Below are 72,089 nucleotides of genomic sequence, written 5' to 3' on the forward strand. Positions count from 1 at the left end.
CTCACAGCTGCTTACCTCTGCTAAACTCTCACACCTGCAAAAATGGAGGCACCTGTCACACGATGACAAAACAAAACGAAATAAAAGCAGCTGATGCAAGAAAGTAGTAACGGCCACTACGAATCAGGTCGATTGTGTTTAAATGATCCAATTAATGTTCACAAAAAACACCACCTTGCATGACACAAATAAACACAAACAAGTTACTCCGTCACACCGGCACAGTCAGGAGATATAAGTCTACACACCCCTGTTCAAATTCCACTTTTTCTGTCACATAAACCAAACCGGTATGCCTCAATTGTTCAACCCACCATCTTGCAGAAAAAAATATAAATAAATAAATAATCCTCTAATTATGATATACACTATGGTATTCACAAATAAATGCAACTCGAATGATTCGCAGAGTTAAAAAAAACAAAAACAAAGATCCTCCGCACAAATCTTAAATCCCAAAAATACAATTGGCTCCAATACGTGAATTTATTTCAACCCGCCAAGCAGCATTTCATGGCCAAGACCCGCCAGTGTATCATACATGACACCATTTGAGAGGGAAAAAAAGACTTACAGTATTCCAGAGGATAAAAAATAGATTTCACAGTGTATTTCTTAGGCAAAACTGGAGGGATTTTGCTTTCAAAAAAAATGTAGTTCAGCACCAAAGCTCAGCGTAGCGAGTATTTGAGGCTCAATTTGTCAAGTTCACTTTCTGCAGAGTGACAGCGAATATTACCCCGGTGAGCAGCCAGCCTCGACGCACCGACAAGCCGGAACGTCGGCAAGCTTGTGTGTGTGTGTGTGTGTGTGTGTGTGTGTGTGTGTGTGTGTGTGTGTGCGCACGCACGGCTGCATGCGTGTGTGTGTGTGTGTGTGTGTGTGTGTGTGTGTGTGTGTGTGTGTGTGTGTGTTCCAAAGCCGCCGAGTGTGTTTATGGGGAAGTGGAAACCTCCGCAAAAGGTTGCATGAAGCAGCCTGGTCCTGAACAAGATTTGGAAAACTTTGAGAGCGACAGAGCAGCCAAAAATCATTCATTATTATTAGTTACAAAAAAATGAGTATTTTTTTTAACTGTGTTTATATGTGCGTATTTCTGTTTATGAATATTTCTAGATGTAAAACTATACATGCAGATTTATGATATGGCTCCGAGTAAAGTCCATTCCAGAGGAAGCCAGTCAGACTTAATTGACTGCATTTCCACTCGTGTCACCTGCAGTGTGTGTGCGTGCGTGCGTTTGCACCTGTCCGGCCAAAAGCCCTGAAACAAGGCCTGCTTTTTATTGTCTGCGGGCGGGCGGGCGGGCGGGCGCGTGCGTTTAATAATGCATGGCCCCGAGCCAGGACGGGCCCTTTGATAAAGTACAGCTCTGCAGCACATGCATAAGCAGCGAGCAGCCATATGCACAAAGCGGAAATTGATGGTGGGGATAAAGTCTATACTACCGTGCGTGCGTGCGTGCGTGCGTGCGTGCGTGCGTGCGTGCGTGTGTGTAATAAAGAATGAGCTTGAGAGGGATTTATGGATCATATCAATGTCCCGTCTTTGATCAGGTGGCAAAGTCTTAGCATGTAGCATTGTTTAAGCCTCATGTTATGCCACAGGTTAAATTGATGTGCTTCATAATAAAAGGGGGAAATATTTGAATACGGTAAGGAGGAAAAAAGTGTGATAGTGTAAACATCGAGGAAAAAAATATATATATATAGGTTAATATTAAAATATTTCATAGTTACCATCATTATTGTTTGTAGTATCTTTCTTATTATTAAATATTTTATTGCATCCATTACAGAGAAAGTATAAAAAAAACATTAAATGAAAATATTTTACGTATGTTTAATGGCCAAACATGAAGCCATTTGTAGTATGACAATGTTGAAAATATTGTCAAATCGTTTTATTTTATTTGTGACCTAATATTGTTGTTGTGCCAAAGAAGCAAACAAGAGCAGTTGATAGAAAGTGTATGAGCAGGTAACTATGGAAACATATGCAGTGTGTGTTGGTCATGATTGTCTCAAGTCAAGTGCGCTGCGCGCGTGTGCGTGTTACCTGCATCTGCTCGCCATGTTTGAGCTGTCAGTCAAATTCAAAGGGGTCACGGGGTCATTGTGTGTAGGTTCAAAGTTCGCCACCCTCCTTTCACTGTGTGGTTCTGTCGGAGGGGGAAAAAAAAAAAAACTTTTTTAGCAACAAACTGCGAGTGAGCAAGTATACGAGCATAATGACCAAACATGACCCTTTGGCTCGCCCCACTTTTTGAATGAAAAGTTTTCATATTCAAACTTTCTCCTCCACACTTCCTTCTTGAAAAATTCAAGCCACAAAAACATTTTTACTTAGTTACACGAAATTTGGTCCACAAGGAGAGCAAAAAAATAAAAAAGTCAGCCATTTTGGTTTGAACCAAAACTTTTAGTCTTCACTCAACTTTTCTTTGCGATTGTTCCTTCAAAGGTCATTATTCTGACTTGGCAAAAAAATAGTCAATCAAGTCAACCACAAAAAAAATAGGCTGATAACATTTTTGCTCGAGACATTCCCAGGCCACATAAACGTCCAATCTACTGTATCTAAACAACAGTTTTTTTTTGTTTTTGTTTTGTTTTTTTGCGGTCTATTAGCAAAGCTACTCGGTTCCTCGATTATTCGATGGACTAGTCAATAAGATATCGAGAAGCTTTCCATAGTTCCAGCCCTCATTTTGACAATTGCCTCAACTTTTTAAGTGGGCTTGCGTTGGCATCTGCCGCCCACCACACCATCCTCAACCCGTCTAATCCCCCCCCCCCCCCTCTCTTGCATATCCCGCCTCTTTCACCCAGTCATAAAGAACAGACATTCAGATATACAGGGGTGGAGAATAAAAAGCCCCCCCCCCCCCCCCCATTTCTTTTTGTTGCAGCTTTAATTTACTTTGTGCATTAATATTTCAGAGCCCTCTGCAGGCTCGCTGAGGGATCCGGTGGGAGCTACATTGTGTGTGTGTCGGGTGTGTATCCGTGTGTGTGTGTGTGTGTGTGTCACATTCCAGCTGTAGGAAAGGAAGTAAGGGGATAAATATTTTAGCGAGCCTTATTGGAGAGCCCCGTTTCATCTCCACCCACCCAAGCAACCACCGTGGCACGGGCAGCCCACCTTGATACTCCCATTAAGTATCTCCCATATTTCGATTTGTTTATTCTTATTTTTTTTAAAACAACAAAAGCTTCCCGACACATCAAATTAGTAATCAAGGCAGCGACAAGACAGCCTGGCTCGCTGTGCTATGATTGATGACGCAACTTAAAGCAAATGTCAAATAGGCAAGGTTAACAGGAAGCTAAAGTCACTAGTTGGCCGAGTGATTGATGCTGTGTGCGCTTCTTATTCTTATACGCATCATCTGATAAGTTCTTGCAAATGGCCGCCGGCCGACGCCATCATCCAAACGGAACCCAATTTGCAAAAACCCCAAACTGGTCCAAATATATGTATCTTTGCACCTTCTTTATTCTCTTAAGTTACAGTAAAGCATGTCAGTTGCTCGCATTTGAAGAAGTCTTTATGCAGCCAAATGTGGCTCCGAGAGGGAATAGACCCCTCGAGCAATTTGGGATGGTGAGGACGGGGGGTCGCTTGGAATTGGATTTTCAAGTCGGAGGATGCAAAATGGGGTGTTTATCACAGACCAGTGGCTCTGCAAGTGAGGGGTCTCCTGGTCATTGCATCAGGGGCACGCGGCGGGAGGCCATATTGAAATGAGCCCCCCCCAGCCCCCTTAAGGCTCCTCGCCACTCCCGTGTTTGTGTTTTTTCGCCGATTGCCTCGGCTCCCCCGCTACTCGTTTCCCCGCCCTGGCCGGCCTCCCATTGGTCCTCGGCTTCTTGATTTGCCTCTTCATTTAAAAAGCACAAAATGCCTACTGAGATCCAATATGGGCTTGAGGCAGGGGGGCGCCAGCGGGCCCCCAGCAGGGGTGGAAAACACAAGATGAAGACGACAAGGAGGAGGAGGAGGAAAGAGATGCAAAACGTCTGCCCACCTTGACCCCGCGGGGGGCTTTCTTTGGATGACCACCAAAGAAACGGCAGAAGAAGCTCGAAAAAAGCCAAAGAGAGGCAACTTCTAAAAGTTGTCCTGCGGGTTTGAAGAGTCCAAACGGGGGAGAGGAAAAAAAAACAACACTTTGTATAAACACTAAAGGAAAAGTTGACTCGCCCCGAGTACTATGACATGTTTTATGCATGGTTGGCGTGTTTCACATCAACAAAGAGTGGAAAGGGGGGGGGGGGTCGGGGTAAAAGGTGAGCAGCGCACTGGCAGAGGGCATGAAGGTGGGGAGGGGGCGATGACAGTTGAGAGGAACAATACGGAAAGGATTTGGGAGCTGCTGTGGAGGAAACACATTTTAAACAAATATATGATATTTGAGATATTTGTTAAATGTGTGGGACAACAGAAGAGTAAAGTGGAAAAACTCCTCCCTTGTTGCCTCCATCTTGTCCCTCTCAAATGCTATTCAAGAAACCACCGCGCCCAAAGAAAAACAACCACTCCGAGACAATGAGACAAATGTGTCAATCATTTGCCGTTGGCACACAAAAAAACTGGAAACCATCTCATTGTAATTGAGGTTGGGATTTTTTATTTTATTTTTTTTTAAATCGCCTTAACCGTACAAGTCATGAAATAACAACTAGAGATTATTATGCAAAAATAAGTACAAAACAAGACACTGGTTCGCCATAGCAAGCAAGAACCCTTGAAGAAGGCCCTTTTGTGATTTTCCTCTTTTATCTACTTATGTGCACATATGAAAAGCCGTCTCGCACTCCACAACGCTAATTGCACAGGCCGTGCAATTTCCGCCACATAAACAGAATCAAAGGGAGCTGTAACCCCCAAACAATATCAACTAAAAGCTCAGATTCAAAATAAAATTCCATTTCCCCAGGAAACTTACTGTATTTTCTTTTATTCCTGGCCCGATTGCTTATTGCGCGCCTATACCTCGTCGACTGTTTATTTTCCTTGTGAATATTTAAAGCCAGGACGTATCGAGAATGCGGCGCGTTTAGAGACGTGTTGTCCCAAAACACGGCAATCAGAGGTGGCCGTGTATGCAAAGGAGGCGACGCCGGCGGGGGCCGCCAACCCCCCCCCCTTTCGCTCACTGCGTTTGACGGAGTACCTTTCACGCTTGAATACATTAGGGGAACCTGTGGAATGGGAGCAAATGAATGCCCGCTCACTCCCCCGCCAGCCAGCCAGCCAGCCCGCCAGCCCGCCGCTGCGGAAAACAACGATTCATCGCCATTACATTTTTCATTATACGTTGCCGTGTAAGCGCCTTGCCAAAACCCACCGCGCGCCGCAAATACCACCTACCAGGATTTGACATCTTAGCATGTAGCCGGATAATATTTCCACATGAGGTGTGCAAATGTAAACATAGCAACGGTGGTTATGCTAGCATACAGCGATTGAGCGACGCGAGTTCAATTGCACAACTGCACGTCAAAAATGATTGAACTTTTTTTTTCCTGTGGTTGATTAGATTTTAAATTGAGAAAAACTAAGATGCTAACATGCAAAATGTGTGTGCTGGTAGAAACCTGAAAGCGCCAACGGATAAAATGCTAGCGTTAGCAGTCATGAGAACTGATCAAATGTAAACATGCCAACAGTTGTTTAGGTGACACAATTAATTGAAAAAAAGTTTATTTAAACTTTTTTTAAAAAGTACAAAAGCACTACGGGCAGATGGAAAAGGTTTTAACTATATACCCGGTGGGGTCGGTTGTTATTTAAAATGAGACAAGCTAAAATGCTACCTTGCTAACGGTCTTTAAGATATCAATCCGAGCACAGAGAAACCAATTCAGATGAATAAAGTGATAAAGTTGGGAGGTGCGGTAAAGGGGCACCAGAAGGACGTTTATCCATTCTTAAGCCCGCCTGATTGGGGAGTGGCGACCCGGGACGCCGGGTCACTGCGTAGGCTCCTTATCATAATGTAGGCCATGTTGTCTTCTCCATTACACCTCGGCCATTCAATTAGCCTCCATTAGCATAGTAATGGAGTGCTGCGTCGCCAGGGTCGGGGCTGACAAGGGGAAGAGGAGAACGGGTCGGAGCGGCGGAAAGAGCGCCAAGTGTCATTATGACTGCGGGCGCCTTTGCGCCGTCGCCCTCCATTTGGGCGGGCCAAGGTCAGCGCCGGCAAGTTGCGGAATCGCGCAAGACGGGGAAAACTTGAAGGACGACGCTCAAACGCTGACACCCGTGCTGAGAAGTTGAAGGGCTGGCTGCCTTGAAGATGACAAATTTCAAAGTGCATCTTTAATGCCACCCCGCTACGGCGACAGTGTGATAGATGCGCTGACCTTGCAGGACAAACGCCAGCAATTCATTGTGGAAATTAAAGGAGAAAGCAAAAGACAAACAAGCAAATAAATGCATTCCCCCCCCAAGACATCAGCAGTATCTTGTAAAAGAGATGAATGGCACCCAATGCTGTGGTAAAAGGCCGTTTGATTGCTAGGAGGCGGGCGTTTTTTGCTCTAATTTTGCACAAAAATCCTTCTAAAATCTACGTCGATTAAGTGTCATTGTTTGAATGGTGCTGAAAAAGCTCAATTCAATGACAGGTTCCTGCTTTATTTGGAGCATTAAAACACAATAAAAATGCATTAGAAAGGAAACAAATTATATGCCAGGGTGGCTGGCGTTGCGCCCAAAGCGCAAGCGTGGCGACCATGAGACGGAAAGACGAGAGGGCCGGGAAGAAGAAGAAAGGCCAGCAAACAAGGGAACGCATGCAGATGCGGACGCCCGTCTCGTTTACAAATATGCAAATGTTGTTGCTTTTGTGATATGCAAATGAGAGATTACAAAGCACTAATTAGGGTCAAAAGAAGTGTTCACGTCAATTAGGGGAGAATGAAACAACGATCCCCCTCTTCTGGTCCGTCCGACCCTTGCCATGGATATCCTCCGCTTTTGTTTTTTGCAAAAACGGAGACATGAAAAAGACAAATAATGAGAGATGCGTACAAGCCCTTCTCGTTGTTGAGTGCGGGAGGGGCCGCGCTGGCTGCTTTTGCCCCTCAAAACAAGCGTGTGGAGCGATAAATGAAAAAAAGAAATGTAGCGCTTCAAACCACAGGTGTCAAACACAAGGCTCGGGGGCCAGATCTGGCCCACCGCCGGCCGCTTCTTCTATGGCCCTCAACGTCATATTATTTGACAAAAAGCAACGCAAATTGTCTTTTGGACTTTTAATAACATGAATAAAAATACGGCAATTCTTATCTTGTTTCATCTGACGTCAGCCAAAGTAAAAGAGGAAAAAGCCAGTTCTATTTTGGGATATTTCCCCGTCCCACGACGTTCTATCATTCCTCCGTCTGCAGTGTGTTCCATTTGCATTCTAATGAGCCCTCCAGTGGCCCCTGAGGCCGGCCGGGCCCTCGGCTCTACCCAGAGATCAATTAGGGCCTGGGCCCGGCATCTGCTCGCCTTTCCATTGTCACCCCTAGCAAGTTTCTCTCGCTGTCGCTCCCCTCCCGCGTGTCCTTGGCCGCCATCTCGTCCGACACAGAGCATCCCGTGTCACGCCGTCCGAGCGTTCCGCATGCAAATGCGTGCAAACGCACGGCCCGGCCCGACCCGGCCCGGCCGGCCGGGCCCGCATAGCTGCTGTCAGTCGAGTACCAAAGGACGGATGGCCGGGATCACGGTGCTCTTCCTCTATTGTCTCCGCCGCCTTGTTGCCAGGCAAAAGCACACAAAGACAAGGTTGCCAAATGCACATCCTTTTGACACGGGCGGGAGTTTCCATTCAGCTTTGCCTGGCTGCCAATCATACGGACACAAAAGCGCGGCGAATCAAAAGCGGGATAAAGAACTCGACCAAGGATCAACGGGGCCGCCGTTCATTGTGGCTTCGCATCGCACGGGAGCTTTAGCCTCGGAGGCTGTCTGATTGTTCCCACAACGGTTAGCTTTTTCTCGACAAACATTTTGCTCGAGATTTGGCTGTCCTAAAGATAACATTAAACCTCACGTATGGTCTGGCAAATGTTTTGATGAATGACGCCTGTGTTAGGGACGATTTTTACAAGCAAAATGCCGCCACACTTTACAAAAATCACTGCAGGCGTTGAAAAATTCCAGATTTGGAAAGAAATTGAGAGTCAGTATTTCTGGACGTAATCAAACGAGATTCCCCCGAGTCGGTAGTAAAACGAATCGATGGCAATCCGAGCAACATTGTTGATCAAAAATAATCAAATGAACAAAAATACATTTGAAATAAAAATTCATACAAAAAAGGAATATAAAATTTGAGAGTCAGTATTTCTGGATGTAATCAAACGAGATTCACCCGAGTCAGTCGTAAAACGAATCAATAGCGATCCGAGCAATATTCTCTGCACTTTTTAAGCAAAAGTTGATTTTAAAGTAGGACTGGGCAAAACGAATAAGTCTAAATATGTCTACTGAAGCACTTATTGTCTTTTAAAAACACCGTCAGCATCAACCGTCAAAGTCCAAATCATTTTTCCAATTGACAGAATGAAATAGAGATGTTAGCGGGCCCGATCATAACATGCCGTCGGAGGAAGGCCGGCTGTTCATCAGGTTTCTCCTTGAATCGCAGCCATATCGGAAGGCTTGTTGTCGGGAAGGTTACAGAGGCTGCAGGTGGCCGATAAATCTCCCGGCGAGGAAATCAATGCCAACTTGTTTGATGGCTATTGTTCCGTTTCGCTAACGACCAAAGCCGGAGGAATTCAAGTGTCGCCCTCTGATTGGGAACGGCCAAATTTGTGCCCAGTGGAGAACTTGTTGCGAGTAGGCCATACAACATTCAAAGAGTGTCCGAAGCAGTATTATTGGATTTCTGGCACTTAGAAGGTGGCCGTGATTCTCAAGGGCGAAACCTTCATCACCAGCAAAAGACGTTTGGTCAAGATGTGACCTTGCGGAGCGACTTATTAAAGCTCCATGTTTTATGCGAGCGTCAAATTTGCTAGCCAACAGACAAAATCTATTCCAAAAATAGACAAAACGACTCCTACGTGGCTGATTTAAACCAAGATCCTGTTATTTGGGGGGGTACCAAGGATCCACTTTTTGGGAACATTGAAATGGGAAGAAACCCCGCCGGAATAGCTCCTCGTGATGGTTACCATGAAAGTAACGGCTAAAGCTGCTTCCAGACGACACATCACCACAACACCACGCCGCAGCTTGCAGATGAGGGACAGATTTAGTGAGGCAATAATGGCCATGTTTTATAGCATGCGCCTTCTCCCGCTTGTACGTCTCATGCAAATGTGGTGTATACACGGCCAAAGACATTTGTATTTATGCGTCCGTCACTTATGTCACAACACTGCTTGACTTTAAGCGCTGACGTGCAAAGGGCTGACAAACAAAGCGGTGGGCCCCTGAGCCTGCCGGGATGGCCGGCCGGGATGGCGGTGGAGGCCAGCCGCCGTCCCTCCCCCAAACCAGGTCCCGGGGACCCGACCCCTGCAACCTCCCCTCATGGAGGCTCCCTCTGCTCTCTTCAGCATCTGTCAATCAGGAGCCACAGATGGACAGTGGAGCCGAGATGTTAATGTGGGAGCGAAGCAATGTGTTGGACCGCATCCACTCATATTTTACATTATATTTATATATATAATACATTATATTATATTACATTACATTATATTACATTGTATTATATATTTTGAACTTTACTCTGCACCAATCGTGCTGTCAGTGGTACTACTTAAGAATTTTGTCGAATCTACAGGACGTCATCATGACCAAGCAAATGAGAGCTTTGGAGATAAACATCTGCCCCCCCCATGCTCCCTTCCTCACTGAGGTAAAGTCATTGTGCCTATTACTGGACTTTGGAGCCCTGCTGATCACTACCATTGATCCCTGCCTCAGCAGTCAATTAGATCAATGGAGCATCTTTAGAGCCGCTTAGCCATGTGTCAAGCGTCACGCCGCCGTCCACTTCAATTGTGCCGCCAGAGCGCAGATGGCAACCACGGACGCGGTCGGCTGCGGCCTGCCGGTGATGCAATCGGTCCAAAGTGATCGGTCCGCAAAAAACCAACAAAAAAACGGGGATTGTAAAAAGGGGGAAAAGATGGCGTTCACGCCTCAGCAATCATGAATTTGTAATAAGGGATTTGTTGCACGGCATAAATGTTTCAAGGCGTTTTATACTTTAAGCTGCACTTGCACCACGACCTTATTTGAAGGTAGATTTGTCAAATTAAAAATCAAACATTAAAGGCAAATCGGCTTATTAACATCAACTATTTACCACTTTTGGCCTTGCGAAAACAATCAAATTTGCCTATAAAAGCTTGTACGGACACTTTCTAACACCGGAACCATTTTCCCGTCATACATGCCAACAGTGGCGTGTTGCCACCTTGTGACCTCCCATGCACACATTTTGGACCCCCTCCCTTTGCCAAGACCCTGGGAGACTGACCCCCCCTTCCTCTTTCCCCTCCGCGGCGGACCATTGTTTACTTTCACTCTCCTCCATGGTCCGAGGAGGGGGCCCAATCGTTACATTATTGTCTGGTACGGACCCCACCCCACCCCACCGACCCGGCCTGACCCCATTCACAGAGCTCAAAAGCACCATCTGTATCAGCCAACAGTCAGGGAGGGGAGGGCAAGATGGCGGGCGGGATGACAGAGGTGAGTCGGACAGTACCAGCCAGACACTTTTATCAGCTGATTCTCCTCCTACAAACTTATTGATCCCCCCCCTCAGCTCTCAATCTAATAATCCTCTATGGTGTATTTTGCCCGGTCTCCAAGTTCTGGTTCCCCCTGACCCCGCCCCCTCCCTTCACTTTCCTCCCTCCTTCTTGGCATACGCCCTTCATCATGCTTGTAGTGTTTTTTTTTTCTTTTTGCATTCCAGGGCCTCTTGTATGGCGCATGTGTGAGGAAGGCGGATTTTTCCCATGGGGCCGCAGGTGAAAACTGGGACTCGGGCTCACTCCAGCGAGGGACGCCATCTGTCTCCAGTCTCCGCTGGAGGGGGACCCCCGTCCGTCCGTCCCTCCATCCATCCGTCTCTCCCTCCTACTTTCCCCTCCATCCACGCGGCCCTCTGTCCAGCCACTCGTCACCTCCCCCCCGCCCTCCCAGGAATGCCTCTTTCCCCTCCTTCCCCAATCAATCATCCACATATGACACCAAGTGGCAAAAAAAAAAAGAAATTTGATTATCATACAATTTGCCAGGGAGAGAAAGAGGCATACCGTTTTAATTGGCCGGCCGCGACCTCTAATTATGCGTAGCGCAGTGTATTCGTTTGATATTTCGGAGGGGATGAAGTCAAGCGAGTGTGACATTTTCCACAAGATAAAGCAGCAATTACTTAGATTTGCTTAACAAATCTCAGCGCCATTAGTGCCACAATCGCATGTGACGTCACGGCGGTGGAAGTTTTTTTTTTTCTTTCATTTTTAGATATAGCTATGGTACGGTATGTTTGCGCTAAAGGCCAAAAACATTTGACTTTGCTGAATGGAAGTTTGACAACCAACGATGTTTTGTTTGAAAAAAAGCAGAACTCATGTATGCAGGCATTTTCTCGCTGGTAAACAAACATCACGAGGTCACCGTTTGGGCCCGTTGCATGGGAACCAGAGGGGATGCCCTCAAGCCGGCGGACCTCCGAGCCCAGCTGTCAGTCTCGGTCGCCGTCCGTCCGAACCGCTGTGACGCCTAACGGTCGGGAGGGGGGGCACTTTCACGTGGGAAACCCCGGTTGAGGCGCGCAGACAAACAAACGGGAAGGGGGTATGAAGAGGGCGAGCGCAAAACAACTCCCCCCCTCCTCCTCGCAATCTCCAAATCCTGCCGCGCGAATCTCGGCGAAAAACTCCCACCAAGCCATCGGCCCACTCGGAGCGTCCAGACATGCAGACACGCACCTCCTTCAACGCCCCCCCCCGTCCACCCCATTTTGTCCCACGCCCACTGTCAATCACAGAGTGTCACCCCAGACACTCTCTCAAAGACAAGGAAGGCGGTCAAATGGTTCAAAAGTGGCCCATCACTCAGTTGAGCAACAAAGCAGGACGCAACAATGCTAAGCTTCCAGCAATGGCGCAGCCAAAAGAAAATGGCCGACTCAAGTGTTGCCATTTTCTTACTGGCTGGCCGCAACAAAGAAAGCAGGCGGGGACCCCGCACGGCACTGCACTGCACGGCACGGCACCGCACCCAGGGTGGCGGTTTTCGCCGGGGCCCCACTTCTCTCGCCGCCCTCCTCGGAGGTCACCCCCCTTCGGTGACCCCGCCTCGATTGTTTCCCGTCGCTCTGTCAGCTCCGATTGTTGCTGACTGGTTAAATGGCCGAGACCTAAAATTCAGGGGGGAGGATGGCTCTGAAGAGGAGGATGAGGCTGAGGGTGGGAAAAAAAGTGGGAAGGAAAGAAAGCGATGGTGGAAGATACCCCCTTCTCTTTTTTGTCTTCCTTGTTGAAATAACTATTTGACCCAAATAAACAATCTATCGCCTCCAAAAGAAGTGGCAGCAGGAGGAGGGAGAAGAGGGGGCGGGGGGGGGGGGAGAGAATGGGGGCAGGTCCAAGTCGTTCAGCATGGGGGACAGCACCTCCTAGGTCATATTAACAGGAACCTTTATTGTAGATCAGTAGATAGCGAATCGCCCACTGCGCTTGATTAGCATTAGCATCAACGCTAACGTAATAGGCTGGACACTTGGGTCAGTGATGAGAGCAACATTAACTTTATTTATTGGACTTTAAAGTAAACCTTAAGGGGCCAACTCCATTAGGAAAAGATGAAGCTAAAAAAAAAGTGTGTTAAGAGCCAAGAGATGCGATTAATCCATGCGGGGCCGCCTATCTGAGATAAGTGTTTAAAGACCTGCCGCTGATCAATTATGCAAGAGCGAGCGTTCCCTCCGCGACCGCTTGGCAATCAAACAGCTAAACAAGCCCGTCCGGCCGCTCTAATTAGACAAATGGCTCGCTTAATTGATCATTGACTGATGATCAATAGGGGAACATGTGTTCCTGTTCTTTACTAGCAAGTTGACTGAGAGCGCGCTATAAAATCGACTCGATACTTTGACAAGTACGCCGATTGGCTCTGACACGCCGTCCGTCACCAGTCTGGCAAGAACGTCACGTCTTCCTTCAAACCTTGAAACCAGATCCTGGAAGTCAACCCGTCTCCCGATTGCGGTTGCCTGCCCCGCAGTTTTTTGAAGAGCTTTGAATTGGAGCCAAAGGAGCGCAATGATCCGGACTCAATTGCGGACACCACCTTCATGTTCCTTTCCCATCTCACCCGCACTTGAGTGTCCCTCATGGGTCAACACCTGTTTGAAAGCAAGCAAGTGTGCGTGGGTGAGGTGAGGTGATGGGAGTGAGACCTTCCAATAGAATGGAAGGAAGGTGGGGTGGGGTGGGTGGAGCTCTATCTCTTTGATGTGCTCATAAATTGTGTTGAAAGGATAGCAGGCAGGCGGGCGGGCGGGCAGGCAGGCGGGCGAGTGAGGCAGAAGAGACACTTGAGGGGCGGCTCGAGCCCTCCAGCTTCAGGTATCCATCCGCCCACTTCTGGGAAATACGAAAAAGGAGCCCCGCTGAAAGGGATGGACGGACGTGAGCATGGTGCCACAAAGGCTGCCACTTAACGCCTTTGAAGACATGCCGAGGCGGGCGGATGGGCGGGCGCACGTACGCACACAATGAGCGTCTTAATGGTGTCAATGAATAGGACGGTAAATATCCGTGCTGCAATTAAAATTAAAAAGAGGCTGAATGGACGGATGTTTTTACGGTACGCCGTACGGCTTCCTATTGAGTGAACGACTTATTTTCACAAAAATACTCATTATCAATTCAAACAGGTATGAAACGTCAACAATGAATCCTGCAAAAGTGGTGAAATAAAGTAGAGCGAAATTCGGCTTGGAATCAAAATGATCAATTATTCAATTATATGTACACCGGATACGCATTTTGGATTTCAAAGTACATTTAGAATTTAGAGGTAGGAGTTTCAAATGAATATATTTTCCATATAATTATATTGATACAATTATTTGATGTAATTAAATCAATATAATTTTTAGGATAAACAATGATTGGACGGATCTCCTTCAATTTGAGCCCTCGACGAAAGCCCAACTAATGGCGACCGTAGTTTAAGGGTAATGAAATCAATGCCGCGTCCCAAAAGCTTGATTAGGATCATTCGTCTGGTGTCCGAAAACGCCCGTCCAAAGATGTCCCGGCCCCGCGACCGAGGCGGCGTCGATGACACAGACGGATAACTTTGCCTCCGAGCGGATTTTCAAAGCAAACGACCTCCATCGGGCAAACTTCAATGGGCTGCCTTTGGAAAACAATCAAGCAACGCGCTCCCTCGCTGACCTTTAGCGACTGGCCGGGCTCATTCCAATCACAGAGTATTGACATTATCTAGCCCGCGCCATTTATAACCGCATGCCTCAAAGGTGCGGTCCAAATACCAGCGCAGTCAAGTCAGGTTTTGGTCGTGCCGAGGTGGAGCACAAGCAGATGAACAAAAGTCGGCTAGCTGAATGCTAACATATCATGTGAAACGTCATAGGTGGGCTAACACAAATTAGCAGATGAACAAAAGTCAGCTAGCTTAATGCTAACGTATCATGTGAAACGTCATAGGTGGGCTAACAGAAATTAGCTTGACATTACAGTCATTCAAAATGGCGTGAATGGTGCATCGTGACGTAGCGGAGGTTCACATGTCAAAAAAATACAAATGACTCATCCCGTGAAGCGGCTGTTGTGACGCTTTGCCCCTCGCAATCCGGCTCGTTTGTGTTCGTGCACCTGAGCGGGGCTATTGAGCCTCGCTCGCCATTGTCGGTCGCTAAAAGCCGACAGCCGACTCGGAGGCCCGTTCCCCCGCCCGCCCGCACGGCCGGCCGGCCTCTCACATGCCTGCACACACATAATGGCCATTTCACAGCTCGTCTGGGAGTAATGGAGCCTGGCTGCGGCCTGCCGAGATGGATGGCCCCCAGACGGGGATAGAATGGCTGATCTGGCAGGCTTGACGAGGCCTCCAGGTGCTTTTGGAAGACCTGGCCCGAGTTCGGAGGCGCCAGGGTGAACACTGATCTGGACAATGCGCCGGCGTAGTTAGGTTGACGGACCAAGGTGCTCCATCAGTCGACCTTTGCATAATGTTTGTAAACAATCGGCGCTAGGGTGCTTCCGGCTGACAGGAAGTGATTGACTAGCGAAAATCGTGTCAGAAATTTGGGCCTGTGCCGCAACCGACGGTGGCGGGCAAGTAAAGTTAGTTGATAACTTTTTGTTTATAGCCACTCCCAATCACCTTGTACTTTTAAACCAATCACAAAGCTCAATTAGTCAATAAAAAAATCAAAGGCGTATATTTTTTCATCCTTTGCAAAAAAGATTACTGCCGTTTACAAAATCAGCTGCAAAACTGTGTCACAATCTTAGCACTATACTGCCCCACGTGGGTCGGAGTCTATCATGCGCCTTAAAAGGGGCAAGTACTTTCAATAAATAAATATCTATTTGTATATACTTCTATGGCAGTTAAACAGGTCTGTCAGGGGACTTCACGAGTTGAGTCGTTTTACTTCATTTCATTGTAGCTAGATTCAACCATTTTCTACAGTGCGGAGTCATTACAGCTCATCGAAGTCATGAAAAGCAATAAAAAATGGCGGCGATGACGAAGGCAGAAATGCCAAAACAGGACGCTGCCCCAAATCCTCTTCCGCGGCAACACGATGACATCATTAGCGAGTCACAGCGTGGAGGATTACATGACAGCGGAGGAGATAAAAACAAAGACGGGAAGAAGACTGACGCTCTGCCCCCCCGAGAAAATCCTTGTTATCGAGGCAACAATGGGAGGCTTAATGCCGAGACCAAGGCCTTGCTTGTCACATCTAAAGTGCCTTGCATTAATTACATCTCATCACATATGCACTCTATTAATAACGCATTGCTTCCATAAGGCCTCGCAGGTCGTGCTCTGTGTAAACAATCCATGTTGGGCAACACAAAAAATGATTTGTGATGGAAGACCAAGGGACGATGCCGTCCATTCGTTAGTTAGTGATAGGAAACATCTTCACCAAAATTGTGAACTCAAAGGTATCCTGGCATATGTGTGTGTGTGTGTGTGTATCTTTTAGCCGGGCGTAGATAAACAGCGGAGACAAACATCAGTTTAATGAGCCATCCCCGTAGAGTCCCTCCACATTCAATTAAGCGCCGAGATAATTAATCGGGCCGAGCCGCTGGCTGGCGGATGGCTAGCGGGAAGCCAGGTGGTCTTACGGAGAGCCGAGTGTGTGCGCGTGCATCGACTATGCAGGGTATACAAGTGAGACAGAGAGACTCACAATAGACTTCACAAGCCAAAATTGGCCTTCTGCTAACAGTGCGCGCTGGCCATCAATCTCCACACGACTCAAGGCTGAGACTGAAGCAAACACCTGGGCTAGAAAGAAGAGATATTTTTGCTACACTTTTTATAAGTCCAGAGGATTTTTGAAATGACCGCAGTTTCGACAAAAGGTCATTATATGTGATTGTAAGCATTTTCTTGGTAACATTTATGGCAAGATAATTCTTTTTTTTTCCAATTTTGTTTCGTAAAATAGCTGACATTTTGCTTTGAAAGAGGAAAAAGTGGCGCCACCCGGTGGAAAATATATATTTTAAAAAATTGAACTCGAATTTCTGTTATACAATGAAAAATGAGATTTTATGGAAAGATCAATATTTAGTTAAAGAATTACAAAATGGCGTTTCAATAGACATTTTGCAGCATTCTTTGAAGCGACCAAAGTAGTGCCACCTGGTGAGCAAATACAAAATTCAAAGCCTTACACACATTTTTTAAATCCATTTTTTATATGAATGACTTTAATAGTCATTATATTGTTGATTAATGACTATTCTAGCTCCTCCCAAAAAATATCTGGCAAATGTAACTGGCTCCAAAAGATATTGACTGACTTGCAAAACCGTCCCAATACTTGCGACGACCCATCTTTCGCAGCTTGTTAAGCAGATTCCCAGATTTGCCTCCTCCAAGACGCACGCACGCACACACACACACACACACACGCGCACACACACACACACACGCGCACATGTTACGTCTGCGCCTCCCCAGGGGCAGCGGGCAAGGGCAGAACGCCGATGTTGCAAGTGGCAAATCTGCATCTGTAATTATCCTCAGAAACGCACGAGGTGCCCCCCCCCCTCTCCCTGTCTATCTCCCGCCGTCTTCCTCTCAAAGGCTTCTTAAGTGTTGCTCGGTGGGCCAATTAAGGTGAGTAGCAGTGTGGGTCTGCGTTTGTGTATTTGTATGCGCGTGTGAACACGTGTGTGCGTGTGTGCTCATGCATGCGTGAGCGGATTTATGCATGCATCAAACAACTCGCACAGTCTTGCTTATGTCCACACTGTCTGTGTTTGCGTCTGTCCTGCCACACAAATGTACATCCGTGTGTGTGTGTGTGTGTGCGCGTGTCATCTCTTTGTGTCTGGCTCGGGTCATATTCATGTGTTTGTAAGTGTCCCCTCAGGCCGATTACAGCTCAGCTGTCTGGAGAAATGGAACAATATTGTATGACTCTGGCTCTATGTGTATCTATATAGATATTCCCCAAGCATATATTCGCTTTATGTGATCTGGTGGCCACACTTGTTCTGCACGGCAGCCGTGATCCCCAGCGCGGTATATCATCGAGTATCGTCAAGTTTTCCAGCGCTATAAAGGAAGTTTTACTTTGATAAGACAGAGTTGCTTGGCTTCTGGGCACCGCTTCAAGAAATGGCAGGTCAGCATAATGGCCTCTAGAGTGCCATCCGGAGGAGTCAAAAAGAACAACAACTGGTTCACGAAGCTTCGTTTGTCATCACTAAATTATCACCTCACAATATACATCAAAAATACTTCCCAAAGATACACATTCTAAAATCAGCCTATCTATCCATCCATCCGTCCATCTATCCATCTATCTATCTATCTGCCCCTAGTGGTTGAGAGTGGAATTACACCGGCTACAAACGGGAGTTAACCAAAATCGAATTTTCAACTGTACGAAACGAAATCGGTGAAATATGGTAACTGCAAATCCAGGTTTGTTCATCGTTTATTAATCAAATATATGGTTCGATACATTCATCGAAAAAAATAGAATGCTCCTCCCCCTTTGTCATGAGGTGTTATTTCTGCGCATTCGTTGTAGGGAATGAAGTCCCACAGGTTGAATTTGTGCTGTGTGTGACTGTACGTGTGATGCTCTCTGCCTGCAAGATGTCTGAGGTGCCACGTTGACTCTTAACGCCTTTTAGCTCATCTCCCCATACATCCCAACATTTACATTGCCAATTGTTATTCATCACAATGTGCTCCCCGAGCTGCGGGAGGGTAGCTGATTGGAGGAGGGGAGGGTGGGGTTAGAGGTCACAAAAAGGGAGGGGGGAGCGAGAGGAATGAAGGGATAAAGCTGGCAAAGGAGAAACATTCCGTCGAGGTGGGTAATTGTATTTCATTTATTTGAGCAAAATGCGTAATAACACTTGAATCAATATCGTCGGGTGTTGAACAAGGGCTTTTGCCGCTCGCTGAGGGCCGTGAATATTTATGCGGGGGCTGGCTGATTAAATCATGATGTAACGGATATTAAAGAGACGCAAATGGAAATAAAGCGCCTTTAAATAATTACTGCCCTCCCTCTGTTAAGCGCTTGGAAGTGACGTCCTGCCTGCCTGCCTGTTCCTGTCCTATATGCGATGATTGCGCTAATAGCTTTGTCTATGAATATTTGATCCGTAATACGTCGGGAAGCTCAGGGCGGGACGACCATTCGATGAGCGCCGAAAAAATGCAAGCGCAAAAGTTGACCAGGCCTTCGCTTTTAAGCAGCTTTTGACAACGAGGCGCTCGAAAGATGATTGGCAAGGATGGATTTAAATGGGTCGCATTAGCAAAGCTAAATTATAGACCACGACGGGAAAGCGCAAGGTCTCCGCCCGCCTTCTCTCCAGCGTGCGGCCTGGTGACACGCTTCAATCATTCTTTATTGAGGTCTGGCACGTGTCCCGCCCCTCGCTCTTCCTGTCTCGTTGCCACCCTCAATCAGTTATGTTGTTGCTCACGATCAATAATCAATTTCCAGAAGGAAGGAGAGAGAGAGGGGGGGGGGGATCCCCCGCTACTGTTTTGGGTCCCGCCTGTTAAGCTGTGACCTTACGGAAGGATAATGGCGAATCCGAGGAGGTTGTTGGGATGAGAGACCTTTCTGCCGCTCTCCGTTGACAGGCAACTGCCATTTAAGAATGACCTCCAAAGTCGGAATGAAAATTAGAATCCAGACTTGAATGTTAGACACCTTCAGGTCTTAATTAAGGGAGGACAATATTGTTTATTACTCAAATAAAAACAACTGTTTTTATACTTAAATTGCTTTACTTACATCATGGATGATTCACTCTACTTGCATTTTTAAAAAGTTACTCATTCAAAGATATTAACTGGGTTGGCAGTGAATGAGTTAAGCATTAAACTGCAACCGTACAATACTAGAAAGGTTCTGCTCGTACGACTTTCGTAAAGTTCTCAGCTGATGATGTCCAATTAGCACACAAGCGATGTTTAGTTTAAGGACACTTTGAAAGAAGGAGTGCTGATTACGTCCTCAACCTAAATGCAGACCGCTGGGGGAAAGAAAAAAAAAACAAAACCTGAATTTGAAACTTGTCTTAAGTGAACATAGGTGGGCAATAAAACGCTAGCTCGACAATGGCGTCATGTTGTCATAACTTCCCGGACGACCCTCAGAGGACTACAAATTGCCTATTTTAGGAGGTGAAATATTCACGATATGATGCTCGAAAAGAATGCCGGGAGAGGATGAAAAAAGGAGGTGTGTGTGGCACTGATGATTTTCATATTCACACAAGGCATAATAAAGAAGGCACGCTCGGTTAGCAACACTTAAACCCCCGACGTGCTGTAGCGGTTAGCCGCTAATGCGACAGCAGTGATTTGGACACGTCCTATTAATAGTGCAAAGGGAGGGCGGAGCTTTACGTGCATGCTAATGCTGCCGCATATTAGCTATTAATAGCCTAGCGTACTTCGGATGGCTGTCCTGGGTGTGTGCGTGTGTGTGTGTGTGTGGCACCAAGGTGGCACTTTTCTCGCTCCATATTTTGACACATTATCAGATCACTCACACATTAAAATCAGACACACAATATTGTCAATTTCCTATTTGCTACCTGTTTGGATCCTGAAGTTACTCCAGGTTATTAACACCTCACGACTCTCATTCCTGATTTGGATCAGTTTGTATAGATGTTCTACAAAGTTACAGAATTTTTATTATCAAATTGTTTTATATTTTATATTATATTTATACATATATTATTTTTGGTATATATTTGTATTATTTATTATATATTTGTGAATTGATAAGTCCGCCCACAAAGCCAGTTTCACTTATCAGCTTGACCGAAAAACGTTTCATGACTTGACAAATCGCAAAACAATAACAACTCAGTGCTCCATCCATGGCAATAAAATTGAACTAATTATCCAATACAAATGGACGATGCGATAACCAACATTTTGCCACCAAATTTGAACCAACGCAAAATGGCGAAGAGCGTTTTCATCATTGGGCAAAATTTGATGACTAGCCACTAAAGCCAAAACTCTATAAATCAACTCTGCAAGGTCAGGGCCCTGACCAAACATCTTGAGTGTGATGAATGAAGCATCCAATAGAGTGGGCATGCATTCTATTGTTTTCCAATGTTTTCTGATTCACACAAAAGAAGCCAATGCAGATCTAATGAGCATGCCCGACCCGCCACCCCGCCCGCCCGCGTGCGTGCGTGCGTGCGTGCGGCCCGCGGCCGAGCGTACTGCTCGGCTAATGTGAGGAGATGGGCTTATTCCAGACCCCTGCAAGACCACCTCATGCCGCGACGCTTCTCGGTAATTCCCCCAGCGGACGCAGTGCGTGCGCTCTGGCCCACGGGCGGACAACGCCCGCCCTTCACGCAAGTACAGGTAATTGATTTTTTTTTTTTTTTCAAGTGTGGCGTTGCTGATGGCGACAACGGAGCACGCTGGGCTCAAAGCGAAGCTATGCGGCACGGGCCGACTGAGTGAATTGAGCTCGGCGATGCCATTACATCTGAAGTCAATGCAGTTTGCGTCGCTAGGTGTGAATCCGTGCCAGGCGACGCGTTTGAGGCGGCGGGAGGTGGAGCGAGCACGTTTGCCAATTTCAACCGGAATCGGCACTGAGATTGTTTGTACTACAATCGTGCATACTTTGCGAATTTCAAATTTACCGACTTGCCAGAAAATCTGAAACTAATAACTCATAAAAAAATACAATAAAATAAATTGTTTTTATTTTCAATTCATAAATAACTAAAAAATACAAAATAAAAACTAATGACTAACGCGTGACGACAATTCAATTATGTTTGTTTGCAAAATGATTCCTCTCACCATTTGGCCTACGGGGGTCGACTGATTGTCCCCCGCCAATTCTGCCTAGCGACAAGAGGCCTCGAGACGTGACCGGGAAAGCCAATCTGAGCAATTCCGCTATCGATTGACGTCGTGGTACACTCGGGGAGCTTAATAATGAATCACAACAGTTTGTAATTAAAAAGGGGGAAGAGAGAAATATTGGAGGGAAAAACACCCTCGCGTGGTCGTATTAACAATACATGCTAATTGCTACACACAACGCCAATGAGCCAACACGCACTGAACTGACCCTTGAACGTACGGAAGCCCGCATAGGGAGACATGCATTATCTATGTGCGTACATGCGGTGAGTCACACCATTGATGTGTGTCTGATCATGCGTCTCGTCTTTGAACTCACACACACACACACACACGTGTGCATGTGCATGTGTGTGGGGTTTGTCTAGCAGGGGTGATGATCATGTCTACGCATTGATATTCAAATATGCCCCCGAAAAGACAAACCCTTATGTCAGGGATCAAGGACTCGCCTGGTTTCAACACAATCACTTCACTGTGCGCGCTGCTCTCATAAATAAAGCAGCGCCCGCCCCGCTCCTTCATACCACTGTCTTTTAATTATTAAGACACGAGGCAGCGAGGTTATCTCGCCCGCATTTGCATGTTTGCAACCCCGCTGATGTGTATGCGTGCTGTGCCGTGTGCGTGCGTGCGTGCGTGCGTGCGTGCAGCAACAGTGAGGTGCGGAAGGACAGAAGTGACAAAAGTTGAATTGCATCGAGAAAAGATGATTTTGGATAGAAAGCTTCGAATAAGAACATTTTGGTGCAAAATAAAGTGTAAGAATAGATATGGTATGTTGTGCAGTTGAATAAATGTGAACGAAATTTGCCATGAAATTTGACTAAATTCCATGAGAGCGGATGTTAGGGTTTGCAGAATATCTTCATCGTATGATTATCGAACATTGCTGTATGCACAGCGACGAATGAACTCTCCACCTGCAGGTGTCTAAAACGACTAACTTGTCTCCAGTGTGGTTCTTGCAAAATAAGTTAGAGTGAACACCACCCTAACAGCGGACATTGCTACTAATTCAACTTTAAGAGCAGAAAGTCCTAATTGATGTCGAGCAAAGGGCGCCAAAGTATATCTATGTTGGCGGCGGCTACACAAGCTGCGGACGCTCACATGCACTGTACGCTTAAGGTGGTCAGTGGCATTAAAAAAAGAATAATTCAAACCTCATTGATTTACCAGCATGGGAGATTATTTGCCCCTACCAACCCCCTTTGCTGTTCATTAGTCAGCTGAGGCTGACGCAGGGAGGTGAGGACACACCAGCCTACCTGTTGCCTGATTTTTAATTCAAACGCGCTTTGTCCTTGAATGTTGGGACATCGGGGTAAATACAAATAGTTGGGTGGCTTGCAATCTATTGATTTTCCTTGAAATAAAAGGAGGGGGAAAATCTGGCGTAACAAAGCGCTGTTCTTCCATTTCTTTTCCCCTCACCCCCTTTTACACCCTCGCCTTAGCATATTAGGTGGAGGAATGATGTGGAAAAAAATGCTTAGCACACGGGAACAAGGCCGGTGTGTGCGGGTCCCCCGGGGGGTGAGCGCCCCCCCCCCCCAGCTCATAAATCCCAGCTCCGGTGCAAACAATCAATTTTCAGTTTTAATTATTTACCATAGCCTGGCGGACATAGGCATTTATTTTCCCGCCGCTGTCCGGATTAAAAATTAAATTTTTGGGAGATCGGAGGAAGAGGAAAAGAAAGAATTCTTTATGATCCGACGTGACGGGAGGTTAGTGACAGGCGAAACGACTCAATCAGCCACTACATAAATTTTCACACGACGTACGGTCTTCAAGCCGGGCGCCATCTGCTGGGTCAGTACCACTCAGCAACTTTGGCCTTGCCGCCGTGCTGACATTTCATCTGTAAAGGTAATCGCGCCAGCTAGCACTTGTCAAGCTATGAAATATATGCTTCAAATAAAATACACGTTAAGGTTCGGCTCTCCCCCTTTATAATTCGTGTCACGTATCTAAAAGAGTCGTAGTTAATGACACCGACAGCTAATCGGTAGTTTAACAACACAAACAACCTTCCTCATCTGTATTATTAGCTAGCATATTAGGCAAAATAACATGCTAGCATAAAGTGACATAAGGTGATTGCGTTAGCTTATTGGTCGCCGTTCCCTTTTGTTAGTTAGCCGCTAACCGTTAGCCGCTAACTGCCATTCACAGCCTGTCAGCAGGACTGTTGACATCGGAATGGCTGAAAATGAAACATAAAGATCAGATACAAAAGAATTGTGAGCTAAGTGGTGAACAGTGTAGGATGTGGTTAAAGGAATGTCAACAGCTCAAGAAAATTGCAAGCCAAATGACATTTATTTAGTTATTCATTTAGTTATTATTTTTAAAAAAATAACATCCAAAAAGGACACCGCTCAGTGCAAGCAGCTGCTAACAAACGACGGACGAAAAAACAACCTTTTAGGCAGACTTAATTACTCACATACAGGAGTGGGGAAAAACAACACGCTACACATTATTGTCTCACTTTTCACTGTCAGCCAGCTGCTTGTTTATAGAAGGAGTCCTAATGTCGCCATAAATTCCGGCGAGCAAACACACGGCGGAAGCGGACGCTTTAATGGCGATCAATGGGACACCGCCAATGATGTCATCTGGCTTTATTCAGTGTGTGCGGGTGTGTCTGAAAACACTTACCTATACAGTGTGACTTTGTTAGCGCTTTCGTTTACCGAGTGCACTTTGGTCTGTGACATCATGCCAACACTATGTCACTATTTGGACTTTTGAGGAAACCAGAAAATGCCTGACCCCATTATGAGGACGTAGCGAGCTAGCTAGCTAGCTAGCGGTCAGTAAGAGGTGAAACGTCGGTGAGAAGGAGGGCCGCGCCACCTGGAAGCAGAGGTGAAAGCAGAGGTGGCGAAGGCTCGACCTCCCTCTCCGGCCCCCGGGTCAAGTGTTTGACTCCGGGGGCCCGCTGGGTTATTGAAAGGCGTTGACCCCGGCGACGGGCCACTTGACCTCGCTTATCCGCGGGCTGGGAGAACTCGCCGCAGTCCGGCCGTTGCGGCCCACGAGTCGCGGGGTAAGCAACGGTCAGGGCCGAACAAACGAGGTCAGGGCAGCAGCGCCGGGAGATTTATATCTGCCGGTGAAGCGCTTTCCGGCCTTCGAGAGGCGAGCCGGGCTTTCTTTGTGCGATGAATGATGAATCGGTGCAACCTCGCCGTGGAGGTTTTTGCACTTTGACATGCCGAAGAAGAGCGAAATAAGGAAAGGATCAATAATCATGGCACTGACATTTCTTTTCTTTCCCGCAGCAAACTCTGTCAGGGCATCGTGATTGCCGATCATTGCCGATTATGACGTGACAATCAAGAAATAGAAACAAAGTGAGAACTCTTTGTATTATACTATCTAATATTGTTTTCAAATATTTTTGTTTGATTGTGATTTTCTTCTTATAGTTTTTCTTTTTCTTTTCGATTTCAGGTAAGGACAAATTGGGCGCCCGCAAACGTCATGACCTCACAGCGTAGGAGCAATAAATCAGCACGCGGCACTAAAACTTACTAATTTGTCCTCATTCTTCCTGGCGCCGCCTAACATGAAAATAAATAGGTAGAACGCACGTATCAATCCATCTGACGAGGCCCCCTTCTTCTTAAAGCCACGCTGCGGGCTTTTACCCAAATGGCGGCGGCGGCGGCGGGGCCACCGCCATCATTTATAACGGCGGCGCTAATGCAGCGCACGGCTTCAGCCGCCATGTTTTATTCATGCTGTTTTATTATTAGGGCCCCCACTTAAAAAAGGTGAGGCGCTCCCTCCCTCCCTCCCTCCCGGCTTCTCCGGCCGCATCTTTCAGGGGGGCTGAGCGAGGCGCCAGCTTTATCTATCACCCTGACAAGCGCGCCTTCCCTGGCCGGCCGGGAAGTCTTTCAGCAAACTTCAAACGCTTTGGCTATTGATTTCTCCCGCTCTCCACCTGGGCACCGCGGTGCATGCATCTTACCCCCACTGTGCAGGGAGGGAGTAAGGGGGAGAAGAAGAAGAAGAAGAAAGTAAGGAGACTGATGGAGATAAAAGTAGAAGCGGCCCGGCCTGTGCATAACAATATGCGTGACCTCACTTCACTTGGTTGCTCCACTTCTCGTTGACTTGGCTTTAAGCGCATCCGGCACACGCCATGACGATGGCGGCGGCATTAACGCTCAATGATTCTGCGTGGCGTGTTTCTAAAAATTGGACGTATGTGTAAAAAACGGAAGCTGAGGACACCCACCGCTTTAGTCTAAGACTGACTTTTGAATTCTGTTGCTAACACTCGTTGAACCGGGCTTGGCTGTTTGAAATGATATGTCAGTGATTTCCACCATATTGGATGTGCCCATAAAATTGGAAAATAATCATACAATTTACTTGGGATGACATGATAGTATATACACAATATGTCCCATGTTTTTCTGATTCTAAATTGGGTTTTACTATTTTCTATTCTTTTTAATTTGATCATTTCTATATTAGTCAAGCATTTTTTGTATTTTAATTGACATTATTTTTGTAATTTTCTTATTTGATATAATAAAAGAAGACATATTTAATATATATTTGATATATTTCTTATATCATTGACTAATATTTCTATATTATTTTATATTTACACATTTTGTATTTTTGTTTTTCTAAAGCATTCTCTCTTTGGCCTTCCTCAGGATAATTTGAATGAAATATTCCTAAATGATTCATTTTGTGCCAAGACAGCCATGCGTTTATGCTGCCAGTACAACCACAGCACTTCTGCTAAAGTTACAGCACAAGCACTGTTGCTTGGAAACATCATGACCTCGCACTCCGGGAGCGATGTGTGTGCGGGCGGGTGCAAACACCCCCCTGGCACTTCTTAACACGCTCAGAAATCGATCAGCACAAGGCCCCACAGGAGGAGCCTGGTGGAAGCCATTGATTGACACGTTACACTCGTGTCAAACAGCAAAACGTGGCGTGACGGCAACCACCTGCCATCCCTCGCTCCCCTTCTGGAAAGAAGTGTGCTTCAAACGCACTGGACTTAAAATCATTCTATCTATCTATCTATCTATCTATCTATCTATCTATCTATCTATCTATCTATCTATCTATCTATCTATCTATCTATCTATCTATCTATCTATCTATCTATCTATCAAACATCCAAAATCAACTTATTCCTATGAACCTCCAACAAAGCCCCCAAAAATACTTTCTCCTGCGGTAACATTAACATGTTTCCAACGGTCTGGACGCCGCACAGCCTCGGGCTAACCCACCAACACCTGCGTGACATTCTCATCTTTCTTTTTAACTCCCATTGACTCTCGTTTGCACTTGAGGTGCGGAGATGGAAAGGTGGGGTCGTATGTTTGTGGTAGGGGATCCTTCAAAGGGGGCATAAATTAGCACCCCGCGCACCACCAGCTAGCTCGGCATCAATATGGAGCGAGAAGCTAGCCGGCGGCGTGTCGAGGCCAAATGGTTGAGAGGGGATGTCGCGGTTCAAGCAGATGTCAGACGATCACACGTAAAAGATGACACTTATTTAAAAAAACAAAAAACAATCATTAAAATCAGGTCTTATAAATAGGCCCGCATACCAATCAACCTTCTTACATTTGAGTTAGCATTAGCAAGATGGCCAAGTTTGTTCCGACACCTGAGATGTGAAAACAAATAAATATTTGATCACAATTCATGTTAGCTACGCTCTGCTCGGACTTCTTATCATCCCTTTGGGTTGCAATTGTGCAATGTAAAGGGAGAAGGGGGCCATCCGGTGTCCCACAAATGTGATGCACAACGGGACGAAAAGACAAAGAAGACTCCTGAGTATTCATTAGTGGCACCGGAGCTCATGAGAGACGTCCAGGTGCGACGGCTGCCATTTATTTTAAGATACGGATGCTCACAGCGGGCCCTCGTGACAATTTACTAGGATATCATACGAGCAGATAAGGATGACCTTGGTTTTTTTTTTAGGAACGTAGTACACGGCAATTTGAGTCATGCCAACATGCTAATGCTAATGCACCTCTCTGAAGAAAGTGGAAAAGGGCGTCGGTGCTTTTGGGTATGAAGTAAACACTAACTGTCATCTTCAAAATCAAATTCACCACTAAAAATCAATATTTGTTCAGCTCCTCTTGGCCCGTTGAGTTCGATGGAACAATTAGAGACGGCGTCATGTTTCATTTTGGATGCTAGCTTGTTCCCCGGGAGGGCCCCGTCCCATTTCCTCTTCACCCCCATGGTCAGCCTTCCTTTGCTTTCCATCGGCGGCGGAGGAGGAGTCAAGGACAAAAAGCAATCGCCGTGAAACTTTCCAAGCGAATTTGGCCACGTGTGTCACTTAGGCGGCGGCCGGGAGAGCTCGGGAGTCGGCGGGAGGGGGGCGGCTCCGCTCCCGCCGCATCATTTGTTACTCAGCCCTGATTGGTCCTGACAAAACAATACCCTAAAAACTCACCAAAGTAAATTATAGTCCCGGTAAATGGCCGCTGATGGTCGTGGCGGGTGGGCGAGGGGCGCGGGGGGCGGGAAGGAAGCGGCTGTCGGCCCGGACCCCTCCGAACCGCCTTGGCCCGCCGCCAGACGCAAAACAAAGTAATGTGCATTTGATATTAATAACGGAGATGATATTGATCGGCCAGAGGCACTCCGCCTGGCTTCAAGGTGGGGCCCCGCCCCCTTTGTGGTAACAAGGTAGAGCGGAAGAAGAAGGAAGGTGGAGGGGCGCCTTCAACCACCAACAGCCTCTCATCTGGCTTGCTGAAAGCCACTCTTCCTGAGGGTCCATTTCATTTGAGGGGCTTTAATTATGTGAAATGGCTTCCGTGAGGGGGAGGAAAAAATGTAGCGGAGGGGAAAAAAAAACACCAAGGGGTGGCCCGGAGACGGACGTTACCATTTGTTATGCGAGTCATCGTTCTGTCAGCGGTTATGTCTTTTGGCTTTTTAAGTGGTGGGAAAACGGTCTCCGGAATCTGACGGGAGGGGAAATCCTAATGGAGGTTGGGGATTCTCCTGACTTGATGACAAAATGTGACGCGACTCAACGTAAGCACCATATAATATCCTTTTGTTTCCAAATACATTCAATACACACTAAGCAGGACCAATCAACAGGACTCCCCCCCCCCCCACCCCCACCACCCTCCTCGGTGCGGCACTACATTAAGTACCCCGTCCGAAATGAGCTGGAAGGTGTCAGTAAATGCTAAATAATGGAGAAGGCTGCGTCGGTGCGGGTCAGAGCCTCGCTGCCTCGCTCCGACTTCTCTCTGATACATTATTAAGTGAGGATGCACTTCCTGCACCGCTGCGGGAGCGAACAAGGGGCAGGGGGGCACCCTGTCTTCTCCACGGGAACGGTGGTGGGAGGAGATATCGTGTGTGTGTGTGTGTGTGTGGGGGGGAATTAAGTGGGAACAGCAAACAAGGTGCAGGAGAGAGACACAGCTTGCTCACCCCCCCCTACCTTTCCTTTCCATGCAGAAGTACCTTGAGCCCATTTGCACTAATGACTCTCTTTGCCTAATGCACTTTATGGAGGATGATGGTTGGATATTGGTTGGGAGTGCTCCGGCTATACATAACAGCTCAGCCGACTACGTAAGATGGATCGTTACTTAGCGGGGAGCGCCCGTTCGGAGGTGAGGCGCTGTATTCCGTGGCACGACAAGTTGTGTTGATGAAAGTTGTCCTGAGACGAAATACACCTCGACTAAAAGTGATTCCTCTGTGGTGGAATTCATTCATTCATTCATTCATTCATTTGATTGTCACAAAAAAATTTAAATTGTTGGGTACAAAAAAACGGTTCACTAAAAATGCTAGCTGTCTGTCAAATGCCCTTGCAATTGTTAGCAACTCTGAACAAACTTGTTTCTACCGCGCAAGGTAAGAGTAATTATTAAGTCGCCGCATAAGCGCCAAAGTCTGATCCGAACAACCTTGATCTTTCCGCACATCCCCCAAGTGGACCTACGACAGTCGAGGCCGGGGCTCAAAAAGCGACGGCCGCTCTCCCTTGTATCCTTTCCATTCCAACCGAAACAAAGTGTGTCCTGACAACCTGACGCCACATCATATGCGGTAAACTAAATAAGTCATTCAAAAGAAGCGTTGTGGCCCGCTTTGCACTGCCGCTAGAACATACGTATCACCCCCCTGAGGAGGCGTCACAGTAAGGGGTGAGGGGCGATGAGCAGGCTTTCTACCTGGGCGATCCGGAAGCAACATTTACATTAATAATGAGTGCAAATGCGAGCTCGCAAGGATGAGCCTTTAGCCAAATGCATGCTAGCGACGAGCCCTTTCGCTTTGTTGACAGTAGAGATGGGCGCTTACGGACGTAGCTTCTAAAAATAGACTCGGGAGCAGCACCCGCAATCGGAAAGATTGGTCAGAACGTGTAGGCCAAGTCTGGTAGCTGAATTTGATGACTCCTCATAAAATCTGAAACGCTATAAAATTCCTTGCCGCCCGCTACGAGTAGAAATGGTTCAAGTACTCGATGCGTGGTCGGACATTCCAAACGTTTTGTGCGGCTTTAATTAGCTTTGTTTTGTCTCCCGCGTGAAGGTTAAAGACCTCGTGAAGAAAACATCATTTTGTTATTAACGTGGCGGGTCAAGGGCGCCGTTGCAGGTAGAGCGCCAAGCCAAGGATAATGGATTCACGTCTCACATCATTAACTTTAGCTAGCAATGTAGTCACGCCCAATAACTGGCCCAAATGTTAATGTGCTGCTCTTGATCTTCAAGCCAGCAGCTTAAACTGTTTGTTTGCGCTCGTTCTGGGTTCTGGCCCGGTGGCGTCGGGTTCAAGGCTTACTCGGCAGATGTCGGAACGCGGACCAGTTAATCTGCCTAGAGCGGCCTCGACGGACGATGCTCGGCGACGGCCCGTGGCTCCGTTTCGCTTTTGACCTCTTCGACTACTCGCGAAGTAAGGTAAACGAGAGGACAGACGAAAAGGAGTCCGTTCAACTCCTACACACAATTGGACTTCTTCACATGCAAATATTTCATTTCAAGGAATCGTCGATAACCAATGTACAATAAACAAAAAATATTGTAGAGACTACTCGAGATAAATAGTTAATTGTTTATCAACGATTTGCAAATTGAAAAAAAATCAAAATGATATTTGTCTGACGTGCCACTAATTGAATGAAAAAATTTGCAGTTTTATTGTTATTATTTATTATTATCGGTTTCATATTTCATTGTCACAGATTTGATTAGCCTTTGAAAATAATTGAAATAAAAAAATACAGATGTATTTATTCAGCAACTAAAAGGAATTGAATATGAAAATCAATCAAAATAGAGGCGTACAAAATGGAATTTAATGGGGCAAAACCTGATCCAAGTGAGATTTTCCACAAATGATATTTCCCAAGTAGGAATGATGTCATTGGCAATAAAAACGAGTTACCTTGCCAGAGCAACACTCGGTGTGAATAACCCCCGCGTTTGTTTCCGCAGAATGAGCGCTCCTTGACTGATGCGCCGGGCTGCCGGCTAAAAATGATGATCCCCGCCCGCCCGCCCAACGTGTTTAAACAGAAGCATTAAGCTAAAGAGCTTGTTATCATTTACATCGATTTCCTCCCTCGGCCCACGACCGCTCGTAAAGACCGGCTTAAAGAGGCGCAAATACCGACCAGGTGGAATGATGTCCCGTCTGGAAAGCGCACCATCATGATGATGACCACAAAATGGTAGACTATAACCGCACAGGTCTAGACCACAAACTGGTTTCGGTGTCAAACTCAAGGCCCGCAAAGGCAAATGATGTGTCTATTAAATGTTTCTTGTTAAAATAGCACAACTGTAAATCGTCTTCCTTTTTAATAACAGGGAGATGTTGCAACGACTTTTTGTTAAAACCCACAAATTGTTGTTTTAGACGATATGAGGACAAAAAAATCTGGCAAGGACTGACTTCTTTCTTAAAGGTTCCATTAGACATATTTCAACGTCAAATGCTTATAGACGTAAGTCTGTTTGTCCATCATTCGTTCATTTGACAAGTGTCATGCTGCAGAATTTTGAACAGGATTGAAAATGTAAAGTGATGGGCGGAGACATGTAGTGTCAGGTTCACGTTCAACAAAACAAGGCCGAGGAGAGTTGGCGGGCGGGCTATGCATTCCGTAAATAACTAGATAATGGGATTTTTTTTTTTTTTTTTCCTCTTCTTATTTTGAGAAAAAAAACATCCAGCACACATCTGCCCCCCGCTCGCAACTCTTCATAGGTGTGTGTGTGTGTGTGTGTGTGCGTATGTGTGTGAAAATTGCGAGAATATTAGAATGCAAATGGATTCACAGCACATCCTCATAAACAACAGTGTTCATTTAACCCCCGACCTCTGCATTTAACTGCCCATCAAGTCATTTGTGCCGGGCCAGACGTGGATGCTGCCGGGCCAGCTTCTCTCACAACATGCGTGTGCGCGTGCATATAAAAGTGTGTTAGCGTGCGTATTTATTTGTTGTGTGCGTGTGCATGTGAGGGCCATTTTATTGGAGGTGCGGGTTTCACACGTTACCATCTGCAATCCTCAATTAATCTTGTCAGCATGCATTTACTTTGCGGGGGAGTGAACACCTTTTAAGGACCCCCCCCCCCTTGGTCTCCGTCGCTCTCTGCTCGTCCATTCATTACAGTCGGCCGGCCAGACAGACAGTCCTTTAGAAGACCTTCCCGAACGGGATTAAAACATCTAGCGGAGACTCCCTTCACCGTTTCACACTGCCGCGGATCCTTTTGCGTAAACGTCAATGTCGCGCCTTGTCGCTTTGGCTCTGTGGTGCCGTGTTTTGTTGCTACTTTTTGGACTTGCATCAAGTCACACGTGTTGGCATCCGTAATACTCTTAAAGCATCTCTACCGTGGCGGATATGGCTCCTACTCCACCAGGCTAGTCAAGCGGTATCAGCGCCTTAGTGTCGGAGCTTTCTTTTTTCAATTACAAGTAGAAATGCATACTCGAGCACAGCAAGAAGCCGGAAAAAAGGCAGCGATGGACTCGCCGCTCCAAACAGATGGAAGCAAAGTGCATAAAGAGAAGCAGCAATGAACCTGTCCCACCAAAGACAATGATGACTGAAAGATGCAGTAAGTCACATCGTTAAAGAGAGGGGAGGACTTGAAGAAGAAAGTCAGTCACCGTGAAGGCAGCCCCCCCCCTTTCCCCTCGTCTCTTAATCCCGGCCGGGCCTTTGTCGCGGCTAATTACGGCGGACAAGCCTCTTTATCGGACCCGCCACGGGCATTAGGATGCACGAGCTGCGCGCGCCTGTTGTTTTAAACGCTCTCATTAAGCACACAAATCAGCGCTGTTGACAGAGTGCTTTTGAATTAAGCGTCTCTCGCCCCCGCCATTCGCGCCGCCGCCACCGCCGCTCGCCGGGGCCCAGGACAAGGAGCAATTTATAACGCCATTAGCCACACTCGCCGAGGTTACAGGCATCAAAATTGTTCCCGTCTAATTATTCCTAATGGATACAAGGGAGGCAGCCACGCTCAGGACAGCTTTTTCATTAGCCCTCAATCAAGGAGGGGGTTGGCTCGGAGTGAGGGGGGGGGGGGGCCCAAATGCTCCGGCGGCAAAGCGGGAAATCAAAAATAATTATGTTTGCTTTTTTCCTAATACAACAAGAATGCAGACAAGGCGCACGAGTGCGGCTCGTCTCTCGAGATAAGAATGAATTCTCGGGCTTCGAGTGACATTTTGCTTTTAATGGCGACGGCGTTTAATGGAAGCGGAGAGGAAAGCTTTAATTGTTATATAATGCCAATGCGGTACAGACTCAAACCATGCAGAATATTTTGACATTCTGACCCTTTGGACAAAGGCTGGATCTAAAAAAAAAAAAAAAAAAAACATTCTTACAGATTACTGTAACTGCATTGGGTTCAATTCATTATTTGAATATTCATATTTTTACTGTAAGTGCAACAAGTTTCCACGATCTGCGGCAAATCAACTGAATCCAAGGTCAAAGTGAATCGTGAATCAACTTGATCGAATCGATTTAGAAAACTGGAATCTAAAATCCAGCTCTAGACTCCATTAATCGATGATAAAAAAAAAGTTATCAATGACCTAATGTTCTACCGCTAATAAAATATGATACAAAAAAATGTCAAGGACAACGGCAGCATGAATAGTCAGCAGCAATGTAAGAAGCAAAGAAACGATGCAAATATCAATAAAAAAAAATTTTTCAAACCATGGAAAAATGATGAGAAATTCCAAATTCATATTTCCAATCCAACGCTGTCGATTCTTTGATGTCTGCGTTCACCGAGTGCTCTTGTTAATAACAACTTAGACAGGGATGGGAGGGGGGGGGGGGGGGGGGGGTTGGGCACCTCATAATTTCTAACGCTCATTGTCATTTTAGCCCGAGGCGGGCATGACGCCAGTCGACTCAAACTGCGGCGGCGCCCGCTAAGCTCGTAGTTATCTGGCCTCACACACCAGTAGATGTCGGGCCTACAATTAGGCTCCCCAAAGGCTGCTCCGTCATAGCGCATCTGTCATGGCGCCAGCCAAATACTGAGTGTTAGCCATCATTTTACAAGCCATTAAACGGGAGGAAATTAAGGGCGCGGTCCCTTAACGAGGACTGACATATGCGAGCCGGGCCGTTAGCGGCTAACATTAAGATGCGTCGGCTCGCTGATGAGATGGGACATTGTCCATGAGGGAGGTATCAGCGTTAATTAGGGGATAAACGGCTGCCGGTTTTACATCCCCGCTGCCGCCGCCGCATCGCCTTTGCGAGCGGGGTGGGGATACGGCTCTTATCGTTCATTTGAGAGACGTCCTCTCGGCGGGGAGGCCGGGCGGGCGAGAAGCAGCTGTCGACACCGAGTGCCAGGAGGCGGGGCATGAATCACTCGCCCGCTAAGCAACATGCCAGGTTATTGCTGCTAATGAGAGAGTGCGAGTCTTCAATTGCAAAAAGCTTCTTGCTAAAGATTCAGTGGCGTTTACTTGGAGGTGGGAATTTCGTGAAAACGTTTCATATATGAATCACATCGCTATAAGTCGATGTTATAAATAGAATATAATAATAAATATAAATACTATAAATATAAATAGTTTTTAGATGTCAAATAAGGGTGACATATGCATCCTGAGACGTGTCCTTTGCAAAGAAAAACAAAGTCAGCTTTACATGATCCAAAAGCCGTCGCTGATTTTAACGGCAAAAAAGAACATCCGTGGCCCTTGATGCAGTTGAACCAATAACTGTGAAGCGTTCAGGGATGCCTAACGCAGCACGCGAGTCACGATGAAGGCCGCGCGCGCGGCGTGCAATCTCTCTCGCCTGCGGGGCGTCCACGGGCACCGAGAGGGAAAGAAATCGGGCTAAGCATCCCTTTGCACTCGCCAGTTTGGCCCGGGGCGCTTTTGTGTCAAAGCCGAGCGAGCCAACCGAAGCTACATGCGGCGGCGCGCATGCTAGCACAAGCGCGTTAACGCGGCGCCGCCGCTCACAGCAAAGAAAGTGACGAGGCCGGACAGGCGGACGGACGGACGGACGGCGTGGCGGACGACCGCCGTCAGAAGACATATTGATCGTCTTCGACCGATCATTCGGGCGCGGAGCGTGAAGCGGAGCAGGATGACAAGTTCCCGCGATGCCCCGGGGCGGCGGGAATGCGAGGGGGCCGGAGTCGTGCCTTCCGGCAGAGGCGGCCAATCGCGGCGAATTACACTCGGCTCAAACGGCGGCCACGTGTCAGGAAGTATTGGACCCGGACACGGCAAAGAGCGCTTTGTGCGCTCCGTCAGGACCCTGCGGACAAATGCCTGGGCGTCCATCTCGTTGGTTAGCCACAGGTAATGGACGCCAACACCGCTCTTGGCTCCATTTTAGAATCTTTTTCAAATTTCGACCACGGAGGACTCAAATTATGGAAAAGGTGGTTTGATGTCATGTTATTATAAATCCTCAATTCCAAAATAAATGGTGTCATCCTGGAACAGGTGATTTTTAGCTGTAATAAAATCATGATTCAGCCATGCGCAACACAAGCATTTTGCAACCCCCAAACAATTCAAATAAGCTGTCAAAAAAAAATCCACAATTTAGTGCGAACGTGGTGGTTCATATTTGAATGGAGAAATGAATTTTTAAAGTCATTCAGCGTTCATTAATCTGATTTGTAACCCATTGTAAAGTGCACGTAACAATTCACCCCAAAAATAAAATAAAATAAAACACGCAAAGATTGTTTGGCTCAAGGTTTTTCTTTTTCTCTTTGGATTGACGCAGCAGCGCGGAGCATCTGGCTGACGGCCGGGTGACTGGCGTCCCGCGGCACCTTGGCACAAACAAAGGCGCTCCAACGGCATCAGGAGCACAAAAAGGTGCAAGGACGGACGCCTTAATAGCTTTCTCTACCAACCAGTCGGCGGCGTCTTGGAGAAAAGTCAGCGTGGATGCAAAGGCGAGAGAGCGAGCGAGCCTTTCCCCTCACTTACCCTTTAACGCCCGGCCGCCCCTCCCTCCCTAGTCCCGTCCCCTTCCTCCCCCGTGCCTGGCGCGCTCATGAGTCTTGACAGAACATTCCGGGGGGCACAAACGCAATGCCACGTCGGTCGGCCGCGCTCTCCGTGAACAGCCGCGCCACGTCCTGACAAGGTCTCACTAGCTCCTTCTGCGTAATTTAACACAACTTTCTCCCGGACGTGCTCGCGTGTCTGGATGGGAAGTGCCCAGGCCCTTTAGCGTCATCCCATGTGGGACTATACCTAGCCATAATGGGGCACCATTATTTGAAAGATAATCCTGAGCCAGCCTTGGAATCAGGATTGGATGTTCAGGAACTACCGTGCAGTTATCTCTTTTCTCATTAGGAGTTATTTTAGCCTGGAACTTGCAATTCTTTAGCCTCCTCATTGAATCTCTGCTCACACACACACACACACACACACACACGCTTCCTCCCTACCTTTGACAGTTTTCGCTAAAACAAGCCTGATCCTCCACCTAAGCCCTGGGCCTCGGCTATCCGTTGAGCTTCCTAGACGAGCCGAGCCGGGCCGGGCCGGGACTCCCCGTCCGCTCTCACATCTCGCAACCCCTGCTTGACAGCTCCGTGTGATCCGCACGACTTTGGGCGAGACTATCTGGCATCCCGCCCGAACCGTAGGAGTGGAAATCCCACGTTTCGTGCTTGCAGGTCTAGCCTGGCTTCACTTGTCCTCTTCTTCTTCACACTGCTTCTCAATGTGTGGTCAGAGCTTGATGAGGGGACAGGTAAGGCCCCCCGAGGGTCTGTATGTTCTCATGCAAAGTGACACATTTATTTCCTCACGGCCTTTTTTCCAGGGATAAAAGTCAACAAATTATGAAGCAATTATTACGCCCATAGCTAAGCCCAAACCAGAAAAAGGGCCGCCGTGTCGCTTTATTTATCCAGACATGGCGGGTAAGGGGGGCCTCCTGCCCTGTCCCGAAGCACTCCTCCGCCAGCGCCCATGTCACCGGGCCACGTCTGTCATTTTCAATCGGCTCCTAAACATGGGGGGGCCACGAGGTTAATAGGGACCAAAACAATTGCCCTAACGCAGACACAACAAAGACCGTGGGAGCGGCTCGCCCGTGGCCCGCGTGGTCTCCCGGCGAAACGCTAAGCCCCGCCTCCCCCCGTCAATCGCCTCACCCGGCAGCCGCTCATTTCCTCCCATTTGCAAGGTTAATTGCCATTTCATCGGCGTCTATTTGCGCCATAAAAAGCCTTGTTAAGGGCGAGCTAATAAAGTGACAGCGCCGAGAGGTAATTACCGCATACGTTTAACAGCCTGAGCCCGAGCAAAAGGATGTGGCGTTTGTCATCTCGCCGCCGTAATTGTTTCTCTCCGCCGGCCGGGAAGCTGTTGAATATCTAGTTAAGACAAGTGTGTGTGAGTGTGTATGTGTGTGTGTGTGTGTGTGTGTGTGTGTGTGTGTGTGTGTGTGTGTGTGTGTGTGTGTGTGTGTGTGTGTGTGTGTGTGTGTGTGTATGATATGGATGTGTGAGCAGGGGTTGATGGCATTCCACCTAATCCGCACACAAATCATCATCTAATTGTTCCACTCCATTTCAAAGCTGGTCAAACATGAATTTTGAATAAAAAAAATCCTCTTTGTGACGCTTTCTGTGTGCTATTGAAGTAAAGGTAAATACTGTATTTGGAATTTTATTTATGAGAAGGAAAAAAAGTTCAACTGTCTTTTATGGGAGTGCAGAGGAAATGGAAATCATTACAGTTCCCTTGCAAAATATTTTCTTAAGGTTAAAGAGATATGTAGTATTTCTATGAATACAGCGATTTTGATCCGTGCGGACTCGACGGTGTGAGAACGGCCAAAGACAAAAGGGGAGGGGGAGGAGGGAAGATGGAGGGGAATACAATGAAGTGGCTTAGCAAGGCCGAGGCTTCCCAAATCCTTCCGTGTGCTTGAAGAGGGAGGGGGGGCGGAAAAAAAGTCCACTCTTTAGCCTGGTGTTTGCTCAGCAAGCTAACCTGGCATGTGTCAGCAGTTGGGATGGGATTTACACTGGATATATATCGAGGAAGGCTCGCCAAATATCACATTGTGCAATATGATGAGTTGAATGTGATCTGGAATTTATGTGCTGGCAATTCGATGAAAGTTACTCGATTTGCGCAGTCAGACTACAAAATGGCCGCCTTTTGTATTAGCCTTGTATGGTATGCAACAGGGGTCAATTTTAGGCCCCCTGTCAGTTTTTGCTGCCACTGTATTCCATCTTTACGAAAAGTATTTTGCTACCAACTGAAAAGGACATCACGTGCTCAGTCGCTCAGCTAGCCAAAGAGCCGTGATCGGTTGTTACCACGCGAGGTCATTTTCAGTCGGCGGCGAGTGTCTAAATGCGTTTCGAAAGGTTCATTATATGTAATAGTTATCAAATTCATTGTCACAAAATAACAGCTGAAAAAGGCTAAATAAGTGAAATATCAATTTAAGCTAGCAGCGAAGCGATTTGCTCGTTCTGAATGCACAACGCTTGGGTCTCATTCTTACAGGTGGACCCGGCCGGACTTGCTCACTTTCTTCATTTCATAGCATCAGGTCAGCTTCACTGGGTCAAAATGTGCACCGCCCACCCCCAAGCCATCAGGGGGTGTCCACTCCAAACACACACACACACCACTTATTGCATTTTGTCAGACTCAGCAACAAATCGGACAGTTAAGAAAAAAGATGGGGGGGGGGGGGGTGATATCGATTATCCTTCAGAGCTCCATGTGGGCCACTTTCATCGATTAGGAAGGAGAGAGCGGCAAAGCACAAGTGTTCCCGCCCATCTCCCCCTCTCTCTCTTTCTTTCTCTCTCCCTCTTTCTCCCTTCTGTCTCTCCGGGCTCTTTGTCCGTGACGAGAGTGATATAATGGACCTTTGAGAGGGAGCGAAGGAGGGAGTCAGACGAGGAGTGAAGGAGGGACGGACGGAGGAGGGAGGGAGGGAGGGAGGGAGGGAGGCAGGGACGGCACGGAGGTAAAGAAAGACAGCACGACGCGGTGCGGCGGAGAAAAAAAGTCTCAATGACAAAAGGTCGGGGCAGCTGGGCTTAGGGCGACGGGGACCAAAGGGAGCAGCGGGATAATCTGCTAAAGCCCAGAAAGGAGAGATTCAGCATGCGCGCCACCCTCGTAGGGCCTAAGAGCAAATTTGCACATAAATAAGGAGCCAACTTTGCTTTGAACGCCAGGTCGAGGGAGAGAGAGTGTGGATGAGATGAGGCTCAGCTGCCTGCGAGCTGGACCCACGTGAGCATTTCGGGGCCTCTCTCATGTTTGAGAAAGTAAGCAAAATAGATTTATCATCCTTTTCTTCACTTGAGGTACTTCTACCCCAGGCCGCCTCTTTCTTAGTGTGGCCCTCAAAGACTTGTCTGTCTTCTCTATTGACATCCCAAACACTCGGGGGACGGACGGGTGTGCGGGTGTGTGTGCGGGTGTGCGTGTGTGTGTGTGTGTGTGTGTGTGTGTGTGTGTGTGTTGGGAAATGGGGTTTTTCTTGTGGCTTTTCTGCATCTTCAAGATGCTACTCACTTAAGCTAAATGACTAATTGTTGACCAAAGTTTACACACACACACAAATATGTTTTAAAACTATGATGAAAAAAATGAATAAAAAATACATGAAGCAACATTGAAATATATTGGAAAAAAACTACGACATGTCCTAATTTCAAAATTATTATCATTGTATTGGATGGATGGATATTACAACTATTGTCAAACGTGAATTTTGGATTGTATTTATGATATATTTTGTGACATTGCGCAACTCTACCAATACTTGACATTACCTAGATCGTAATCATCCCTCAGAACAATTTCTCCAAATGTATTCTAAATGAAATATAATGAGGCATCGGGTGTTTTAAAAAGTAGTGCCGGGGGATCAAGTGGGGGCGGGGGGGGCTTGAAGAACGACGTATTGATCGGCCTTGGAAGTTATGAACTAGCTGTCATTTCCCTTTCATGAACAGCTCAATAGCTATTGACTGCGGATGAAAAGCGTGCCGGCATTAAGGTGAGGACAAAAAAAATGTTGAGACGTGGAGCACTTGGGGCGGAGGATGGCATGTGGGGGTGGGGGGGGCTTGACAATAAATTCACGGCCACGCGTAGCTTACCTAAGGCCCGGGCAGAAGCTTGCCACAAAACAAAGTCCCGATGTAACGAGAACACCCCAAGAACAAACACGGAAGCTGGAAGATAAGGATTTCAAATGGAGGTGGAGGGATTTGCCCGAGCCGCCGTCCCCGCTGCGAGTGGACACCGAGCGGCCTCGTGTCGCACAGTTGGCGGGACGCCCTACAAGGCGCAGCAGATAAAGCCAGGGAGGGAGGGAGCGCTTTCGGGCCTCCCCCTAATCCCGGCTCATCCCTGTTCCATGTTCCGTCGCTGCTGCGCGACGCTTAGCCGGAATTTCACGCCGGAGTCTTCACGCCGACCTAAAAGCCGTATGCTACGCTAAAGGGATAAAGAGCGCGGTGGCGGCGGCAACGGGATGAGCAATCTTTTTTCGCTAACGCCTCTTGTTTTTTTCGTGTCTTTACGTTTGCTTTGCTGTCTCTCCGCCCCTTCGTTCGCTTCGATTTTTTTGCCCTTCTCGATCGTGACGTGAAACATTCGCAGATAAGATCGATTACCCTCATTTCTTATACTACGACTTTGTCGTCTTCTGCCACCACACTGCCGTCCACAGGTCAGTCTTCTGGCTGAGTGGAGGAGACTTAATGTTGGTGGAGATATCGTCTGGTGTGTGAGCAGTGTGCAGTCGAGTAGATCTTCAATAGAACAGCAGTTGGACCCGCCCCCTCGCCCCCTTTGAAATAATTATGTTAAAAATAAGTACAGTATGGAAGAGAGGAAGAGTTGACTGCAGAGGAAAGTGTCTCATCCCTGAATAAAGCAAGCAGGGCGATATAGCAGAAGGGGGGAGGGCCAAAGAAGAAAAGGAATTCAAAGAAAAATCAAAAGGGGGAGAGTAAATGAGGAAGGTGCGAGCAAGCAAGCTCCCCCGGCAAATCTTACTTTGCTGAACAGCGGCGGGCGCCCACAGAAGAAGGGGACGGTTTTCAATTGGGCGCATCGCTCCAGGTGCAGAGGGAGCAAATCCGCAGCAGAACTAAGTCGCGGCGAAGAATGAGCGAGGCGGGAAAAACAGCGGCTAAGCGTGTTAGCTTCACCTCCGCAAATACGCGCGTGTTGGCAGGGCGTTGAAAAGCCGAGTGGCCCTCGACGGAGCGGCGGGATTTCGCCGGTGACGGCGAGTCAAAGTGAAAGCTGTCGTTGGCTCTTTTTTTCTTTCCCTGCATTTGATTTTTTTTTTGTGTGCGTGCGTTATCTCCAAACCCAAACACATTAGCAGCTATTCACAACACTGACTCATTCAGCCCATTTATCGTGGGCATTTTCATCCTTTCCGTTTGTCTTTAGGGCAAATGATCCTCTCCGGATTGTTTTTTTTTTCCTTCTTTTCTATTCTACAGTCTAGAGATGCATTTGCATGATGAAACGCTTCACCACAGCCGAAATCCTGGAAGAAAATGCACCATTAGGGGGAAAGCCAAGTATAGGTGAACTTATTTGGGTTTTGTGACCCGGCGGTTACCTTCAGATTTCCTCCTCCCGCATCCTAATTAGAAAATAAATCGGGCTCTCCCGGCAGCGCCGCTTGATTTCTGGCCTGTCTCCGCCAGTGTGCTCGGGCATAAAGCCCGCCGCTGAGCAGCTGACTTGGGCTTTGATAGCGCCGGCATCAACGGCACGACCTAATGGGGTGCATGACCGAGAGATCCGAGGCGGCCGGGGCCCCCTTTCCATATGCATCCGCCTGCCCCCACTCCTTCTCTTTTGCCGTATCGCAAATCTCACGCGGCATTACCGCGGCGAGAGAGCGGGGCGGGCCACGCTAGACTAGCGATGTTCAGTCACGTAGCATCACAGTAAATGGGATTTTTCAAATTTGGAGCGTTTGTGTGTGTGTGTGTGTGTGTGTGTGTGTGTGTGTGTGTGTGTGTGTGTGTGTGTGTGTGTGTGTGTGTGTGAGCTCTTTGGGTTGGTAATTGCGAGGAGCCTTTAGCAAGTGTGCGTCTGCATTTCTTATCGTGGTGTGGAAGTGAATGGCGCTTGGATGCTAACACGCAAGTAGCGGGACAAAATATCGGTATCGCCATGCACGCCGGTATCATTTTCAGTAACGTTTGACTTTTGAGCCAAAACGCATATTTTACATTAGAAAATTTTACAAAATGTATTTAAATCATTTTGTTGGAGTACCGTCGTGGAACAAACTTTTGGATTCTATTTCCTGTCGACACTGCAAACCCCCAAAAATGGGCGTGGGGAGCACACGGCGTCAAGGCGTTTAAGTTGCGTGTTAATTGAGGCGGCTTACACGGGATTCCATCGACAGTGAACATGCCCTTCAAGGTGTTCTTTGTGGTTCAGCACTTGTGTCAAGTCATTTTGCTTCACCTTTTCTTCTATGCTTGACTACGCCCAACATTACGGAACACGGTGCATGGGGCCCGCTAATAGATGCAAGGTGTGTGTGTGTGTGTGTGTGTGTGTGTGTGTGTGTGTGTGTGTGTGTGTGTGTGTGTGTGTGTGTGTGTGCATGTGTGTGTGTGCGTGCGTGTGAATCCAATCAGAGAGGTCATTTGACACAGTAAGTAGAGGGTGAGAGAAGAAGTGAAAACAGTGTGGCTAAACTATGTCCTCTTAGCAGTTCAATTTTTTTTCAGCTTTGAGATTTGCGCTCGCTCGCCCTGGCGTCACGTTTGACCTCTGCTACGATGATTATTTTTGCATGCCGCCGCCCGCCGCATTTCATTTGAATTCATGAGCGGAGCGGCGTTTTGATAAGCGGCGTAGCGCGGCGTGGCGTAGCGCGGCGTGGCGCGGCGCGGGCGGGTGTCAGTCGCCGTCTCATGTCTAATTGCTCGAGCGTCTATCTGAAGACGGGCACCAGACAGGGTTTTCCCGATCAGAAACGGGGGCCGAGCGCGGTCTTCCATCACGGCGGCAAGGTCGCTTGTCACTTAGCGTGCCTCGGCCACCGCGCGCGTTTGATTTGCTTGACACATTAACAGACAAGTGTGACATTTACTCGGAGATGCGGAGAGGACAATGCCCTTTAAACTCGCGCTCGGCGACCTCCCCCGGACGCCCTCCCTCCGCCCTTTTTGGGTGTGCTTTTAATCGCCAATTAGAAAGTGTTTAAAATGCATTGGAATCAATTAGTGTTTAACATAAGGTGAAGTTAAACGGTATAGCGCAATCATCTCTTGTGCCGCCCGCGCGCACTATTAATCAGGCGCATGCATTATGCAGCCCAATGGGCATCAGCACTTTTGAGCGAACAACCGGGCTTCCATACTCAAAACGCCGTCACCGGGACTGGGAATGGAAGGTTCCTTTCTTTCCTCACGTCTTGCAATTTTTTAATCAATATTTATTCATATATATTCTTTACAAGATTTATAAATACTCTTTGCAAATATTCAGATATCCCAGGAATATATGTTGAGTTATATTTAGTTACTGCTTTAATTGGACTAAAAAGATTTTTGCAGAATATGAACGCTCTTTCCTCACAACTCCTTATGTGGTCTTGTAAATTGCTACAAATATTTATAATATTTTTTATTTATTAATATTAAAATAAACATTTTTTGTAAATATTTAGATATCACAATACTGACTTACTGCTTTAATTGGCCTAAAGGTTTTTGCAGAATATGAACGCTCATCCTGAAAAAGAGCTTTGCAAAAGTGCAAACTTGTCAATAGTGCTTCTAATCACCAGGCCACCACAGAGTCTATTTTGTTGGCATCTCGGCGCCCTGACGACATTGGCCAGCCAATCAATGACGCAAAAGGTCACGACGGCCGACCAGAGGCCAAGCGTCCGACGGGCCGAACGTCCGCGGCCGAGTGCGTAAAGCTGCTCGCCGTGCAATAAAGTTGATTTAGCACAGTGGTGCTACCTGCCCAGCTGACGCTCTTTTGCTTTATTTTTTTTTTTTTACGTTGCCTATTTGATTAATAATGGGCCGAGAGGGATTTATTGTACGTGGTACATTTGCCTCAGCGATTTAATAATGGTGTAGGAGGAACGCAATTCATCAGATGGGCTTGGTCCACATGTGCCCGCTTTGCTAAAAAAGTGTAAAATTAATGACTGTGAATGTGCGCGCTTGTTTGTTAGCTAGCGTGTGGTCGGGAGCCGCACCCGGCGACAAAAAGCTTCGGGAATGGTCGAGCACAGGCAAACTGGACGAAGCGTGTTTTCTTGCATGTACGCAAAATGTTTTTTAAGATATTTGAACGTGAATATTAACGGCAATCTCATTTAAGAGGAGAGAGGCACAGCATGCAGGAACAGGTACGGACCGCTCCAATCATCGCCTTCCAGCGAGCCTTGGCACCGGTGGAAAAATAATGATGCGCTGTCCTGTTGGCACATTTATCAGCATGTTTTACAACAGGCGCCGGCTGGAAGTAATTAAACTCTGCCATCACTACAATCAGCCCCGCCCCGCCCCGCCCCCCCATGCTTAATAGACACCCAACCAGACATTGGAGGCCTGCCCGGTAATTGTAGCTACGAGAGCGCTTGATCACAGACACGTGGGCTTTGCAAACAAACACAGCGCGGCTCGACCTCTGGCGATCAACATGCTCAGCATAGCTGGAAAGATGAGGACACCTAAGGAGGAGCTATGGGAGGCTGCCGGCCCGGAGCGTTCAATAAACGGATAAATAGCTCGCACGCTTAATCTGCCCACTTATAAGATTTCCGTTATAATCTAATAAAGGCACAAATTGATCTTCTCGGGGGAGCAGGAAATCCGAGAGCAATACGCGATCCATAATGTTAGCGGGAGTCTCCGCGCCACCCGCTTTGGACAAACCACACCAAATGAGTCCGTCCCGCTCTCAGCTCGTCCGTCATTCCCGAAAACAATTATCGAGGCTTTTCTCAAGGATATGTCGGCGATTAAGACGCCCAATGGACAATTTGCATGGGCGGCGCTACTTTCTTAACCATACCTGCGCCATTTAGTCTCACTTACAGCTCTAATGGTGCGATTACCCTTCACCGCCGGTCGGCCGGCCGGCGCTAATAGTCCTCTCGGAGAACCTTTTGACGTTACGACTCCAAACCTCCATTTAGCTCCCGACGTCTGCACCCCCCCCCCCCCCCCCCCCCCGGTTATCGATCCGGCAACCCCCAAATGCTAGCCTCCGAGTCCCTGACGCCGCAATCTTCCTCCCCCCTACTTATCCGGCCGGCTCCGTCCTTAACCGTGATCTCTCCGCCCAACTTAATCCCCTTGATAATCAAATGGGGCCCAGATTGGCACCAATTAGCCCGCCCGAGTGCCTGCGCCAGTTTCACTGCGGTTAGCGGATAGCGGTTAGCGGCAGAGGTGGCGGCAAACACGCTGGTGCTATCCAGGGAGGCTGTAAACATCCATTAGCGGTTAACCGTCCTGACTTTTTTTTTTTCTTTCTCCTTTCCTTCCTTCTCCCCAAAGCTCTCTCATTAGCGCAGCCAGCCCTGACAGGTAAACAGCACTAATGGGAATGGACTATCAATAAATGCCTGCTGTGTTAACAGGAAGTGCGAGCCGAGCGGTAGGGGCAGATAGAAAAATGGGATGTACAGTAAAGAGAGGACTGAGGTATGAAAGGAACAAGTGTAATGGAACCTCTGAGGTTGGTCTTGGTGGCCGACTTCCAAGTGGAAATATGGTCAGCCCTCATTAGGAATGAACTCAAAGAGCCTTTTTTTTTCCCAATCACGTTTGTATGATCGCAGCGGGATTCAACATTAAGATCAACCGTCTAATGAAATCAAATCTTTGATGCTGGCGTCATTGTCACATTCAACGGGTTGACTTTGAGTGCGTTGCGTGACGATTGCCAGCCGCGTTGCCTCCATTGGCGTTAATGCTTCTATTTGCGCTCACATGAAAAGAGGAAAGGGAACGAGAACTGGAAGGCAAAAAAACAGACAGAGGCTAAATAAAAAGAGAGAGCGGGTAGGGAGATGATAGAGCGATGTTATTTATGTTTGGAGCAGGTTCACTCCGAGTTCACCTTTCCATGAGACGTCCCCGAGCGGTGACAACCGACACGAGTGCGGCGGCGTTGTCTGCCAACGCGGGGGTGCTGAGTATCTTCAACCATAAACCTGCGTGTGTGTGTGTGTGTGTGCGTGCGGGGGGGCATGCAAGGGGCTGAACTGAGGGTCAACCGCCAAGCGGGAACGTCTCGCTGAGGACAAAGGACGCAAGGGTGGGAACGCGAGTGAACGCTTCACGGGCCTGTGACCGGGCCTCCGGAGCACTAAATCAGAACTGCCTTTAAAAAAAAAAAACACATCACAAACACACATTCCAGAAGAAATCAATCAAATAATATCTCAAAAAGTACAGATGGGAAAAATGAACATGGTTGGCCCGGAGAGTTTTATGCAGTCCAGAATCAGACATCCGCCAGTCTAATTACGCCAGCTGACCTCTCGCAGGTCACCTGAGTAAAGCCCCCCCCCTAAAAAAAATCAATATTCATTCTTTAAGATCTGTCACCCGCTTTTGACACTATCGACCGCGGCCTGGGTCTACTCCCCCCCCCCCATGCATCCAACCACCCTCCTCATTCTGTAGCCAGCCATCAAATCAGCGTTTGAATACACTCCTCCCTAATTTGCCCGGTTACAAGTGAGCAGAACTTACCTTCACACTTGACGGGAACATTCCACAGGAGTCTTTCTTTCCCATAAGAGTTCGTCGTCGCTCCAATGGAACCTGGAAAGAAAGATGTTGCTGAACATGGCTCGGTTTCAGAATGTAAAATGGACTTTTTAATTGCATGTATGGAAATTGTTGGGGCTCTGGAGTGCCTGCCCCCACCCATCAAACGTGAAATGACACAACCAACTGAAGCAAGCCAAGAGCGGCTGCAGCGAGTTTTGTTGGACGCGCATATTAGCTTTAGCGTTCGCTTCAAAATACATGAACGTTTGGGAAAGTTGCCTTGAGCGGACAAACTTGGATTTTCAAGTTACGAGATGTTGCTCGATGGAATTTTTGCCGTGCGTCGCAAAGCAAAGTTTGACTTGACTGAACTTCAGACACTCGGCCACTAGATGGCAGCAGCACTTGACACGATTACCCTCATCTGGCGTGTTTTGCGAATCTATTTGAAATACGACCAAATTTCTGTTGACCAAAAATGGATCCTAAGAAAATGAACGATTGAATGAAAAGTATGAAATGATGAAAATCGCCACGGGCGCACTCGGCAATGACTGCAGCCTCATCCTGTCCTCGCTGGCCCCGTGTGTTATTTTGGCGATAAGCAGCACGTGGCTAACGAACAAAGAGGTTGTTGAAGGTCGGCCTCTTAATTTAGGAACCTTCAATGAAGCAGGCTCTTCATGGCTAAACACACATCATTGGAATAATGCCAAGGACCCTTCTTGTTTTATCCCACAAGGGCCTGGTGTTCTTTCCATCACCTTTATCGGAATTATGTTGATTATATCCAAAAATATATTTTTTCTTTAAAGGTGTTGGCATTGTGCGTCCGTCGTCTGCTGATGACAGGGAAACGCGCCGTAACACAATCAGAGATGCAAAGCGAGGTCGGCGGGGCGGAGGCGAATGGGGAGGGGAGGGGGGTCAGCCGAGAGGCAAGGCCAGCCAAGGTCAGGTTCATCTGCATGATTCGGCACGGCGTCACCCGACCTCTGGATTAGTGTACAAAGTGCGCCTTTCCCAAATTTGAACCAATGATTGACATCTTGCTCATTACGCAAAACAAGCAAGCTCCATTCCGGCTCATGTTCTTGTGAGGTGAGGACATTCTTTCACCCCCACAGTCCTCCTCCTCCTCCTCCCCCTCTTCACTTCACGGGGCAGGGCGTATCTCCCTGCTCTCTCCTGCCCCCTCCTGGACGTATGTGCACACACTGACACCTGACTATTGTAACATTAATGCTCAGTGTGTTGGGGGTGGGAAGAAAAAAAAAGAACCCTGATCCTAATCCCTAAGTGACTTTCATCAATCGTAATGACAAAACGCAGCCGTTAATCAGCAGGCCGGGTTCTACGAGGGTGCAGCATTTGGTGCCGGTCCAAAACGGCGAGCATTGGCAGGGGTCTTCGCTCTTAGTGAATGTGGTTCCCGCCGCCGCCGCCGCCTTTTCCCAACAGATGAATTGCTGGCTAATTCTCACGGCTGGTCTTTTTTGTGCGCCAGCATTTCCTGTTTGTCTGAGTGTCCGCTGCCATTATACAGCCAATTCCAGTATAGCAGCTGGCAAGGGGACCCCCACAACTACTCCCCTGACCCCCCGCCCCCTTCCTTTCCAAACACAGTCCAACCACTATGAATACTAATGCAGAAGCCAGCAGGGACCCGGTGGAGGAGCGCGAGGAAAAGGAAGCGAAACAGTCGAGTGTTTGGAAATGTAAGGCTGAGGTGTGTGGATGGGGGGGACGGGCAGGGGGGGGGGGCAACTCCCCGTGAGATTTCATCAACCCTGCATACACGCGCTGTGCCCCCCGAATCGTCTCCTTTGCCCTTCCTTCACACTTAGCCATGCAGGCATCTTTTTTTCTTTTTGCAAGAGGTCTGGTGGAGGGAGGGGGAGGGGGTGGCCTCAACAGCAGAGGGGCCGGATGTCAATCACCTCTTCAGGTGGGCTTGAGAGACATTACGGCAGCCGGCCGACATCAGGGGGAATTAAAAAATACACGGCCGGCAGGGAGAGTGGCGAGATGGTCCCGGATGGTGCAAGGTAGATTCTGTAATTGCCGCTACCCGCCACAAATGACTTGAAATAAGTCAATAAATCAGCATGCATCAACGACAACGCATGACTGAGCCCCGATTCACCCCCCCACCCAAAACAAATAGGGGGGGGGCTGGGAGGGGAGCAGGAGTCAAGGGAGGAGAAATCAATGGACGAGCTAAAAAGAAAAAAGGGGTGGGAACATGAACCATTTCAAAAAATGAAGGGGGGGGGGGTCGAGTACAAAAGCGCCCGAGGGTCGCCCGCCCGCCCCCCCCTCCACAATGCCCCGCGGCCCCCGATAGGCTTGAGTGACCACATGGAGTGTGAGGCGAGTGGCGAGACACTGGCAAAACTTGATAGCAAGGAGTCAAGAGGATAACACTTCCACTACAACTGCTGGACAGAAATACATACTTTTAGTTTTCCCACCATCCTCCCCCCAATTCTACACCATTCAATCAGTAACGAGCAGGACCAAAGAATTACTAATAGTCTGCTTTTAATGTTTCAAGTGGTAAACCGGCACCAAGGTAAACAGGTCAATAGTATTGATCCCGATTTGCAGTCATACACACGCACACACACACACACACAGAAACATGGAATGTACTCAAAGTCTTCTGCTTTGCACTCCACAAGTTATACTGGAGCTAACAACATATACTCGTGCTAGGATTTGGAAGGAAATAATGACAAATAATCAAAATAGGCCAATTCCTTTGACAAAAAACTATACAATGAATAAAAGGGTTGTTTTATCCTGTCATTTTTACAAGAAGAAAGATAAACGTCCAAAATGTTTTGTTGCCAAGTGACAGCCGACAAAGAGCCAGTTGCCAGCATTCGAAAGTCGTCAGTCTAATCTAAACACACAAATGTATTCAAATTTGCTTTTTTTGTAGGTCACTTCACATGTTAGCAAAACTAACAGAGGCTACGTATTGTACATAATTGACAGTATCATTGGTTTACTTTAGAACCTTTTTTGAGTCATGTGAGTCATTTGTCTTTAGTTGATGTTTGTTGGCTTGCAAAATGGTTGGTATAAAGCACTTGGCCAGTCCTTTTGTTGATTGTGTTTCTAAAAATGTTTTTAAAAAAAACTTGGCCCACAATAACAGCACAAGGCCATAATAATCACAAAGTGCAATGGCACTAAGAAGAGCCTAGACCTCCAACATGGATTTTTGCGTCCTATTTGTATGTTGTATGAGTGCGATTGTGTTAACGGCTCATTAAAACCAAGCTAGTTGTGGCCCAAGAATTTTGTACGTCTCCCCACACTGGCTGAGCTCGTCATTTGAATACAGATTCCTATTGTCCTCCTTTTTTTTTTTTTTTGTCAATACAACTAAGCAGTGCTGAGGGGGAACCAGCGCGGTCAGCAACATTAGGAGGCTAATTAGCATTTTCTTGGTTCCTCCGCTAGGTTGATCTGTTCAAACAAGCCCGCGGGGGTGTCGGCTGTACTTACTGTAATTAAAGGGAAGAAAAAGGGAGCGACCAATGCTGGAGAGAATGCAGGCATGCCGTAAAGGTTCTCAGGACTCGTGGGCAGTTAGCGGCGAGGTTAGCGAGGTTGAGCTCTGTTTGTTTTTCGGCGCAAAGTGGCTAAAACTGAAGTATCTTTCTTTTGGATTTTTTTTTATCTTTTTTTAAACACCTAAGAGCAAAACAAAGTGCTGAAGCTGCACATGCAGGCGCAGGGCGTTTCCCTTTGGGCAATGGGTAGAAGAAGAAGAAGAAGAAGAGAAGATGTGATACAATGAGACTCATTACAGATTTCCTTGGTATTTACTTCTTTTTTCACAAACTGCTGAGGAAGTAGAATAAGAGCCAAATAAGAGCTTTTGCAAGTTCTTTCCACTTCACTGCTCGATTTAAAATGACAGGCAACTTGCGTCGATGCTCGCCGAGGCGCGAATGACACCCGAGCGACGGGATGAGTGAGCAACACGTATGACAACATTTGTTAGCGGCAAATTAAGGGCTGTCAATTGCCGTTTAGACGAGCACTGACACGGCGGGAATGAGCGACTCGCTTGCGATGTGATTGACACCGAGTATCGAGTCGTCTTAACGACACCTGATGGTTTATCTTTTAACTCTTCAGTACTTATTTTCTTAGCTAGCCAGATAGCAATTAGCAAGGTTTCCTCTTAAGTTTGAATCTCTTTTCAATCTGTCAATCATCCAAAACCTTTCAGTCCTTATTTCCTTAGCTAGCAAGATAGCGCAAGTTTTCCTCTTAAGCTTGAATCTCGTTTCAATTGGTGTGTGCGGTTAAAGCGTCCTCCTCACTGCATGATCTACTACATGTACACTTCCAGCGCGCTTGCTCGACAAACACTATTTATGTCTACAACGTTTGCGGTGTGTTTTCTGTAAGGCGAGTATTGTCAGCTCACATGCATTATGCAGCGTGTGTAAATGGCGCACCCAACGCCACCGAAGAAGGCCTTGACATGTTGACAGAGTTTGTGTCGTAACACATATGACGCAGCATGCACTTGAAATATCGATGTGGATGGAAACGCCCTGAGGTGAAAGCACAGGCAAGGTAGCCGTCCTAGCGCCTCAAAAGGCCCCTTTTCTTCTGCCCTTCTCAATCCTGCCTAACTGCGAGAAAGCAAGCGGGACCGGAGAAAATGAGGCAGAAAAATAATTGGGAGGTGGGACGCCTGCGTTGTGCCGCTCCGGCCGTCCCGTTGTCCGTCCGGAGCGCTTGGGTGGCGTCGGCTCCCATTAGGGAGAGTGTCAGGGTAAAGTGGAACCGTCTCTATCAGTGACGCTCGCTTCCTCTGTCGTCTTTTCTTATTGTTTTGTCATTCGGTGACATTTGAACACTGTAATTGCTTCTGCGCTCCAAATCCGAAACAGCGCTGAATTCAAAATCCACATAGACATCTGAATGCTTAAGTAGGGATTCTGATGACAATCACGACATGAGGATTTTGGGGCGTGGTGGTTTTATGAAAAATCTTGGCAGTTGGGCAGATCCTTCCCGTTTCAGAGCCCGCCTGACGTGTTCGGCCTCGCAGGTGCTCGGCCGAGCAGCGATACCATGTCGCTGTCATGTCACGAGGCCATCTGAGCATCTCGTGCCGACTGGCAAGCGGGGACACGGCGAGGAACAAGGGGAGCGAGGCCGGGTGGGGAGGGGCGCCGGCGGGGGTTACCGCTGTAGCCGACACGCACATGGTGGGCTCGTGTGACAGGGACACTGGTCGGGCTGTCATCGCAAGCGCTACCATGCGATGGTGCGGGGCTGACAGGTCAGGGTGCTTTCATGTCGGACACAACCGGCCAGTCGGGGGACGAAGGGGGGGTACGCCGGGGTATTAGCTCCCAAAACGTCAGAATCGCTGAGCCATGTTGCGTTGGCTTTTTGTGCGGGCCTGACATGTTTTGACCTGCCCTAGCCCAGCGCGACTCAGGTCTGTAACCCTTTATTGATACACAAGTGTGTGTGTGTGTGTGGGGGGGGTAAACGGCAATTCTCCCCATAGCACCCAAGGGTGGACTGTCTGCATATGGCCGTCAAGTACACGAAGAGCCTTGAGGCAATTTGAACTACATGACCCTCCATTTTACCTGGCACTCGGCGCTGTCCTGCAGGAACCTTTAGTCAAGTCAAGTCAAGTTTATTTGTATAGCCCGAAATCACAAGCAGTCTCAAAGGGCTTCACATAGACAAAAATTGACAATTATTTAGACGGTCATCCGGCAGACCCTTAATGCGTGCCTCTCGCATAAGCAAGGGCCGCTTACCAGACCTCTGACCCGCTTTTCAGAATACATTGGCCGCCTAACGAGGACTCCCACGCAAAGTGTCTGGCGTGGTTTTGCCCTTGAGCCAGTCGCTGGTGAGCCATTTCAGGGGGCACCGCGACTGCCTGGAACAATGACATTGAGAGGAGAGCCGCCACCCACCCCACCCCACCCTTCCCCTTGCCCTAAGTCTCGGTGGACTCGAGGTATCCATCCGGCCGCCCGCGCGCGCGCGCGCAAATAAATAATGCAGCGGACGGCTAATGCGCTGGGCCCTGACGCAGTGGCTGACGTTGCCTGCAGCTACCTTTGGGCTGGAAAATAATTACCATGCAAAAGGAGGCGGTGTTGGTGTTTGGAGCTCCAGGGGGATGTATACAGTGTAATAGCCAAAATGGGGTGCCACAATGGAACTGCACTCCATGCGCGGACACCCCTCATCCTCCATCCCTATGGCTGTCACTCTCAGAGTCTCTCCTCCCTCCCTCCCTCCCTCCCGACCAGCCGGCCGGCGTAGTCCGAGGGGCCATTAGCAACACCGGGTCTGTGCTCGTGGTGTGATACGGCGTCACACTTGTCAGAGTTGATAAACAGCAAGGCATCATGGCAAACTTGTTCAAATAGTTTGCAGAGAGGTTTACGGACGCCGCTCCCCGAGTTTGACGGTTCAATATTTCTGCACGAGCATTTGGGTTCCCGTCCGCCCTTGAGCGTGATGGGTGTTCCGATGAGGCCTTGGCATTGAAATTGGCCTGGCTGGCGCAAACATGAGGTGGGGGTGCGCTATGTTGACTAATCCAGTGCAGCCCGAGACGTGCTGATCATGAATAGTGGCTAATCAATGGAGTGCTGTTTACACGGGCCTAACAGTGTTTGCTGAGACACATTTAAGCAGCCTGCCCGGCCGCCCGGCCAGCCGCTCTCAGCCATGGGCCAAGGTATGTCTTGTATTTCTCTCGGGCCTCATAATGACCAGAAAAAAGGTTCCTGTGACAACAAGGGTTATTCCAGCCAAAAATGGTTTTCTGGTGCTATTTTGAGAGATGTTTGCCAGAAATGAAGACAACATAATGTGTCACAGTTCTTGGGAATCATGGTTTGGTTTGGACTTGGCCACCTGAACTGTCCTTGAACAAAGACTCACGACACCAAGCGAAAGCATCCGACTCACATTTCTGGTGCATTTTGAAGACACTCGCTAGCCAGACAAAAGTCTTGGTGTCCTTCACGGAACTTCTCCAAAAGTGAAACCAGGAATGGCAATAATATATGGCCGGTCTGTTCTCACATTTTGACCTCCCCCCATCATATCATGCCAAATTTCCGAGAGGGGCGGGGGGGGGGGGGTGTTGAGTGCTACAGAGACCGGCGGGCATCATGGGATTGTGGCCTGTCGGTCACACTAGAGAAGTTCCCCTTTGAATCTCTCCGGAGCGACTCCGTGGAGTATCTTTGCTGCTTCGGCCTTTTCGCCCCCCCCCAAAAAAAAAATCCCCCACCCCTTTCCGCCCGGGCTGTTGCTTCCCTCTCTTCCCCGGTGACCTCCCTTACACATCCCTCTTGAAATCCGGGAAAGATATATCCCCCTCCTTATCTCGGTCTGGGGCTTTGCCGTCCAAAAATTCAACACCGGGAGGGAGGGGAGGGGAAGGGAAGGGAAGGGAAGAGGGGTAAAAAGAGCTTAGTTTCACTTTTGCAAACCAAATAAGGTTTAAAATGCTAAGATGTCATGAGAGGGTAAGTCTTAAGCCCTGAGACAGACACGCAGGGGTGAAGACGACCGGCCGGCCTCGCTTGATTGACATTTTGTATTTCCTACATTGAAAAATGTGCCCAGAAATTAGCATTCCTTGCACCTGTGATACATATGCGGCCATATTTGTTATTCAGATACGGCACGCCACACAATTAACAAGAGTGAGGGGGGGGCGTCCATCAGAGCCCCACCACGGGCGGCAGCATTCGTTGCTTTAAGAGATCCGAGCGGCGCAAAACTGTAAATGTCACTTATCGGCACCGTTTTGGGAATGTACGTCTCGGGAGGGAGCGAGTACTAAGTGCTGATGTTTAAGAAACAGCTTTGAAGGCACATGTATCACCGGCCAGCGCCGGAACATTAGACTTGCTGATGGCTTGTTTAAGAAGTGATGAAATGTGGATTAGATGCCTTGTGACTCAAACAGCTGCGTTTGGTCGTCACATGACGCCGCCGACTTGTTAGCTCATTTCGCACGAGCGCCCCCCCCAGCAAATGCATATGCTACGAGACTTCCATTTAGGAAGCGCATTGGAGTATATTGCGTGTCACCGCTCCAAGAGAATTAATTGAAAAGAGGGAGGAGACAAGATAGGCGCAAGACCCCCCCCCCGGCTGCTGATTATGAAGTATGGAGGCTTAGAGAAAAGTCAGGGGGACAAAGATAAAGGAGGGCGACTCAACTTCCCTTGGAGAAGCCCCCAGACAGTCTTGGAGCCAAATCACAGACACTTTTGCTTTACAAGTCAAATAACGAAGGCTTAGTTCAAAAAATGGAAGAAAAAAAACCAAATCCTCAAATTTAGCGCTCATCTTCGAAGCAAACTAATACCTCCAAGTTCTCTTGTAGCAAATGATATGGGTGCCCGCCACATCATTTTCTGTGGCCCGCTAAGACAAATTGTGCATTGACTTCATGTGTCAATACTAAAATTGCAAATTTCTTCACTTTTAAAAAAAAAAATCATCTTTTTAAAATATTTGAAGTGTCCACTCGTCAGATTTGAAAACAAATTATTTGTCAGTTTGTTTTGTATCTTATACTGTATATAATATGAGGCATTCATACATTTATATATAATGGCCCTTCGAAGGAAATGGTTTGAGTTTGACAAGGCCTCGTTTTCTTGTATATCAAGGTGGGCGGGACCAAAAGAAAAAACGTATCCACCATGTTCTCTGGTTTACTAGCTTCATGTTTTAACTGCAGGTTTACTAAAAACTCCGATGGCTTCTGATGTCTCTAAGTCTCCGCCCCCACCCCCCCGCCGCTCCCCTGAGTAACGACATAATCGTCTTTAGAGAGCAGAAGATTCTTTTTGACCTCGTCACCCGCTTTACCCCTCGGTCGCGAGAGGACCGAGCGAGAGACGGAGCAAATTACACCGTAGACCCCGAGGCCAAAAGGAGACAGAGGGCGAGGATAGTTAGTCGTCGCCTTTGATGCTCCGTGCCGACGGAGAATCAGAGAAGACCAAGTCCTCTCTCTCTGCCGCAAAACCCCCCGTCGGCCCCGCAGTCACTCTGGCATGCTAATGGGCTGCCATTTGGCTCCTAAATCAAGCCGGGCCAGGCGACTGAAGAGAGACAATTATGTAGTTCATCATAGGGAGTCGGCGGAATGGTGGTCGTGGGGAAATGTTACAAAAAGATGATTTGTCTTTTTTTTTTTCTTACTGTAGACACAAGGGGGGGGGGGGGCACTCACTCAAATTCATCCGTTCACAGTAGGGAGCCCAATGAAAATTATTCCACTGTACCTTCAATCTTGCGTTTTTTTTTTTTTTAAACCATCTCTCTTATAGTTTCTCTCGCTTGCTGATCCACTAACCTAGTTTCAAAAGCACGCAGCCAGTCAGAAAGATCCCATTTTAGTAGAACTCTACTTTTATTGAATACATTGTAAAATGCTAAAAAGAAAAATCAATACCAAGTCTGAAGTGGGTACACGCCAGACGGATGACCGAAACCTTCGTGCGAATGTTTGACCATTCATAAAAGTCACAACCAACGCGGAGCAATCAAGCCAAGCCGCAATTCCTACTTTTTGTTCTTACTGAAATTTCTGGCAAGTCAGGAGAGACACATTTGCATTTTGAGATGAAAACCGCCTGACTTGCAAATTGCTTTGGCCATTGACTTTAGTTTGGCAGGTGTATATGATTCCGAGGGGGGGGGGGGGGGGGGAAACGTAGACAAAACACAACGTGCTTGTCTATAAACATGCATGTCGGATCAATTGACTTAATTGATTCTTATCCTGTTATTAATTTCCTGGCCGTTTCATTTCCTTCTGGGCTGCCTGGACCGGGGCTTCATCAGCAGCCTGTCAATGGGCTTCCCGGGCACGCTCCATCTCTTATGGTGGCGGGGACGCCTCAATCAAAACCCAATCAGTCACTCATACTCGCTATCAGCACCCAATTCTGCAAAGCGCCGCACTCGGCGCGACACACATACAAAATGCACACACACTAAAGCCAAGTCGCCGTCATTGCTTTGTTATCAACACGTACACACAATTCCATTCATCTGGTCTCACTGGACGACAACCAAATTAGAGGACTGATTATGTAATCCGAAATTATTTTTCCATGTATGCATATTTATGTTTATTCTAATACTACTATGTCTTATCTGTTCTGATCCCCTCCAAGGGTCAATAAAAAAAATTATCCCTAATTGTTTGGCTGTGTTGAAATAAACAAAAAGCTAGCTAGCAAAATATTGACTTATTAAGTGAGCCGATAGTTGCATGAAGCATACAAATTTGGAGCAGACACAAGCGAACCCCCCTGCTCGCCCGCCTTCCCTCCCTCCCTCCCTCCTGACATATAGCAGACGTAACATCCATCCCTCCGTCCCTCCCTCCCCCCCGGCCAGCAGCCCCGCCCGCCCAAGTCGGCCGGCCGCCCAGCCTCTGTCCAGCATCGGGCGGCCCACTTTTGTTATCATTAAAGCTGTGGTGCCCGCCCTGCTTTGCCTAATATGCCAGCACGGAGCCTGGCCAGGAACGGGTTAACGTCATTTAGCGCACGTGTGTGTGCGTGCGTACATGCGCGCATATATGCGTGTGTGTGTGTGTGTGTGTGTCCACACGGGTCTGTTTGCTCGCTTGCGTGCGTGTCCACAAGGCCCGTGGTCTTGCTCGCTCAGTGTGTTCCTATGTGTGTGTGCGTGTGTGTGTAAGTAAAGGAGAAATTTGCCTGTCCTTGCCTAAGTGAATGGCTAGGATTAAGCTGACAGCCCACCTTAGTGATGGCGAAATAATTGGTTGTTCAGCTCTGTCCTTGTCAGAGCGCTGACAGTTCTGCAGATGTCCTGTGCGGTTCTCCAAAGGTTAGGCTCAGCTGGGGCCGCCATTCATTAATCATTCCGCTCTGACAGTGCACCGAGCAGCCTGCAGCTGCCACCCCGTCCCCCTCAATTTCTGTCACCGCAACCACCGATGCTAACGCCTCGCCCCGCCCCGCACCCCCGCCAGCCTCCTAAGGTCTCCCCTCCACTCTCATCCACAAACAAGCTCGCACATAAATTTGCATGCGGGATGTATACAAGCATAACCCGCCGGCGCCGACGACGACACCCGTGGACATGAACCGGACAAGCCGAATGCAAGGTAAGCGTGTAAACAAAACACGCTGAGAGAAAAATCCAGGGCCGCTAATGATGCAACTCCCGCTTGCCGGATGTATGGTGAGGAGGAGCTTGTTAATCCCGCACTGTTATGTAAATACATGTACACCTACGTCCCTTCACCAACCACTATTAACCCTTAAGCCGGCCATTCATCACAAATTTAAATGCGTGAAGACACGAGTCAACCTTTCTATTTTCAGTCGGTAAAATGAACGGACTCAAATGAAAAGGCAAATATCAAAAGTGAAGTTGGAAATGGAGGTCAGGGCTTCTAATGGTGTTGAGGGCAGCCCCAATCAGTCAAACAAAATATGGAAACAAGTGTTATGCTATGCTATGCTATGCTATGCTTTGCGTGAGACAGGTGGAGGTCGCCGGCCAGACCACTTAAGTGGTGTGCAGAGCACAGATAAATCCTCCATTATGGTCTAACCTGTTCGCCAGCATTGATTAACAGTTAGCTGGAGACAACTGGACTGCTAAAAAAAATGCAAACAACTGTTTCCCTCCAGAACAACTGCTGGTTATTTCATAACGCGTAATATCATGGATGTATATATATATATTTCTTTTTTTACGTACATCAAGAATTTAGTGATCTTTACACGCTAAGTGAGATAAAGACATTTCTATGTGCGGCGGCAATCGATAGAATTCAAATGATATCCAGCCCTGTACGGAAAAAAGAGAAAACGTGAGGGTATTTCTGGGCGTCAAGAAGGTCAGATCAATAAATGTGTGCGTGTTTGACATGGCAACCGGGCCTTTCTTTTTCATAGGAATGCGCCCCTATAAACGCCTTTCGAGTGTCCCCATTGGAAGTGCCTTGAATACAGGCGGATGTGACTAAAACGTGCTACATGTCACAATTTCTCTCAACATACGTACAGTCTTGTATGTATCTCAAATGTGGTCATACGGCTAGCCTTGCTACAGACATCATACTAATTGATAAAAGAAGCTGTGATTTGGGACGGAAACGTCGCAAACTTAATGCAAAATTGCAGTTACACTATAACAAATTCATTGGATTATTTTGAGTTGTCATATTTCATTGAAAAGAATAATCCCCCTTTACTTGACAGTGACGTGTTAAAATCGGTAAATATTGAACGGCAAATAAAGGGACTTTATCGCGATATTGTTGCTTTGGCAGATTCCCACCTCCTCCCAAATATCTCCGGGTGCGCTCCATCCATGTCACTCAGATACACTTAAGTGCCCCCAATCCAGGTGCAAGGACATCCAAAAGTGGATCACCTCCGCACCAATGACAGATTCTTCTCAAATTCAAAGGGAAAGATTGCGAGTGGAGGGGATCTCGGATTTGCTCCTCTGAGATCCTAAGTGTATGTAGATCACGCTGTGACAACCCCCAGTGACTGTGATATTCAAATAGTGGCGCACGTACAGTAGATGACGAGCGCCGGTCACATGGTACAGCCCACGGAGGATCTCATCAGCCTCTCTATGTAGATGTGTGTGTGCGCAGAGTGAGTGATTGCCCGTGGCTGGAAATTGGTGTGGAGGGGCTTCACCAGGGAATTGGAGGGATGGGCTTTTTTACCCACTCCCTCCCTCCCTCCCTCCCTCCCTCTCTCTGTGCAGGTGAAAGAACACACACACACACATGGGGAAACACTGCAAACATGGAATACACACACGCACGCACTCACACAATCACAAGCAGCTCAAACACAAATCTCCCTATATGCACATGGCGAAGGCAGGCAGGCAGGATGATTAAGGTGCTACGGCGAGGAGATTGCGCCTGCGACGGCGCTACTAGCGCCCGCCTGTGTTCCCCGCTGAATACGTGCCACTCGCTCCCCTATTCTCTGACGGCGAGGAAACCCGTCATCGCAAACGCAAGATCAGGGGTAATTACGTTGTAATGCGCCGCATGAAATATTTCCTCATAGTGCGGATGGGATTCCCTTTGCTTCAAAGCATGGAATTGGTATGGGGGGGGGCGGTCGCGTGGCTATATTTTACGCAGCAATTTTTTTTTTTTTTTGCCGCCTACGTTTGAATTTTGACGCTAGTATTTTTTAGCGTGTGCCGGTTATTGCCGGCTAGTTCCCAAACGTTCTGTGCAAGCTTGCCTATTTGTGGTTCACTATTGGCAAATGTACCAATTCGTGGTCTTGTATGTGCAAACTCTTGGCTGAGAAAGTCACCAATTTGCGTTTTTATACTCGAAGGAAAGAAAGCAGCAATGTTGCCGCCATCCGATCTCAGCGTAATGGCGCTACAATACGGATCTGATCAGATAGATGATGCCTATTGCGCAGATTTCAACCTGATGAGGGATGATTGATGACTCATCCAAGTGCGGTCATCGATCAGTCGAGATATTGCTGATAAGATCTCCTTGCTAGCTTACAGCCTCGCATAGTAATACGCCGTAGGCCGCTCTCACCGGTGTAAGGATAGAAACGGTCAGGGTGTGACGAATTATCTCACATTAGCATGTAGCATTAGCGCTAGCCCCTAAATCATAAATGAGCTCAAATATTCGCTTTATCAATCCAAGGCGAGTCCATGGAGAGAAAAAAAAAACCCCGCGCCCCTTCTCCTTGGCGGATTATGGCAAGCGGGGTGATTTGTTAGCCATTTGGGAAGCTGTCTTGGCGGACGCTCATTTCCCTCCGCTGCATATTCGCGCCGGCCGCCGACCCCCCTCCCGGCATGCGCCGCCCCCTCCCCTCCGTTTTGATGAATAGCCGGTCACATGAAGGCGAGCAGCCGATCCCTGGCAACCAAGGTTACAGTAACCTGGGCCCCTCCGTCTCGGGGGCGGGAGCTTGGCGGCTTGCTATCGGCCTGCAATTAGCGAGAGCCGCGAGGGAGGCGCGAAGGGAGCCGACGGGGACGTGTCCGAACCTCCTACGGTTTATAGGTGGCGAACAGTGTCAAAATAAAACTGAATAAATCACAGCTATCTTCTTCGGCTGTTTGTTGGAAAAACAAAATCGGTTCTAACCCTAAGGTGCCACAAGATGGCGCCAAAGGACGGGCTAATAAGAAAGTAGTAACTTTTGGTCGAGCAAGTAGTTTCGATCTGGACCGAGAGACGAGCAACGCTAATATCGCTACATTGTCCCATTTCCGGCGGACCCTTCGAACGTAATGCGTCATTTTTAATGCCACAAATTGAACTAGCACGATGCGCACGGACAACAACGTACGCGTAAGCCTCAAATCTCCGCAGCCAATTACAAAAAAGGAATCTCTCATTTCTCATGCCCTTCGCTGACCATCTTGCCAAACGGCCCAGTGACCTCCCGATTCATTTACTTCAAAGCCTCGCAAATCCTCCAGTCAAAGACCACCAGCGAGTGACCTACGCGTAGCCTTCGTATTAAAAGTAGAATTCATATCGACAAGCGCGGGGCAACGGCATTCTTTCTCCACGCTAGCTATCTCAGGCTCCTGCTTTTGTGGGCTTTTCTATTTGCACACAAAGGCGTTTTCTTTGTGGGCAAGTTCATCGGCGGCCAGGAGCACTAGACGCTGTGGCTCTGCCAGCCAGCCAGCCAGCCAGCCAGCCAGCCAGCCAGCCAGCCACAAGAGGCCCACTTCACTTGCGAGGTTTAAAACCAAACAAAGAGCACAACCGAGTCTTCGCATTGTGCCAAGAGCGCCAACCGACGGGCTGGAGGATGATTCTGGAGCCAGCGACAATCTTGAGCTGACTTTTAGAGAATTGAGGGCACCTACCGGCCAATAAGAGCGCTACTGCAGATCTCTGCCATCTTTTTTTTTTTTTTGTCTATCTGATTGTGAGCTAGCTAGCGGGCTGAATTCTCACAAGGCGTTAGACTCTTTGGAGCGAACGGGAAGCACGTCAGGTGTAGCGCCAGCATCCGCTTGCCAATTCCAACTTGCATTGTGGATTCATCCAGCAGCGGCGCGGCCTTGACCCCGGCAGCCACAGAGGCGAAGGCAACATGACCCGCCTCCACCCGGCCCCCTCGCCATGTTTATTACCGTCACTGCATGGTCTTTTTTTTTTTTTTCTTTCCCGTCTTGCTCGGTCCAAAGGCCTTTGGCTGCCCACCACTGCTCGCTAATTGCCGCCGACATTGTTTGGCCTCTCGCTGCTTTAGTTTGGGACAAACCCCTCATTCATGCGGCGTGGACAGCTCGTTAAGCCCCCCCCCCAGCTCCCTCCCTCCCTCCCTCAACCACCGCCTGCTACATGTTTTTTTTTTACTGACCTTCTTAATTAACTGGTAAGGCGCTGCTGGGAAATTTGCACACAAAAGCCCGGTGTCTGGCCCGCTGGCCTCCCACCAGCCAAACACTTCATCCCCTTCCTCCTGCCGGCTACTGTCTTCACCCAGCGCTTTGCAAACACAGGTCATTGTACAGAGAGAAAAAAAAACCAAAAGTGATTCAGTGCACACTTTCAGCCCATTTGTTCTTTTTTTTTTTGTAGGCACGAGACCCTCCTGCTCGCCACCCCGTCTTCAACCTCCTCCCCGCTTTTTCTTCACAGTGGACCTCATTAGAAAGGCTTGTTTGGAAGTGCTTCACTGCTGATACATTCTTTTGCCTCTATTTTTTACTGCTATTATTCTTGCTCTATTTCGCCTATTCGTTGTGGCGGTGGTTTATTTCTGTTGGAATTTTTTTTTTTTTTGGTGGTCCCCGCCGATGAGCAGTTAAAACAAGGGCCCTCCAAAGGGGTGCACTGGAGAATGCTCAGGGGCAAAGGAGTGTACACAGGTGGAGACTCTCCATTATATGCCCCCCCCCCCGGTCAACAACGACATCACCCCCACCGCAAGCACTTCGGACTTGCTTTACGCACGTGCAGACCAACAAGGGAGATTGAACAAGAAATGGATTTTTGCTCAGTCTTGGAAGAATTTGGAAAATCAGGTGCCACTTTAACATCGATCAAAAATGTTGTTCACACATTAAAAAAATATTTTAGTGTGTGTGACTCATGCTAATGCTTTTGTATTGCTGTATTATAATATCCAAATGTAATGTGTCATCAATACTTCAAAAACAGGACATGTTCTAAAAATGCTGACTAGCCATTTAGGCTAGATTTTTTTGCAGACATAAGAGCTGAAAAACAAAGCGCTTAGGTCTTACGATGGCTTTGGACAGAGGACAAACAGGGGTGCAAGCGTGGGGATGGTGGGGAGAGCAGAAAGTAACTTCTGTTGGCCTGGGGACGACTCCCGAGCCCATCTGTTGAAATCGCTCCCACATATTGTGACCTAGTTAGGAAGACTCAGGTAGTGCCACTGCCTTGGACCAACTTTGACACTGGCTCTGTTCATTTGACTGCTCCAGTGGCCTCAACACTTGTGCATCAACGCGGCAATATTCACACCACGATATAGATGATTCACGGAGGGCCGAGTTCAAACCCTTTTTGGACGTCTATTGGCGTCAATGGCGGTGAAAGAGTTCAAGTTGAATGACTTAGTCAAAAAAAGCCTTTCTACACGAAATGGAGTCAACATTTTTGAGGAAGCGGTTGGATATTGACGGAGATGAATACAGAGTGAGCGAGCGAGCGGCCGACCTCCGCTTCTCCTTGATTGCGTTGCTTTTCCGTGCGCGCGCGCTCACTCCACAAATGCGGCGGTGGCGGCAGCGGCGCCCTTCATTCATCCCGGCACTCTCCTTCCAATGCCGAGGCTTTCTTTGTTTTTTCTTCGAGTAAATTCAAAGGCAGTATAGAGAGGCGGGGTGGAAAAGGTTAAACGAGACACCATTTTGCCTGAATGCCGAGGAGGTGCACGCCTGCTGGAGTGTCTTTGGAGAACTCCGATCTGACCTTCGGAAGGAGACGCAAGATCAGGAGGTCAAGTGGCCCACATGAACAAAGACAAACATTTATAGAAAGTCAATATTGGCTATTACGGCCAAAATGCACTTCATAGTTTCCATCAAGATTGTAATCATTAGTATTAGTACCACCATTTTTCCAGTGGGAGTAGTACTTTTGAAACATAATACTAAAATAGCAATGTCAGATCATTTTAAAGAGCTACGTATATATCCCAATAGAGTAATAATAATAATATATTCCAATTAGGTGCCATCTTGACTCCCCTTCAGAGATGACTTGACGAAGCCCCCCCCAGGTAAAAGGACGAGTGCAGTACAGATGACACGGTGGTAATCACAGTGGCCTACGCCGCCTTCCCTTTGTCAGCCGCCGCGTAGCAACATTAAATTTTAAGTGCGAATGTGATTATCGCTTGGCATCCATTTTTAATGGGCTTTGCCTCCATGTGTTTTAGCATGCGATGCGGCGAGGCCCACCCGGGCAAACGGGCTGACTCAGGCCGCTTTCCTGCTGATGGTGCATAATATTTTCACATACACGCCCCGCTTACACTTGCTTCTCATCCCTTTATCATTCCACCAAGTTGGAAATGAAGGGGGCGAGGGGATGCCGAGGCTGAGAGAGGGAGGGCGGGAGAGCGAGCCCTCCAGAGGTCTCGCTAGCCGGCCAGTTAGCGAGGGGGCAAGTCCCTCGTGTCTTCTTTAGTGTGTGGGGGAAAAAATATATATAAAGTCTGCAATCGGGATGACTTATTTATGACTTAAAAGAGATTTAAAACAAAGTCGACGGCGGTAGAAATACGACGTGCGATCACGCTGCCGATTCTACGCGGCGGATTGTATGGGAAAGGAAATACTGGCTTCTTTGATGCTATTTGTCAGTTCCCGAGCGAAGCGGGGAAACTTTTTTCATTGAAATACACGCAAGTATAACGATCACATTGATACTCGCGTGGCAATAAAACAGATGGTAACATTTCAATTCCAATGGAGAACAAAATACTGTGAAATGAGAACCAGCCATTACGTTCTAACCAGTCTCTACCATATGAACGATCCTGACATGCTATCTTCACTCCTATGCTGACTTGATCATAAAAAGCAGGAAATAAAGCAAGAGTTCACGTGACATCACAGAGAGGAGGCGATAAGGCCTGGAAATTAAAGCTATATACTGTACAGTCAATAACATATCATGAACCCAGGGAGGGGCCACCCTGAGTGATGGGAGAGTCTTAAATGCATATATATTCAGAACAACAGTATTGCGATATATTCTAAAGAGAAAAAAAAAGGGAGGGGGGAGGTAAATACCAAGCGGGGCTTTTATTAGCTGCCAGTCTCGCGCGCCAATATGCGGCACGACTTGCCCGTCCGACGCCGCAACTGTCCGACGTCGGATCAAATTAGAGAGAGCGACAGGCAATAAGAAATTGGTGACGTTAAATGTTATTGCCGCAACCCGCCGCTCTTTGAATATCACAGCCGGGATGTCAATCGTGGGCGCCGAGGTAACTTTTATTAAAACGGCACTAACCCCTTTTCACTCCCGCCACTCATTATTTCCCATGCAGCGCCAGATTGCGAGAAATCTTTCACCGCCGCGTTGACACGATGCGCAAGCTATACATTTTAACTTGGTTCGGCCGAAATAGCTCCGAATTTTATTGCAAGATAATAAAATCATATAATTGGAATCATTTTGGAAATCAATCTGTTAGCCAGTCGCTCGGCTAATACGTTTTGACGTCTTCCCTGCCGCCGAACATGCGGAAAAAAGCCAAGAGGTCGGAAGCGGCGCCTGAGCTCATTGTGGATTCATTCATTGGTGCTGGTCGGGTTCTTGCGCACTCATGTTTCCCCGGGACCTCCCGCGGTCCAGGCACTTGCCGCATCACACGGGGAAAACATCGCCGAATGGAAGCTCGCAGTGGAGGCTGTCCGTCAAGGTAGCGGCGGGCGATGGATGGGCGGGCTTGTTTGTTGTCAGTCTGTGATTCTTTATCGCATCAAGCGCCAAAACCAGAGATGGCCGCAACTGTGCGCACGCCAAGTTGCCATTCAACAAAATCCCAGAACGAGATGACATCGGAGATTGGGGGGAAAAAGCCCAGCACTGGAAATATACGGAACTTTCTTCATTCATAAGCTAGTTCCTTTCAACTGTTGAACTCCAGGAACCAAAAGTCGAAAAATTCAACCATCGATATGCTGACAACCCCCTGCAATCTCTTGCCTTTTTCCACACAGGAACACTAAGACCTCATTTACGAGGGTGAAAAGCCCAAATGAAAAGGGCGATGAAAATTCAATTGCTTGCTTGAGACAACTAGCAGACTGTATTTGACCGAGCGGTGAGTGGCAAGAGGGCAGGACGCCCAGCGCCGAGACTTGACCAGGCCATCTGGCTGCTGGCCCGCTGCCCGCTGCCCGGCCACTGGTGAAATTGGCACAGGGCATTGCATTCTTTCACAGTTAGGCCCTACTCCTGTTCTGCTTTTGGAACGTGGAGCCACTCAGCCCCATTGAACCAAATGAAGCTCGATCAAGCAAATTTACATTTGTTTCGTCGGAACGCAAGTGAGCGATTGGGCGGGCTAGAAAACATGTTTGTGTGTTTATGTGTGTGCAGTGTACTTGGGGGGAGATGGATCACCAAGCGCTCGCTTGTATCTCCGCCATGGCCGTGCCTCGGCAGCACGTCAGCAGCCTCCATTTACATTAGGGAGATTTAAGCTGTCTCAGGCAATGGTGACAAGTCAAGGTGTTTCACTTTAATTACACCGGGCAAGGTCACGCAGAAGGAAGAAGGGGGGGGGGGGGTGTATTTACATTCTCATCCCCGACCTCCCCTCTGTGCACAACAGCATGTACGTGCATATAGGAAACATGCAGTAGAGGGAGGCATTTGGAAATGAACACGAGCTTCTCAAACAGCGACGGAATCCCTTGAGACAAAATAAATGGCAGCCAGCGTGGCCTTCATGGGCCAGCCGCCATTCAGCTATTTTTTTTTTTTTTGTCCCGCGACAGCTTGGCTGTCCCGAGGCCGCGGTGCTGAGCAGGCCAACCGACAGATTGCGAGTGCACACGCCGACTCGCGAGTCTGTCGTAGGTGCTGTGGCGGACACTTGTGGAGTTTGCTTTGTGCTATGGCTTTTTTTGTGCGTGTGTGTGTGTGTGGCTTTTATTTCGACAACATTTATTGGAAGAGAAGCAGCAGGAGCTTCAACGCGGATCAACAGGAGGAGAGAAAATAAAATGTGACTTTCTGCACATCCCTAAAATAAAAATAAAAAATCTCCTGATTTTTGCAAATAGTAATATAAAATGACAAATGACATTGCCCTTAAAAAGCAACAACTACCGATGTAGCACTTTCAAAACATTGACATCGCACTTTCCGAAAATGTTTTATTTTAGGAACCCGACGCTGGCAAACGAGTTGAACTGTAACAGGCGCAGAGCTACGATGGTATAAAAACACCGGCGAGGACAAACGGAGCGTGAGCAGAGGCGAGCGACCGAACGATTAGCATACATTACAAGACTAAAGCCACTTTTAAAAGGCACACTTTCAAATTCCAAAGCACACATTGACAAGTCGAGCTGATGTAAAATGCACCTGACAAAATAAAATCTCACTTCATACTATCTGTGTGTGTGTGTGTGTGTGTATTTTCCCTGCAGTGAGATGATTTCAGGCTGTCAGTTAAAAGCGGCCTTACCTCTCTTATCAGCATCACAGGTTTTTCACCCGTGAAAACAGCACTTACTTGAGAGGAAATACACACACACACACGCACACAAAGAGCAGGAGGGCGGGAGTGAATGGGAGAAAGTAGCGGTGGCGTCGGAGGTGGGATCGGGGCGGTGTGTGAAGAAAAAGGAGAAAAAAAAAAACAAGGAAGTGCCTTCAGGGGGAAGTTATTAAAGAAGGTGCAAGCTGGCTGGGGCTTGGCAGCCGTTCAAAGGGGGGGGGGGGGGGGGGGGGGGGGGGGAACCCGCCCTCGCCCCCTTTCCCGGCACCCGAATGGCAGTTGCTGGCACCGCCGCTAAACACACAATGCCTCCTGGCAAAACCGTGTCTTTCATTGACAGATGAGGTGTGTGAAGGGGAAGGAGGAGTGGGAAAGAGAGGCCGGGAGAAAGAGAGAGAGAGAGGGAGGGAGGGAGACAACACAAAATGGGACTATACGCTCCTGAGTTGACGTTGAGTTCGGGGAAAGGAGAGAGAAAAAAAAAATGCGAACGAGATGTTAACCCCCGCCACGCAATGACGCTAACACGCACTTGGACGCAGTAACGGTATATTTGATCTCAACTGGTGGGCCGGGATCAAAAATGGGGAGTCAAATCTTAGAGGGGATCCACGTCAGTACCAACATCGGACGTGAAGATGGCGGGATGACGACGTAAACAAAAACATGCATTAGCGCCTGACTAGCGGTCATGACGGCTAGCTGCCGAGAACACACAGCTAGATGGCTCTTAGTGAGATTTATGCATCCGTACATAAGTGGCAGCTTGACGTAGCCGTGACCTCTCCCCCTGACGTTAGCGTGTGCCGAGCAAGGCCGCAGACGGGGGAACTTAAAAAGGCGACGCTGTTCCATCGAACGCTCGGCGAGCCTGCAGATGGATAGACGGATGGAGCGAGGCGGAACAAGAGATGCGACTGATAGATGGCCGCTTGACCGCCGGAGCGGGTAAACGCTCGCAAAGTTGGGCGGCGGGTAGATCGGAATGACGGGCGGATGGATCGAGCCTTGATGCTCTAAACAATGACCTGAATGCAACGACAGATGACACGCAGGCTACGCGGAGGCCCGAATCGCAGCTCCTTCTGTTCCATCTTATATTCAGCTACGCTATGGAAGGGATTCACTTTTAATCATTAGAAAAGTGAACAAAGTTGAGGAAGACCAACAACAAAAATCACGTGATCCCCATCCAAAATGGTAAAACAGCCATGATTGAAAGTGCTTTTTTTCAAATGTATAAACTCAATCAAAGGTCCTTTTAACACGTAGCGCAAACGCTAATAGCATAATAGCGAAGCGAATGGCATCGAGTGGTGTAATGTACCTAAATCCCCTTAGCGGCGTTTTTAATGCTTTTATAATTGGGAGCGCACTTTCGGAGGTTAGTGGCAGTCGAAAAGGCATCGGGAAATTATTTGTTAAGACGCGCACGCTGGAAATAATAACCAGCCTTGGCGCTAATGCGCAGCTCTTTGAAGGGGAGGAAGAAGGCAAGGCGGGCGGGTAAAAAACACCAGGCTAATTGAGTTTGCCTAAAAAAACATTTTAAAACTCATCATTTCATTTTACCGTCGTCGCATTTTGGGGAAAGGCGGCGACGAGTTTCACATCCATTTGGAGGTTAATGGTCAAGTTTCAGCCTTTTAAATGGAGTAAAAACTACACTAAAAGGATTTACTCCAATTAATGGCAAAGTGGGTGTGTGTGTTTTTTTTTTTTGTCGCCTCCTTCCCCCTCGCTCCAAAAGTAAAACATGTACGCAAATTGCACTGCTTATGCAAGATAAATGCCAGTTTTAGCCTTCTTGATGATCATCATTTGGCCAAACGTTTTGCCCGTATTAAAAAATATTTCAACACAACATATTGTGTTGAAGTAGAAAAGAATGGTCAAAGATAACCAACATTGTTTCACACCGTGCACATGTACGAGGTCTGCGTTCATTTATTTTCTAAGCTAATCATAAATGTATACGATGTCATGATGTCAAATTTATTTGAAATGGCATCATGCTAATTGAAAAACCAACACACTAGTGTGGAATCAAGAAACAATGTTTTGCGGCGCCATATTTACTACTTGTATTTTACTGAACCATTATTAACGAGGAAGTGGATTGGCCTGTGCAAGAAATAATAACGGACCACACGTATGCATTTTGGCGAGACTCCCCACGCTTTGCTTTTTCAGCCACATGCTCAACTCCAAGACCTGCCGTCGCAACATGGGAATGGGCTGTCTGTCGGTGATTTGCGACTCCTTTCCAGGTGCGTTTGTGTTAACTCCCCGCAGGCCTGTCGAAAAACTCCATCGCTTTAATGACTCATGCTAAGTGGGCGCACTGTAATAGCGCCTTGCAGGCTGCGACCAGGAAGGGGGGGCTAGAGACACTAGCCACCAGGATTGAGTGGACCCGACACAAACATTAGTACCTTTGCTTCTGGCTCATATTGCATCAACGTCAGCGGACAAAAACATGTTCTCCATCTTCCAAACCACACCCGGCCGGAGGCACGCTGGGAGCACCCCGCGGAGTAGTTATCTATCAAAAGATAATGGCCGGACTCGACTCGGGTCGGGTCCTTCTTTCCGCTGGAGCGCTCGGTCGTACAAATTAGCCCAAGAAAGCCGCTCTCTCGGAAAACTAGGATAAGAAGAAAGCTTCGGGGCGAGGCATTTACAAGAGCGTGTCAGATCTTGCTAGCAAACAAACGGAAATGAAACCGTTCATTTCATTGACCTTTGGTCACAATCAATCAGCAGAAGACACGAGGTCATGCACCGAAAGACCCGGAGAGGAACTTCAAAAGTTTGACAACCACTTGGGTATGGAGTATTTGACGGAGTCTGGCCGGGCTTTCCAAAACAACCCTTCCTCAAAGCAGCGGCGTGTCACTTTAGTTAAACACACACACACACATGCACGCGGACGCAGGCGAGAGGCTAACGCTCGTGACAGATGTGAGCCTAATGGCGCCGAGGAGGGCGCACGGAGCCTCGCCAGCTGGTAACGGACCCGGCGCCAACTGCCCATGCGGGTCGGCAGCTTGCTCCAAACGTGCCAGTGGAGAGCGGCGCGAGGGGGCCCGCCCGGGCCCCGGCGACCAGTGCGACGCCGCCCCGGGGCCGTCAGCTGCCAAAGCGTGACTGGCAGCCCCGGCCCCAGCGCCAGCCCCAGCGCCAGCCCCAGCGCCAGCCCCAGCGCCAGCCCCAGCCCTTCTTTCAGGCGGAGCCACTCAGCCATTTAATAATCTAATGAGAAGCAAAGAAATTTGATTTAGGATATCCACGTAGATGTATAAGCACTGACACAATACGATCAATTCTATTAGGCATTGTGATTTGCTTTGAATTCATCATTTCGCAGTAAATCAGGATCTCTGCGGGGTCAAGCGGGTCAAATTAAATACTTTTTGCAGGCCACTTTATTTGGAAAAATCGAAGTAGACTACATCGAAGCATTTTACATGTAAAGTCTAGACATTAGTATTTAAATGGCGATGCACACAATCTACAGTTCAGGGCGGAATAAACAGATGGGAAAAGAAATTGGGATGCAAAACGTCCGTTTTTTTTTTTTTTCCCACCCAAACAGCGCCGCCCGAGCAGGTATTGCCTGTCATAACATATTGCCATCGTCTAATTGGGTCATTTTTGATAGCCCTGACGCACGGTGCCAACATATTGCGCCGTGCTTTGCCAACAGCCCGCCAGGGCCTCGCTGGCACCCAATCAAAGGCGCGGCGGCGGCGCGAGCGCTGCCCGCCAGACAATCTGGCAAGCCGGAGCAGGAGCATCCGAAAACATGGCCCCGCAGCTCCCGCCCGTGCCATCGGGGCGTAATTGGAACACGGGCATTTTCAAAGGCGGGATCTTAATCCGCACGCGTGCTATGAAATTGGCCGTTTTGTAGCCGGCACGCGTTCCCGTCCTCCGTCTTCGCGAGGCCTGCCTCGGATTTAAGCGCATTGCAAAGGCATCTTGTTTCTCTCAAGTGTCTCCATCGACTATCAAGCGCCTCGCAAAATCGCCGCGGGTTTGACCACGGTCGGCGTCTGCGAGGGCGGACACGGCTACCTAATCTTCCCTCGACACGATACGGCTCGTTTGCCTGCCCGCGCGCCGCCGCGCGCCGCCGTGCTCGTGGAGGATGCGGATGTGACCGGCCTTAAACAAGTCAAATTCAATTTGTTTGCGACGTGCTTTTGCATAAAGCGGCGGCGGCGGCGGCTTTAAGGGTGTGGGTTGCGCCGATTGACGCCGGCGGCCACGCGTGGGTGAGCCGACAGCGAGGCA

This window comes from Syngnathus acus, chromosome 16, assembly GCF_901709675.1.
Source record: "Syngnathus acus chromosome 16, fSynAcu1.2, whole genome shotgun sequence".
NCBI classification, from domain to species: domain Eukaryota; kingdom Metazoa; phylum Chordata; class Actinopteri; order Syngnathiformes; family Syngnathidae; genus Syngnathus; species Syngnathus acus.